A 72089-nucleotide genomic window follows, 5' to 3' on the forward strand; every position below is an offset into this window, starting at 1 on the left:
CAGTAAGTTGAATAAAGCTGGCTTTGCTTCATCAATGGGCTTTTATGGTGTTTTTGTTGTTGTTGTTTGTTTGTTTGTTTTGCTTTTGGGAGTCAAAAGAAATCACCTCTTCAGGGCTTTTAACTTGGGATCATTTTTCTCAACCTTGTTGAAATTAATGTTCTTGACTTCAGCTTCTTTTCTTGGTGTCAGGTTTTGTTCTTCCCCTGCCATTCTAGATGAACCAATGGGGCCGAAACTGATTTGGCTCAGTGGATAGAACATCAGCCTGCAGACTGAAAGATTCCAGGTTCTATTCCAGTCAAGGGCATGTACCTTGGTTTCGGGCACATCCCCAGTGTGGGGTGTGCAGGAGGCAGCTGATCGATGTTTCTAGCTTTCTATCCTTTTCCCTTCCTCTCTGTAAAAAAATCAATAAATATATTTAAAAAATAGATGAACTAATGGGGACTTTCATCTTTTACTCACCTGCTGCCATTCTAAGGTGGGCCCTTGTAATTTCTCTCTTGGATAGTTAAAATTATCTTACACATGTCCTGCCCACCCATTTATCTAGGAACGAACCATTGGATATACATTATCTTGATCATGTGGTCGTTTGCTCAGAAAACCCAATAACTCCAGATCGCTTACTTACTTAAAGATCAAGGGTTTTTCGCAGTACTTAACGTCTGCCTAATTACACCTGCCTTTAATTTCAACCTACACTTGCAGATATTCTATCTAACATGGTACAGAGTCTGGAACATAGTAAATTTTAGCAAATGCTTTTGAGTTAATGAAGTCTTTGAGATGTATCTCAAATGCAAGCTGCACGAACCCTGTCCAGATTTTCCTAACCTGTTAAAGCCTCTCTTTTCTTTGAGACCCAAAGTAACTTGTTATTGTTTATTCTTTTTCTCCAAAAACAATTCATTTTTTCTAGTGTTTTGAATTAACATATAACTTTTAGTGATTATTAATCTAGTAGTAAGTGCCTTTAGTGTATTTTGAAAAATAATATTTCCACTCTATCGATCAATTTTACCATTTAATAACTATTCTAATTCTTTTAAAAATATATTTTATTGATTTTTTACAGAGAGGAAGAGAGAGGAATAAAGAGTTAGAAACATTGATGAGAGAGAATCATTGATCAGCTGTCTCTTGTACACCTCCTACTGGGGATGTCCTGCAACCAAGATATATGCCCTTGACCGGAATCGAACCTGGGACACTTCACTCTGCAGGCCGACGCTCTATCCACTGAGCCAAACCGGTTTCAGCTCTAATTCTTTTTTTATTCCTAAAACCTATCTCTTAATAATAATTTATTTGTTGTAAGAAACAGATCAAATACTAAGATGTTTTTATGACTGTTTGTAAAAGTAATGTTTTAAACACTTGGAAATATGAATATTCACACCCAGAAAGTACTGTTTTACAAAAGTATGAATGATTACAAGTTATTACTCAAGTATAAAAGAAACTCATTAGATTTTGGTCAGTCTGGTTGTTAAAACTTCAGAAGAAAGATATCCTTTTCACCAGAAGTATTTTTCATCAATACCATTTTGGGAATCCCTGATATTTTTCAAACCTAAAGATAAATTAAAAGTAAATGTCAGTTTTAATAAACTATAATTGAAGATATTGTTTTGAGATTCTTCAAATGTGAAAAAATAGATTGTTATGATAAGATGTATCACTGTGGAGATTGGTGGGCATAAAATGAGTACACTTACTTGAGCATCAGTACCATTTATGCTGGCCTCATCCTTGTCTTCCTCCTGCTACAAATGTCAAGATTGATATGAAAAATATACAGTAAACTAACTTATACTCCAATTGTTCAAAATATGCATTTATTTCACTTATCTATGTACATCAATTTGTGTTACAGGAGTCGACAATTTTAATAGTTTCATGCCAGACCTGACTTAAATTATGCCATTTTATTGGTACATAGTAGCCAGTCTCTGGTGGTTGTCTTCTTGAGGTAACAAGAGCTTGGCATGTCCTGATTTGTCACCTTACTGATGTCACTCTCAGACAAATTTGCTCTTTGAAGCCAATCTTTCTACCAGTTATCATCAGTGTTACCAGCTCTCTCTGGCAGCCTTGTTTAGTATGGTTTACCTCTCATTGAGCTCCAAGCCTTCCTTAATTGTTTACCACTGAAATCTCTGTTGGTTTCAATAGCACCCTTGTTAAGCTTGGACTTCCCCACACTCTTTCAAATATAGTCATTTCCTTTAGGGAGAGTCTTAGAGCTTTCTGACCTTAAAGTGAAATCTTGTTCTGGTGGCTCCTCTCTCCTCCTGGCTTGGACCCCTGTCTTGTGAGTGTGCTGGAGCAAAGGCTACCAGGACTTCAGGGATTTTGACCTGCTGTCCTTGGAGGAGACATTCCATTCCCTGTGGGGTTTGGCAGAGGATAGGTATCCCTAACCACTTAACCACAATCACCACAAATATAGTCTCTGAAACCCAGAGAGTGAGGAGATGAGGAATGCTAGTGGCCTGCCCCTCCTGGTGGGATACCACATCATTTGGGAGCTGAGCAAAGAGGGTCCCATCTTACTGTCCCGTCCCACTGGGTGTGGAGCCTCTGTCAAGTCTAACTGGAGGAGGGGCACTTGGAGAGAAGACAGGGCTCAAGGGCAACACTGTTTTTACTGAGGCTGAGTAGATTTTCTTTGTTTCCTCATTTGCTGTGTTCCTGTAGGACAACTACAGAGACTTTAAATGGTTGTTTTCTTAAGAAAATAATTTTCACTTGTTATGATTATCTCACTTGAAATGGACCCACAGGGCTCCTCATGTCATCATTCAGAAGTGGGACTTCCTTTTATTCATTTAACTCAGTAAATACTGAGGCTGCTTTGTCTTTGGGGACATCTCATGAGAGCTTGGATATGAAGACATCTCTCCTCCAGAGTCAGGGTGAAAATATCCAGTTAAGGAGAGACCAAAAGGAAATATCAACCTCAGGCAACTGAGCAGAACTTGTTTGTGTAGTTAGAAAAACTAAAAACACATCAGTGCTTTGTAGTTGGCAGCTGCCATAAAGTGCCTACGTTAATCCATCAACGTTAATGATGACATAATGTTCCCCAGAAAAGAAGAGCAGCAAACAATTAAATCACCATTCAGGGCCTTCATTCTGCCCGCAGTAAAAAGACTAATGAAACAGAGGTAGCAGCCTTTTTGAGCACCATGTTCCTCTTCTGTAGCCGATTATCAACTTACAGTGGCAATGAACTATGGCAGAGTAGACTACTTCTGTGAAGCAGCCCCACGTACTCAGGAGCCATCTGCCAGCATTGAATCTTTTTTGTTAGTTTGTAACTGATTTTTTTCCAGCTGGACTAGAGATCAGCCTGGCTACTGCAAGCTTTATCCAGGAGGGTAAGGTTTCAGTGTTCAGGATGTGATCCAAGGGTCCTATCATAGTTAGCTCTGGTCCAGGGTTCCTTCATGATCATCCTACTTTAGAGGTGAAGAACCAGCACCCAAACTGGAGAGACTTAATACATAGAGCTACCCCCAAAGAGAAGTGTGCTATGAAGACTTATTCCTTGCCTCCTAATCTGATGCTTTCCACCGTGCCTAATACTGATTTCATAAACAAGTTATAAGTCAGCATGGTGTTATGAGGGTGAGAAAGCTGTTTGGTGGCTGTTGATTGTACCACTGAGTCTGCAGAAGTTCACATCAGGCATCATTCACATACAGGGGCCAGCGCAATCTGGTGACAGGTGCACCCTTCTGCCACCTTCCTCCCTGCACTTGAACACACTTGCAACCATCTAGCATTTTTCCAAACCAAAGCTGCAAAAAAACAAAAACAAAAAACAACAACAAAAAATACCCAAAATGTAAAAGTAAGCTTTTTCACTAGCTTATGGAGACAGTTGTTATTTTGGAGTTGGCATAATGAACACTGTTACCTTATGGCATAATCTGTTTGTGCCCCATTCATTGTAAGACACCATGGGAAGAGCTTCCAGCTATGTGAGAATCATGCGAATTGGGGGTTGAACTAGGGAAGTTGAAAACAAAGAAGCCACAGCACTTTGCTTTTAATAGTAAGGAATCTTCATGATGAGAGGACTCTGAAAACTCTACTTTCAATGTTAATATTTTAATTCCATATTCTTAATCACATATTCTATCTTTCTGTGGTATATGCTTGAAGTATTCTTATGTGATTCTTCTATGGAGATTTGAATTCACTGTTCAGTCAGGTAAAGCATGTGCCATCTATAATAATAACAGTGTAATATGCTAATTAGATTGGACAGCCAAACGACCTTCTGGACCTCATTCCAGATGAAGCCACGGTGGCAGGGGCCAAGGCAGAAGCAGTTATGGGTGACAAGGCAGGCAGACAGAGTGATTAGGAGCTATCAAGCAGGCAGGTGAGTGGTTAGGGGCAATCAGTCAGGCAGGCAAGGGGGTTAGGGGTGATAAGGCAGGCAGGCCAACAATAAGGGTGACCAGGAAGGCAGGCAGAGGTGGTTAGGGGCAATCAGGCAAGCAGTTAGGGGTGATCAGGAAGACAGGCAAGTGAGTGGTCAGGAGCCAACAGTCCCAAGTGGTTAGAGGCAATAAGGCAGACTGGAAGAGTTGTTAAGGTCAATCAGGAAGACAGGCAGTTGAGTAGTCAGGAGCCAGCAGTCCCAGATTGCAAGAGAGATGTCCTCTGGGATCTGCCCTAAACCAGCAGTTGGGCATTCCCCAAGGGGTCCCAGATTGTGAGGGGTGCAGGCTGGGCTGAGGCCCATACATGAATTTCATGCACTGGGCCTCTAGTAGAATATAATATATTAAAACTGTATGTCTCAGGAACTATGGTAAGTTTACTTAAAAATGAATAATACATAATTAAATGAAAGTCAGAAAAAATATATTAAGCATCAGAATATATGCATACACTTTATCTTATATTGAAAAATAGTAAATTTAGGAAAATGTTAAGAATAAAATATATTTAGATTTTTTTTATATCTAAGAAGTTGCTAAAGTCTTTTTTTCTCAGAAAATATAAATCCTCTGAAATAAATTATCTTTTACAGTTATTGCACAGCCTTTGAAATATCTCAGATTCTTGATCAAGGTTAATTTCATAGAGTTGTTATAATTTGGTCCATGATGATTCAATTTAGACCTCAACTATGTTCACAGTGTATAGACAGACACCAAAATAGATACTAACAGGGATTTAGAGTTTGTCTTCATTACTTTCAAGAGATTATATTTTCAACCCAAATATAAAGCCATTAGATTTTATGAATCAATTTAGGTAATAATAATAATAGTAGTTACTTCCTTCCATCCTTCTTTCCTTCCTTCTTTACTTCCATCTTTCCTTCTCTCTTTGTAACATTTCTGAGTGATAGCACTTATTTATAAAGCAGCAATAAAAATATCAATAACATTGTATTTTAACCTAGGAAAATTTCTGAATTTTTTTGCTCTTACCAATAATTATTTCTTAAGGCATAAAAAGTTTTATACTTCCAAAGATTTTTTCCTTCTTACTAGTTTGCTATCCTTCAGTGGACCACATTTCTTCCATAGAATAAATTTTACCCTCAGTAAAAATTAACAGAGGCTACACTCTGGACTGTGACAGGTAAAAAAGGCAAGTTCAGCCTGTGCATATCAATTTTAGATACATAATAAAAATTCTTTCAGATGTTTTATTGCTATGTTTATAAAATTCATCCTATATTAATTTTAGGTATATAAAATAAATTCTTTCCATTCTGCTAGGAATATTTTGATTCAATTTTAATTTTATATTTTAAAGCTAAAGAAAGAAAAATAAGGAAAGGAAGAATAGTTGCCTTCTACATGTTTATATTGCTTTTTATGTGGGATGGGTATGTAAAACTAATGCAAAATGTTTTGAATAGCAGAGTATACTCTTTTATTAGAGACTAGAGGCCTGGTGCATGAAAATTCATGCACTGGAGGGGGTTTCCCTCAGTTCGGCCTGTCCTCCCTCTCTTACAGTCTTGGAGTCCTCAGGGGTGGGAGACAACCTGACTATCAGGGGAAGGTGATGCCCCATCACACCTCTGCTGCTGCCACTGCCAGCAGCACAAGACTCAGCCGGCCCTGGTTACTTGAGCCTTAGGCAGCCTTAGGCAGCTGGGTAGCTGCCACCCAATGCTTGCCTGCACCTTGGGCCAGCCCTGGGTGGCTAGGAGGCTTAGGGGATTGTGGGATTCAATAGCCATATGCGTGAAACGGCCAGGCCCGTCTGGGTGCAAGCCCTATCTTGCCTCACACCTGCTGCCCCAGCGGGGCTGAGGTGACTTGGCGGAGCCACCTTGTGGCTGTGAGCGCCACCATCTTTGAGGGCACGACAGTCAATTAGAATATTTCATCCTTATTAGTTGTGGGCATTACCATCTTTGCAATGGCATGAGAGACAATTGGCATAGTCCCTCTTTATTAGATAGGATTGCTGCTTATTTCTCATAGTTACTTTTCTTGATTTTTCTTCACTGTCTCCAGTGTTAGTACATAAGCAATCATTCATTTATTCAATATATTAATATGTTCATTGAACAGTTGTTATGAGATAGTTACTGCTTACTAGTAGACCCTGGTAGTCATGTAGTGTAGTAAACAGAAAATAACCAAAGCTCATTTCTAATGATTTCAATTTTGGAACTTTGGTGAGAAAGCTATGGAGTGTTAGTGTTAATTGCCAGTGTTTTCTATCAAAAGTTCTGAGGGAACTTGTGAGTCCATAAGTCTACTTTAAGCTGTCACAGTCAGTGAGATATTTGAAGATATCTATGGAATAAGACAGTTTATTTTTCATAAGAAATTCTTTGGTGTTCTCTCAGCAAACCAAAGGATGAAGTATTAATAGAAATTACTAGGAGACCAGTAAAAATAGCATCCTGGATGATACTCAGGCATATAAAATATAATGAATAGGAAAATTTAGTCAGTGGATAAGGAAAAAGTCTCCCAGCTGTCAAGTGGATCTGGTTCCATGAAACAGAAGTGGAGTAATATTGGTGATTTCCTGACTTAAACATGGTTCCTCTTTGAGATACACCTGGTGTAAAAACCTTGCCATTACAATATAAAGGATAAAGAAAACTAAGAAAAACCTATTCATTTAGCAAAGAAAAAGGGTGTGGTTTTCAGCAAGTGAAGTATTTTAAGATCCTAGAAATATTTTCCCTAAAGTTCACAGCATTTCTGAAAGGAGTTCATGGAGAAAGAGATGATGGTCATAGAGCAGAACTTGGCCCTGCACTGAACAATATTTACATAATTACAGTAATATAATACATTTCATAGTGTTTATCTTTTTGAATGAATGTATCAAATATAGAACATATAAAAGTAAATATGAGAATGAATGTATATATATGTGACAACAGTCAACATTATAGCTGAGAAAAAATAAAAAGTAAACAATCAAAAACGAAATAATAAACTTAAACTGACAGAAAAAAATGGCTAAGAGTATGGTATGACTGATTTTAATCCTTGTATTTTATAACAGGGTATCTGTAAATACTGTCATGAAGTGATATATCTAAAATAATGGTGTATGTTCATTATTGATTACTGGGGAATTTTTGGAAGAAATGAGTCAGAAACAATCTTCTTGGTTTGCCTCTGGGAAGCAACAACAGAAGTGAGGAGAATGAGGCACTCCTGTTTTCATGGCATTTCTTCTGTATTATTTTATTTTTCAGCATCATAATAATAAGGAAAAATGAAAACCTGTCCATGCACCTTTTCTCTACTCTTTTAGTTATTATTCAGAAGTAACAATAAGGAAAGGATTTTATTTTAAACTCACTTTTCAGGTCATGCAGTAAGAGACATGTGAAGCTGTAAAGAGAAGCATTGAGCTGCCTGGTGTTGGGGAGCTGCCCGACTGGGATGGGTGGGCCTGTCCATAAGGCCTGGACTCTGCCTTCAGCTAGCTGAGGACCTGAGGCGAGCACCTCCCTTTCTTAGCCTGGTTTATTGCTCCACGTCTCTATAAGAGAAATGGAAATCAAAACCACAATGAGATACCACCTCATACCTGTTAGCACAGTTATTATCAATTAGACAATAAAGAACACATATTGGAAAAAATGAGGAGAAAAAAAAAATCTCCATGAGCTGCAAATGTAAATGTAAATTGGTAAAGCCACCATGCATAGCAGTATGGAGGCTCCTCAAAAATTAAGAATACAGCTTCTATATAACTCAGCAATCCCTTCTCTGGATATCTATCTGAAAAAACTTGAAAAAAGTTATTCATAGATATACTAGTACTAGAGACCCAGTACATGAAATTCGTGCATGGGGGAAAGGGGAGAGTTCCTCAGCCTGGCCTGAACCCTCTTGCAATTCAGGACTGCTGGCTCCTAACTGCTCTCCTGCCTGCCTGCCTGATGGCCCCCAACTGGTCTCCTGCTGGCCAGGTTGCCCCCTAACTGCCCTCCTGACAGCCTGGTTACCCCCTAACTATCTGAAAGGAAGTCAGACATCAGGAAGATGTCCTGTCGACCCAGTCTAATCAACATATTGCCCTTTTATTAGTATAGATATGCATCTCTATGTTTTTTGCAGCATTATTTATGGTAGCCAGGACATGGAGACACCTAAGTATCCTTTGATGGATAATTGGTTAAGAGGATGTGATGTATTACACAATAGAATACTATTTAGCGTAAGAAAGGATGAGATACTACCTTTTGCAAAAGCATGAATAGATCTCGAAAGTATTATGCTAAGCAAAATAAGAAAGATGGAAAATGACAAAAATTATATTATTTCATTGCATAATTGGGATATAAAACATAAAGCAACAAATGAAGAAAACAAATAAACCGGCAAATTCATAGACACAGACAACAGTGATTACACAAGGATTAGTGGGTAGAAAGGTTAAAGAGGATAATGGAGGTCAAATACATAGTGACAAAAGGAGACAATAGACTCTGGGTGGTGAGCATAATGAAGTATACATATGATGCATTATAGAATTGTACACTTGAAACTTACATAATATTATTAACCAATGTCCTACAACAATTTAAATTTTTTAAAATGCAGAGGAAGAGGGATGGAGAAAAATAGCCTGAATTACTTGAAGTACATCATTGTAATAGAAAATAACTAAATTGGTCTTTCTTTACAAATTAGATTACAAATTCCTTAAGCCTGAGGGAATTTATTACAATTTCTACTATCCATCCTTGTAATCAGCTCAAACCTCACAATCAAAAATCATCGTACAATTAAATTTAGCCTGTGGTCGATTTGTAAAATAAATATAAATCATTTTCTTACTGAGAATAATAAACACAAGGTTTTACAGAAAGTGCCATTTCACCAAGGGAACTATGTTTAGGTGTAGACTTTCTTTTCTGTAAGTGATTCAACTGTTGAAAAATTAGCTCCAAATTTACTGCAGACATTTTAAATAGTAACAACTTCATGTAATGGTGGACAGCAGGCTTGATAATTGTCATTTAATTTTTTTTCTGTTATGTTCATCTTCTACAGTATATATGTATTTTTAAAATGTAATTATTAACACCATCTGTGTAGGTCATATTCATGTGACTTATTCAGTTATAGATATTCTAATTTATCTCTGGAGTTATACTGAGTCTTTATAATAGTATGGTAATGAAGAAGTGTGAAAATTATATTAAAAACAGGTTAATGAGAAAGTGTGACAATTATATTACAAATCCAGCTCTGGAAGTTTGGAAAGGTGAACAGCAGTAACATGTTCTATTTAGTTTCATTGTTTTCTTAGAGTCATTCTTTTTTTTTTTTAAAATATATTTTATTGATTTTTGTACAGAGAGGAAGGGAGAGAGATAGAGAGTTAGAAACATCAGTGAGAGAGAGTTGTCGATCAGCTGCCTCTTGCACACCCCCTACTAGGGATATGCCCGCAACCAAGGTGCATGCCCTTGACCGGAATCCAACCCGGGGCCCTTCAGTCCCCAAGCCGACGCTCTATCCATTGAGCCAAACTGGTCCCAGCTCTTTTTTCTTTTTAACTAGGAAATAAAACGAACTATTTTTAACACTTTTTCATACTGCATGGCCCTTCTGTTTTTCATACACAAATAATTACTTTTGGTAGTATCTTGGTTACTATTACTGTGTGTTTTATAATCAAGCTACATATAATTAACACAATTTTACACATATACAGTAGGAATGCTTCCCAGAATGGTGTACAGTATATTTGAAGCTATTTTAAAATTCCTCTATACTATGAATAATATTCTCACAACTCAAATTGCTGATATATCATCTTTATTGTTATGTATGTTCTAACATACTTCGTTTTCCTTTGGTTTATCTCAGGATGTGGCCTCCGTCCTCCCTGATTTTATCATGAGTTTTGACCTAGCCTTTGATCCTGTCTCTTCTCCCATCCCTACATGGCCCATCTCTATGGTAATCACATTCCTTAAATATCTACCGTATTTTCCAGCGTATAAGATGACCCCCTAATTTTACAGTTAAAACATAGGTTTAGGCCTATATTTTCCAGTGTATAAGATGACCCCCTAATTTTACAGTTAAAACATAGGTTTAGGCCTATTTTACAGTTAAAACATAGGTTTAGGCCTACCCCCCACTTCTGAGGCAACACCAGTTCTTTTTTTAATAGACCGCCTCTCTAACTCAGCCAATCCAAGCAGGCTTTTTATGCATGCAAATTATACATGTTCTGTATCTGAAGCTACACTGTGTACTAGTAAAAAGCCTTGTCAGATTGGCCAGAGTCTCTCTCTCTCTCTCTCTCTCTCTCTCTCTCTCTCTCTCTCTCTCTCTATATATATATATATATATATATATATATATATATATATATATATATTTACCATGTAGGGTGCTGAAATAACAAAACTTAGAAGAAAACTTGACTATATAATTACTTAACTATCCACATTACATTACTGAAAATTATTTGTTGCAGAATAAAAAAGTGTTTTTTAATAGTGAAATCCATAGAAATTAATTTGTTATATCTTATTTACATAAAGGTTTTTGAGCACAGTTACTAATAATTGGAGACCAAGACTACCTATAATCTTTAAGGTTTTCAGATTTATTTCAGATTACAAAAGGACTATTCTTGTTGGAGCATAAACTAAAATGATGATGTCACACCAAAGAATCAAACATAAAATATATTGATTAATCCATATTTTAAAAGTTAATCTTTAAATTTTGTATTACCCATAACATTCAAAAGTGATATAAATCTTTATATGTTTGGTGACCATTTTTAAGTGATTTAGCTCTGATCATGATGCTCAGTTTGTTGGAATGTCATCTGGTACACCAAAAGGTTGTGGGTTGGATTCCCAGTAAGGTTGTGTTTTTCTAGGAATGTGTCCATTTCCTCCAGGTTGTCTAGTTTGTTAGAATAGAGTTGTTCATAGTATTCTTTAACAATCCTTTGTATTTCTGTGGGGTCTGTTGTTATTTCACCTCTTTCGTTTCTGATTTTGTTTATTTGGGTCCTCTCTCTTTGCTTATTCGTCATTCTGCCTAGAAGTTCATCAATCTTGTTTATCCTTTCGAAGAACCAGCTCTTGGTTTTTGTTGATCTTTTGTATTTTTTTGTTTTTTGGTCTCTATGTCATTCATTTATGCTCTGATCTTTATTATTTCCTTCCTTCTGTTCACTGTGGGCTTTTCTTTTTGCTCTCTTTCTAATTCTTTGAGTTGTTGAGTTAGATGATTTATTGCCTTTTTTTTTAGGTAGGTCTGTAGAGCTATAAACTTCCCTCTCAGGACTACTTTCATTGTGTCCTATAGGATTTGCAATGTTGTATTTTTATTGTCATTAGTCTCCAGGATGTTTTTAATTTCTTCTTTGATCTCACTGATAACCCAATCATTGTTTAGTAACATGCTATTCAGCTTCCAAGTGTTTGAATTTTTTGGAATGTTTTTATTGTATTGTATTTCTAATATTATGCCACTGTGATCTGAGAAAATGCTTGATATGATTTCAATCTTTTTGAATTTGGGGAGACTTTGCTTGTGACCCAAAATGTGGTCTATTTTTGAAAATGTTCCATGTGCACTTGAGAAGAACATATATTCCGTGGCTTTGGGGTGAAATGCTCTGAAGATGTCAATTAGGTCCATTTGATCTAGTGTGTAATTTAGGATTGCTGTTTCTTTGCTGATTTTTTTGTTTAGAGGATTTATCCAGTGATGTCAGTGGTATATGAAAGTCCCCTACTATGATTGTAATGATATCAATCTCTCCCTTGAAATTTTCCAGGATATATATATATATATATATATATATATATATATATATATATATATTATGTATTTGGGTGTTTCTGCATTGGGTGCATATTTGATTACCAGAGGTATATCTTCTTGTTGAATAGCTACCTTTAGTACTATGTAGTGGCCTTCCTTATCTCTTATTATGGCCTTTACTTTGAGGTCTATTTTATTTGATATAAGTATTGCAACCCCAGCTTTTTTTCTCATTTTTATTTGCCTGAAACATGTTTTTCCATCCCTTCAATTTCAGTCTGTGTGAATCCTTTGCTCTAAGGTGGGTCTCTTGTAGACAGAAAATATATGGGTCATGTTTTCTTATCCATTTAGCTACCCTATGTCTTTTCATTGGTGCATTTAATCCATTTACATTTAATATTATTATTGACAAGTACCTGTTGTCATATTTTTCCTTAGTGTTTGTGTTTCTTCTTATATTTATCTTCTTTTTTACAGAAGTCCCTTTAGCATTTCTTAAATTTCTGGCTTGGTAGTGACAGACTTTCTTAACCCTTTTTTGTCTGTGAAGTGTCTTATTCCACCTTCAATTTTGAATGATAGCCTTGCTGAGTATAGTATTCTTGGATTCAGTCCCTTGTTTTGTATCACTTTGTATATTTCATTCCATTCCCTTCTGGCCTGGTGTGTTTCTGTTGAGAAATCAGTTGGTATTCTAATAGGAGATCCCTTGTAAGTAACTTTCTGTCTCTCTCTTGCAGCCTTTAAGATTCTTACTTTTGTCATTAGTGTTTGCCAATTTATTTATAATGTGTCTTGGTGTCAGTCTTTTAGGGTTCAACTTGTTTGGGACTCTATGCACTTCTTGACTTGGCTAATTTTTTTCTTGCCTATATCAGGAAGTTTTCTATTATTATTTCTTCCAAGAGGTTTTCTATTCCTTGCTTCTCTTCCTCTCCTTCTGGTATCCCTGTTAAGCAAATCTTATTTCATTTTGTGTTGTCCTAAAACTCCCTTAGGCTCTCTTGCTTTTTAAGTCTTCTTTCCATTTGCTGCTGTGTTTATGTGTTTTCTACTTTGTCTTCTAATTCACTGATGTGGTCCTCAGTCTCTTTTAGTCTACTGTTTAAGCCTTCCATTGTATTCTGTATTGCAGCTATGTCGTTCTTCATCTCCTCTTGGTTTCTTTTCATGTTGGTGACATTCTCATTCAGCTCCTTATAGTTCTCATTGAGTTGTGTGTATTTGTCATCCAGCCATTTAAGGATCCTTATAACCATTATTCTGAATTCTATCTCTGAACAGCTTCTAGTCTCAAATTCATTTAACTTCCTTTGTGATGATTCCTCGTTTTCTTTCCTTTGGTGATTGCCTTTTTTCTCTCCATGTTTTCCTGTAATGTTTTAATTGCAGATCCAATTGCTTTGCTGCCCAGGTTTTTTGGGTATGGTGCTTCTGGGGTAATCTCTCAATTCTCCTGGAATTGTTAATCTAGTGTAGCTCCCTACTTAAGCTATTTGGGTTCTCTTGACATAGGCCTGCAAGTTTGAGAGGCACAACTGTAGTGTCTAGAAGTCAGATGCTGTGGAGGGAAATGTTCCAACTTTTGCTGTCTTGCACCCTTAATTGTAATCACACATGCCCTGTGGGAACTCACAGTGGCCCCCAGAAAACATCTGTTGGGGTGTTGGGGTTCAGGGGACCTGCTCTTTGGAAAGGTGTGACTGTGGTGCCCAGAGTTCTACAGTCCTGGGATGGGCAGACCCAGCTTTTGCTTTTGCACCCGTGGTGAATAGGTGCTTACTCCCATTGGCTGCTCACAGGAGCATCCTCAGTACATTTTCCAGTGAGGCACACTGAAGGACTCTGAAGGGCCTTGGCAGTGTAGCTGCACAATTGAGATACCTGTGGGCCAATAACCAGGCTAAGTGAATTCAAAGGTTCTACTGCTGGAAGAGAGTGTACCTCTGCTTGTTCAAGATCGCACCCAAGGAGAGCTCACAGTGGCTCCCACTAGCACCCTGTGGGTAATTGGGCTCAGTGTGTCCTACTGCTGGAACCTTGCATCTGCAGAGGCACGCTCTCTGGGTGCAGATTTCTGATGCACTCCAAGAGGTACGTCCTGTCACCACGGTTGAGCAGCTGGGGTGAATGTGGGCAACTTTCCAGGAAGAGGGAATTCAGAATTTCCACTGCAGGGCCTCGCACTCCCATCTTCACAGAATCACACTCTCAGGGGCTCTCGGCAGCTCCCAAGTGATGTCCAAGAAGTGCAATGTCCTGGCTGCTTGCACAGCCCGAGAGGCACACAAACCTGGAGTAAAGTGTCCTGGCTGCCTATAGGGTTGGGAATCCTGAGTTCTGCTGTTGGGGAGGAGGAGTTGCACTTACAGCTGCCAAGTGGTGTACCTTTGGAGGTGAAGGTCCCAGGGTCCAAGGGTCTGCAACTGGTGTAGCAAGATATTGGCTGGAGTGGGTGCTGGGTCATGGGGCAGTTTCAAGGCCTGTCTTGTTGGTGGTGTTGATGAGTTTCTAAAAAAAGCTGTTCTCCCTTTCAAGATGTTGTGGGCTTCATGCTGGAGTCCTGCCATCTGAGGAGTGCTCGCAGTGGTGGTAGCCTCTCCTTGTCAAAGAGAGCCTGTCTGCCAGCCCCTGCTGCTCCTAAGAGATTTAACTTTCCCTCACTCACTCACACACACACCCCACATAAATCCACACACACTCCTTTCATACCCTCATGTACGTTGGCAACCAATCAATGTTTCCCTCTCACATTGATGGTGTTTTTTTTTTTTTTCTCTCTCTCTCTCTTTCAAATCAATAAAAATATATCTTTGAGTGAGGATTTAAAGTGAAGTTTAAATTGATTTCAGGATTTTTCCCACTGATATTTAATAATCTAAGATTTTCCTAATTTTTATAATTATATGTTAAAAACATTTAGCCACATTCTATTATTCTGTTATCCTCAAAGAGTCCATGAAATGTACAATACATTCCATTGGCTTTTAAATCAAACATTAATCTGCAATGAATGTGAAACTTACTGTATTTTAAATTTATTTTATAAAGATTTATCAAATAACCTCTGAATAAACATCATATTATAGCAGATACAATAGTTATAGTCTGCACAATAATTTTTATTCAGCTAGTACTGCCTTAATATTTTATCCTCCTGAAATAGATTATTGTAAACTAAAATTTATCAATGTTAGTTTATATTTTTTCCAATTTTTGACATAATTCAAAAAATATAAGTTGCACAGAATAATTTATTAGTATCTGTTAGAAGAGGAGTAAATTTTAAGGTAGAAGAAGATGTTATCTTTAGGCATAACAATCAAGTTCAAAATCAAAGACATGGAAAGAACAGCCAGAACTTGCATTCCATTTTAAAATCATATCTTGCAATTGTACAGAGATGATCAGAAAATTAGTAAAATGAAAATGGCTGGGAACTGAGTTAGGCCTCTTAATAAGTTGTAGAGAACACGTTTGTTCAGTTTTCACAGGGAAAAAATGGTGCATGCCATAGGCATAAACCAGACCTCTTATAGCTTCATCACTTGATTTTGATTTGTTATAAGGAGGGCTGAGAGGAGTGAGGCTGCTCCACCTTAGCTGGAACCAAAGTAAAATACACACACACACACACACACACACACACACACACACATATCCTCCAATTATAAAATTACAATAAAAATGCCCCATTAGAAACATTGTGCTGTGTATTTGGTGTTGGACAAGGTTTAAAGAAGGTTTACAGATGACCCTACATGCAACTGGGTTCTTTTCAAAATGCCATCTTGATTTTTTCATTATTTTAGCAATGTCATAATTTTGAATCCTAGTGTCTCATTCTGTGAAAATCACATTTCCTTATATTTCAACACATTAAATTGCGACAGCAATTTAAAACTTGAAAGATAATCACAGACCATCAAATAACCATAATTAATTTAACAAATGTACAGTCTCTGAGATACTGTAGGCAAGGAGGATTGATATAGATGCAAATATATCAATTGCATATTCACATGGGGATGTCATCTCATCCTCATTACAACAGTGGTGCTATTGGATGGTCCTGATTCTCACTGCATGGACCACATATCCCTGGAAAAGGTACCACTGTAGCTGTGGTGATATTTTACCTGAAAGTCATATAAATAGGTCAACATTAAAAAATGTGGTTGGTGTCACTGTAATTCAGAGTAATCTGAACTGTAGATCACCAATTCGCCTTGGAAAGAATAATGCATGTTGTGATTATTTTTGAATTCCTTTCAAAAAGTTGTTCTTGAAGAATGAAGTACATAGGAATAGCTTTCAACTTAAAAAAATACATAGGGGCTAAAGTACACAAGCAGCCTATTTTTGATGGCAGGAGAAAACAATTTATGTAAAATCCCACTTCAAACATTGATAATATAGAAATAGCTTTGGTTGTTTGTTTCCCCCCCCCCCCATTAAATAATGACAATTCTCTCTACCTTTGAGAAAAAGAGATTTATTGTGATAATCATAAAAAAGATAATGTGTGATAATCAATCCAATAAAATAATTTATTTTCACTGAAATAGTTCTTCTACCACACAAATATAATTTTCCAATAAATTATGTTATGTTACCAATAACATTTTATTTTTTTAGATTAATAACCTTCTCCAATTCAGAACTGAAACTCACTGCTTGATATACTGATTTTTGTCAACTTTTACAAAATCTTTTAGAATAAAAACAACTTTGACATATTTTCTCAAGTAACTCAAAGGGAAGACATTCTTTTCCTTTTAATTCAGAATATGTTCTGAACTAAAGGATTTTAATTAATGAGAATGTGAAACAATCACTGTTTCATTTGTTTCTTTTGTCTGTTCTGTGTTTGGATTCTAGCATTTCACATTTAGGAACACTTGTTTTCATTGTTTTTTTTTTTGTTTTTTTTTTTTTTTTCTGTTCCATCTTGTCCTGTTCATCAGGGATACTGAGCAATTCACATCAGCTAATATCGAATATTTGCTGAGCAGAGATGGACCATTGTAAGGGATATAACACTGTGGCTTGCTGTTAGAAATCTAAGGGACAGAATTTTTGGAAAGAATTTTAAATTGAGCTAGGTTGGGGCCGAAACCGGTTTGGCTCAGTGGATAGAGCATCGGCCTGCGGACTGAAAGGTCCTGGGTTCGATTCCTGTCAAGGGCATGTGTCTTGGTTGTCAGCACATCCCCAGTAGGGGGTGTGCAAGAGGCAGCTGATCGATGATTCTCTCTCATTGATGTTTCTAACTCTCTATTCCTCTCTCTTCCTCTCTGTGAAAAATCAATAAAATATATTAAAATTGAGCTAGGTTGGGAAGGATAGGTGGGATTGGGATGAGGGGAGGTGTTAATGTATTCAAAATAGAAGGGCATGCAGGAGAAATACCCCAAATGCATCAAAGTTTGGATTGAGAACTTGTGTGATTCCTTTCACTGGAGTGAACGTGGAGAGACAGTGGTTACAAAGAATAAAGCCTGTGTTTACACATAATCTTTGTGTCCTTCCATTATGAACCTTCAAGTGAGCTAATGTCATTGAAGTCTTCATCGTATATTAATGATGACAAAGTATGTATCCATATCTTCCTCTCAGGAAAATGTTTGCAATTCTTTTATTATTATTATTATTATTATTATTATTATTATTATTATTTTAACTTAGTTTTAATATGGTTTATGTGTTTGTATTCTTAAACAGAATTTCTGCTGTCTCTCTACTCAATGTAACAGAATGGCTGAAATTTAGATTAATTTAGAAGTATTGGGAGCCATCTTGAAAAATTTTGTGTTTCACAGAACTTCTTTAAGGCACTGTTGTGACTTTTCTGTCTACTTGATGGTTATAGATTTGAAAGTACAACCATTGGAGGCATAATTTAAAATGAGATTTAGGTTTCCTAACTTTCAGCTTCATTGTGCCAACTCTTAGGAGGTTTACCCCTCATCAATTTTGTTATGATTTAAGAATCACAGAACAATCTGTCTGTCCCTTCCAACAAACATAATCCCCAAATGCCTGCTGTCTTTCCTTGTCATTAGTTTTCCACATTAAGGATGTAGACACTGTAATTGTTTTCCACTTAGCACAGTCATCAACTGAGCAGAGCCTGGAAGGGGCTGCTTGTGTACATCTGCCTATCTACACGCCTACACGCAGGCATGCGCCTCACCCCTCTTCCTCTACCAGGAGCTGTGCAGATCTGGCTGCAGCAATGCACAGCTGAAGGCTTTGGAAGGATGTAGGAGCATGCATACTGATAGCAACTTCCCCATCTCCTATATCAGTGTTTCAGAGGAAATATGAACTGGACTTTAGCTCATTCTTAGGGCAGAATTCCAAGAATTCCAAAAGTAGTGTTGAGAGGTAATTGAATATACTTAGATTTAGGTCTTAATTACCTTTTTGATTAGAGGCTTATTTTTAGCATGGTATTTTGATGATGCAGAAGGACCAATTATTTTGTATGATCTCCACTGTGTTAAGGAAATGCAGAATATAATTTTGAGTTAAGTAAATTTAGTAGAAATAATGTTCTAAAAGTGTATCAACTTATGGCAAGCTTTTAGTTATATTTTTACCAGTGTTTAAGCATTTACAGTGACTGGATTTTAACAATGTCTTGATCATCTTTTACTTCTGTACCATTGGTAGGAAGAACTCGTTATGAGGTGTAGGATCATAGGGAAAGTTTCACCCCTTAAAATTATGGAAAGGATCCTTGAAAACTGCCTTCCAGCTTAAACCGGTTTGGCTCAGTGGAGAGAGCGTTGGCCTGCAGACTGAAAGGTCCTGGGTTCGAATCCAGTCAAGGGCATGTACATTGGTTGTGGGCACATCCCCAGTAGGGGGTTTGCAAGAGGCAGCTGGTCGATGATTCTCTCTCATAGATGTTTCTAAATCTCTATTCCTCTCCCTTCCTCTCTGTAAAAAATTCAATAAAATATATTAAAAAAGAAAAGAAAAAAGAAAACTGCCTTCCATAAAGAAACAAGTTGAGCTAGTAAGAATACTCATTTTTAGTTAGATAGACATAGCATTAAGGTGAAATAGAGGAGCTGAAGAAGATCCTCATGGTGGGTCAGGATACATAGGGCAAAGGAAACCAGCTTTATCTGTTGATGAGATCCTAAATACCCTTATATCTGTCCAGTGCATGGAAATGAAAAAGGCATTTAGCAAGGAAATGGAATGGAAAGCATTGCCCCCAGGGAGGTAGATGAACTGTGGATAGTAAAGACTGGAGGTGAGAGGCATGGTCAGTTGTCCAGGTGAGAAAAGGTGAGAACCTGAAGTAGGAGATCGGCAGTGAGAACAGAAATAGGAAAATGGTTGAGGAATGTTGGGATGCTGGAAGGTTGTGGGCTTTGAGTGTCCCAGAAGAAGGAATCTGGCTTCTCATCTATGCCACAACTTGGTTGGTGGTACTTTACACTAAGGTCGGGAATGCACTCTTGTGTCTCCCCTTGGACTGGAGACCACCTAGGGAGCTTTAGGTGTGAGTTAAACTGTATTCCTTTTAAGGTCTCTAAATTCCTGACAGAGGCCAAGATGGTGACATTCTTAAGATGAATTCATTAATGAGTCTCACTTTACCTTTAGGTTTATTCATTCATATGGACAGTTTTGTTAGTTTGAGATTCCATTAGAAAGTTAAATGACATGAATTTCAGCTACATGTCTTTAGAAAACCATTTTAATTATCTTGACACCTCAAATGGTGTCTCTAAGACTGGTCTTGATGTATCTCATGTCTAAGGTTTTATTTAGTGAAGATCTCTGTCTATAGTAGTCAGGTTATACACACATGCATGCACAGGCACAAAAAATATTTTCTTACCTTTAAATGTTTAGCCTCAACCTGAAAAAAAAAATTTAGAATTCTAATTCATTATAAATGTATAGCTTTTATAAAACAGCTGTTACATTTTATATAAAATAAGATAACCTCAAGATAAATTTTTCTTACATTTTTATTTTGTAAATCAGCCCTATCTGGTTTGGCTCAGTGGATAGAGCATCGGCCTGTGGACTCAAGGGTCCCAGGTTTGATTCCAGTCAAGGGCATGTACCTTGGTTGCGGGCACATCCCCAGTAGGGGGTAAGCAGGAGGCAGCTGATTAATGTTTCTCTCTCATTGATGTTTCTAACTCTCTCTCCCTCTCCATTCTTCTCTATAAAAAAATCAATAAAAATGTATTTAAAAATTGTGTAAATCAAATGCAACCCAGATTGCCATAAAATATAAATGAATATGAAAGTTAAACCAACTCATTATTGTTATTTTACTGGTAATATTTGCTCTTATTTACTACTCTTATCATATCATTGCATTTAGAATTGTTTTCAGGTTTGAGAAAAATTTTGTTTTGGATCACTTCACATTTTTACTCATGATTTATATTTTGATCTTTGACATGCTTCTCAATAGGTCCTGTTTATCCACAATTGCTAATAATGTCTGTGCATGTAAAGTTTTTTTGTGATTATGAATCTCTCCAGTTTGGTCTTGAACCAACTGAGTAAACAGTTCAAACAGAATGACTTTACTCACCACATAGTGATGATTCCCAAGATTATTTTTATCAAATAATTTATAATATGTAGAATCTTATTGGAAGGTATCAACCCATGAGGATAGGGGCCTCAGTTATTTGAGGAATATCTACAACACTCCTAAGAAACCATCACTTTATGACCATGGCTTTGTGAGGCACCTTGTTTTGGTTTTGAAACTTTTAGCAATTTGACAACTCTGTTGAATGCTATAATGAGAAGGCTATAGAGTCCTGGTTTCTCCTTTAACATACACCAATAGCAACATAGAGTTGCTCAACTGAAAATAAATGTAGAACTCAGTCCTTGGGATTAACTTGTTACAAAGTGATGTAAATGTCTTCCAGAAATGAAGAGATTGCTATGGGAAAGGAGATAAATTACTGGAAAGAAAAATTTATCCCAAGAATAAATGTTCTCCATTTTGCCCATCTCACCCTCATTTTCCCAGACACCATCCTCTCTCCCCCTCAAATCTACCTCATTGTAGAATGGAACCCAAAGTATTTGAAATTATTTCATTGTATTTTCTTTTTGTAACACTGTTCACACCAGCAGTATGTAAAGAAATAAATGGTGCTTACAGCTTATTAAATACCTTCGTTTTTCTTCAGCATTTAATCAAGTGAGAAAAACTATTCTTTGCCTCATAGACCTCAAATCATGAACATTATCTTCTTAATTCTGTGCATAACATGAACATCCCAAGACTAGAAGTTTTAATATGAATATAATATCCAAGAAAGTGGAAAATATACAGTATTCACTGCAGGCAGGTGATTAAAAAAACAATAATATTTCAAATATACTCTGTGAATTTAACATCAAGGTTTTGAATTAAATCAAATCTTTTAAAAATACACATTTGAAGACACTGCATTTTAAATTAAGCTTTAAAACAGAGGGAAACAGAAAGATATTGACATGCTTACTTTTCCTTTTGAGGAAAAAATACTTGCTAGTTGTATAAAAGCAAAACCTTAAGAGATAAATAATGAAGCATCACTTCAAAATGATAAGTTTCTAACAAAGAAATAACTACATTCTCGATAAAAACTGCATAAAACTTGTACTTTATACTGTAAGGGAGTCAAAAAATATATAACCTTTTATTTAAAAATAGTTATTTTTCTGAGCTTTCTGAATGTTTTCAGAACAAATTGAGTAACAAAGGTCTCACTTTTTTTTTTTTTTTTTTTTTTTTTTTTTTTTTTTTTTTTTTTTTAATAATGAAGTGCATACAATGAATTTCTTTAAACCCTGAACTGGAAAGAATAAAATCCATTTGCAGATGAGAGCTCAGGAAAGTAATGCCAGGGGACAATGCATAAAAAGGCAGCATAAACACAAAAATGTGCATTGATAAGAGAGTAAAAAATGACAAAGGATAAAGCTGCATTTCAAGAAAATATTTGCTTAATGTAGTCAGCCTTTTTTGGGGAGGTTTTACTTTGTATGCCTGTATTGTTCTTCACTTAACAGCTGGTTATTTATGGAATTAAAAATTATCTTTAAAGATAATGTGTTTGCTAATACCAAAAGTATCCTCAAAGTAAATGCTCTTCTCTGGTATTACTACAATGTCCTGTAGAGTACTGTTTGATTTAAATATGTGATTTTAAAAAAATGTCATATAAGAAACTTTTCTCTTTTTTTTGAACTTACAGTGCAAGTTTTCATTTAAAATTATACCATAATGCCATTTTGTGATTTAAAAAATTATTTTGTTCTGGTCAATGTTAATAGAATTTGTCTAAAAAGATTCAGGCAAGTTGAGGTGGAGTAATTTTACAAGAAAATTGCTATGTTTTGTGAGTGACATATTTCTGAAATCTATCTTGGACTTTATTTTATTCTTTGCATCCGTCTTTCTAGGATAAGAATGTATTTTTTTTTTTTTGACACCAATCATTGCTGCATTTCAGGTGTGTTTCCCAGGTTAGGTGAGGCAACTTGACAAATAGCATCAAAAGTGTATAATGGGAATGAAATAATTCTCTTCAATGCTAGAACTTTGTGGCTGGTGAAATTTCTAACTCACAGCTTGCTTACTGATCATGATGCTATTAAAGGTGAAATGATACTAGATTTCACATAATCATGCATGTCCTTAATTTTGGTAAGCTTTCAGACTTTACAAAAGTCATCATTTTAAGTCTTACAGAGATAGATAGATGATAAATAGATAACATGTGTATAATATATGACAATTACATTTAGATGAAACTGTAAGATAATTCAGATTTAGGACTTTAGTATTACTTATAAACTTTTATAAAATAGAAATAAGATGAATGATGACAAGATAATTATAATAAAATTATTTAAAATAAGAGTTTCTTTTCTTTTAATTGGAGAGTTCTGGATTATAATTAAAGAACTTTACTGAGTAGCAGCAGACCTCAAAATCCAACATAGTATATTGAAATAACTAAAGATATTAATGAATAACTTGTATAAGCTGATGTTACAGAATTCATATTATGAGTTAAGTATTTCAAATGTCTTCTCAAAATGATCACCTGCCTTGGCTGAGTGGCTCAGTTGGTTGGAGCATCCCACTCACCGAAAGGTTGCATGTTCCATCTCAGGTTGACCAATGTTTCTCTCTCTCAATTCAATAAACATATTCTCAGATGCGGATAAAACATAGTAATAATCACTTGATTCATTTGTTATTTAACCCATCTGAGAAGTGTGGTCCTCTCACCAAAGCAGTTAATATAACTGCCTAGTTTTGTAACTATGATATGCTGTGTCTGGGATTCCAACCATGGAGTTTCAACTATAAAGCCCACACTCTTTTCATGCTTAAAAATAAGGAACCATTAGATAGATTATGGAAGAATAAAAGCAATGTAGATATTAAAAACCTACACCATAATAATAAGAGAAGGTAAAATATTTTTTGATTTAATTCTCACTGGTCCACAGGAATAAAATAATTTATATAACCTCCACCCCAATCTTTAGTCTAGACAGTTTCCTAAAAAGCAATGCGATTTTAATAGTTTGGAGTGATAATGTTCCAATAATTCAGTACTGATTAGGTATTGCTTTTTTTGTCATCCTTTTAATGAAAGTACCAAAGGGATTCTGAGATCATTTTCAGTTTATCTACATGGATGTGGTTGATTCTATAATTTCTGCCCTTTGAAAATAAAAATTCATGGCTTGGTGCTTTCCCTTCTTTATGTTATTTTATTTTATTTTTTATCTTTTTTGATTAAGTTATTGCATATGTGTTCTTATCCCCTGATTACTATAACTAAATTTCTAATAATAGCTATATTTTTTTTAGTGTTAAGAAAAAACAATAAATATGTAAAACCTAAATTAACTAAAATTCTTCCTTTATCTCCTATTACTTAACTTTGGATTTAGTTTCCTTTTAATAATGTAGATTCTACTCTCCAAAATCAAAATCTTTCTTGATAGAGATAAAAGTAGAAGAAATAATATGGATAATTTTTCACTTTTTATTTTTATAATTTTTATAACAACTTTATAAAATAGCCTGGCATACCAACAACAACCAACAACCACAACAAAAATATATAATAAAAACCTGAAGTTAAGAAGTGAATCAGATACATTAATATATAATAATAAAAGCATAATATGCTAATTAGACTGGACATCCTTCCAGACGACCTTCCAGACTAAGCTGGGGCTGCAAGGGAAATCCAGGTCCTAGGTGCAGGAGAAGAAAGGCCTATTCTTGCATGAATTTTATGCATTGGGCTTTACAATAATATAAAGCTTAGAACCAATCAGCAAGGGTTCAAATCCAGGTATGTTGTCCTTATCAAAGTATGATTTGGGTGGGAAGCAATTACTGATTGTAGAAAAGATGAGTAACTTTTGCTTTATATTCTATTAGGCCAAGCAAACTTATTGCATCCACTCACATTATAGCTGCCCCAAGAAATAGAATCACTTTTCCTTTTTTTTCTTGCTTTTTAATGTAACAAAAAAGCTTTAGTTTCATTTTTTTTATAATCACACATTTGCCATTATCAATGCTTTTTGCAGGAATCAGCTATTTCTAGGCTTTAATTTGATATAACTCATTATTCTTCCTGACATAACTCACAAGGTTGCACCACTCCTTGAAATTGCCCTTGAGTGTGTAACCTTCTCCAACTTTTTGACATTTTGTTCTAAAATTTGAGCTCTGTGGTAATCGGATCTATTCACTTTTATTGAGAAAGTGATGAGATTTTTCTTATTTTTCTCATTAGAATAATTTCTGGTTATAAAATCAAAAGTCATTGTGAATCCTCTAATCTTCCTTCATAATCCTGCCTTTTATGTATTTTAACAATAGAATTGAACTCAAGAATAAAAACATGTTTTTCATAGGAAGTTGGTTTTCTTTTAAGATGTTTTATTGATATTTATAGAGTGAGAAAGGGAGAGGGAGAGAGAAGAGAAACATCAATGTGTGAGAGAAACATTGACCGCTGTCCTCTTCAAGCCCTCCAATGGGGATTGAGCACATAATCCAGGCATGTGCTCCAAACAGAAATTGAGCTGGCAAATGTTTTTGTTCATGGGACTATGCTCAACCAATTGAGCAATACTGGCCAGGGCAGCAAGCTTTTTTCTTGAGCATTTGTATTGTATTTGAAGAGAAAACAAAAAGTAACAAAGCAAAGGAAAAAACAAACAAACAAACACCTTTAACAAATTCTAAGTATAATTAACAATTATGATTATACTAATAATCCCTAAGTTATATATAACAAATTAAATGTTGAATTTTCTCCACTGAAGTAGTAAAAAGTTAGATATTATAGTTTTACCAGACAGTTTTACAAACAGTTCTAGTTTTCAGTTGTACCTATCGGAAATTATAATGTTAGAATTAGCAACAGACAGTGATGTGGATGACAAATGTTCTTATTACTACTGGAGAGGAAGTTTGGTGATACAAGTAGAATTATTTTTTCTTGGTGGTATTAAACTGCTCATGCTTATTCACGAGCTTTGTATAGTTGAGAAGGAACTGTGGTTGTTGCAGTAGTATAATTATCAAAGACTGTATAGAGTGAAAATGACATCATGTTCCTGACCTTCGGTCTCAGGAAAATGGAAGGAACTTGGAGTTAGTAAATTGTGGTGACACTCCAATTTTACATTGCAAGTGTCCAATTCCCTATATTCAATGCCTTTTTGCTTGAAATCTTGGTTTTTGTTTTCTGCTCTGAACACTTACAATTCAATGAATTTTTAATCTCACCAATTATTATTTCATTTTTGGGAACTCTACTTCATTATTTACAAATTTAACCTTTTCTTTTAAAAAATATTTTATTGTAATGTATTTAATCATTTTAACTTATTTTATAATATTACAACTTAAAATACTTTTATTTCTAAGTAGCATGATCTTTCATTCCTGCTTTCATTTGTCTCTGTTTTTATTTATTTATTTATTTATTTATTTATTTATTTATTTATTTTCCTTTCTTGTGCTGAGTTGAAGAGGAGAAAAGTGGAGGAGAGTGGCAAATGTCTCTTATTTTTCTGCTATGGAAGTCTCCATTGGTGGTATGTCTTGTTTGGCAAGGGTGCAAATACTGACCCTCACAGCATCCTGGTGAGTTCTGGAGGATCCTGGGTGACTTCTCATTGCACAGTTCTCCAACAGGTGTTTCTACTCTAGTGGGCTGTCTTCAGGTACTCTTCCCCTTTCCCCCTTCACCACCCTCACCCCTCTACCCCCCTGCTCCTAGCCACTGCCTGTTACTGGAGATCCACCCACAAGAGGCTCACATTTTACTGTTCTGGTTCTAGCAACATAGTTCATGCTACATGATGTGTGGGGAACACAGATATCTATGCTTGGCTATATGGTAACAGTGTGGAGTCCTTCATGGAGGTCCCATTTCTACCTGACAACTTTGCTCCAAATTTCTTCTCTGTGGGCCAGTGGGGGCACATGATCAGCAAAATGTTGAAGTAAGATATTGAAAATGAAATTAGATTCCAGGTTCCTAATTTTGCAGGTACATTGATTTTTTTTTTAGAATTGGATCAAATGGCTTGGGGATGAGGGCCACACAAAGCATCTGTTTTACTCCCTCCAAAGAGGAAGGGAAATAGAGGCACAGCTCTGTCCACTGCCAGAGCGAGTATACCTCTGATGTCAGTCCCCTTCTCTCTGTTCTGCTTCCATAGCCGCCCTGGTTTGGGGATGGGTCTGATGTTCAGCTGACCATTACTAAAAGCTGTTAGCATTCTTTAGACTTCTTTACAGAATGACTTTTTATTCTCTGATTTGCATCTGGTCTACAATTCTGGGAATACAGGACAGTGCTGCCAACTCTTCATCCCCCATGATTATATATATATAAAATTGATTTTTTACAGAGAGGAAGGGCAAGGGATAAAGAGCTAGAAACATCAATGAGAGAAACATCGATCAGCTGTCTCCTGCACATCCCCTACTGGGGACGTGCTCACAACCAAGGTACATGCCCTTGACCAGAATTGAACCTGGGACCCTTCAGTCTGCAGGCAGATGTTCTATCCACTGAGCCAAACCAGTTAGGACCCTGATCATTCTTACAATAACTTAAAGTCTTGAGTCTAATTTCAGTGTCTGTTCTGATACCAATTCTTGTGTGGAGAGGAGCCATTGTGAACTTTAATTGTTTTTGCAAGACTCATCTTTAGGAGTTTGGGTACCTTTCCCATATAGATTCCATGGGAATGTTCACCCAGAGAGGTTTTGCAGTGATGTATGCCAGATACAATGTTCACTACTCATTTTTTAAAAAATTTATCAACTTGAGGTCTTGTTTACCTCCTGTATTAGTATGAGGATAGTTTTCTCTCACTTACCATTTCACTGAAAGTATAGCCTTCCATAATACAGATTAATGTAGAGCTTTGGGTGTCAGTGAAGTTTCCCCACGTGAAATACTCAGAAATATTTATTGAATGGGTACCCTATGCTGGTCCAGCTTTCCCTCTGGCCCCAAGACTCAGCTACTTTTATTTCTTAGACAATAAATATCAACTCTTGAGTTTGCATTTCTAAAAGTCTGTACCAGTACTTTTAGACAACACTTTACCCTCTCAGATCATCCATAGCATCAACTCAAAAGCTTAAATCTCTGGCTTAAATGGTAACTTTATTTTTGAAATGTTATAGATTTATTTTCCTGTCTTCCCTCCCACCACCAAATCCAAATAGATTTTTATTTTATGTTGGCAGAGTTTAACAAATAAGGGAAATTCAAATAAAAGCAGTCAGAGGAGAAAGCTAAAGAATCTGGCATTCAGGGAAAATAAATTCCATGGAGGTAGAGAATAAAATAAATTAGGGGGTAGAGAGGAGAGCTAACGGCAGAAAAAGAATAAGATTAATGTTTCTGATCATCTCAGTGGTGAGGTAGGCTTTAAACAGTGAATTGTCATGCTATTAACACTCTGGAGAAAATCACTCAGATATTATTAGGTCTTGCAGCAAATGCTACAGGCCTTCAGATGAGCCTTGGTGTGTACTCAGAATTTATAAAGAGGATATTTATACAATGTGTGGAATCTTCTTTTAAAAAAATAAAAATTAAAATTAAAACCAGGTACTGTCATTTGAACCAATTTCTGCATTAAAAAATATTTTATTGTGGGTTTCAAAACCCACAAGAAAATTTTAGGATAACTTTGTATGCCATATGCAGGATCTTGAAACCCCAATATTTTTTGTAATCATATTGACATAAATATATTTTAAATTAAAAATGAGCATCTGTGATGCAATTTGCAACAATATAACAAAATCTTACTGATTTGAAATTTATATTTCAGATACGGGGTTAATCCAGAAATGAAAACATAAGGTTGATATTCTTTTTACTCTGTGAAGTTAATCATATAAACAAGACTGTAGGGATATATTTAACTAAATCAAGACAACAACTGTTTGCAGAGCATTTAGGAGGAACATTGACATCAAAATAGTGGTATGCTAGTAACTAATCATTTTTATTTCTTTATTGGTGCTTATCTAAAGGAATTAGAAGTTAGATGAATATTTAATTTTTACTAAATCCTGGTTTTTAAATATAATAACATTACAGGTCTTTAAGAAATTATTCAGCCTAAACTTTTCAATGATTCTCCCTATTCTTTTCTCCAATTAGTGTGAATTCATAGGTGATTATTGTGAGGAAATTAAAATGCAGAATCTTAGTAATGCAGTGAGAAAATTTTTTTTCCTGTCATGGATTATATTTTAAAAGAAATATTTGAATCACAAACCACATTATCCTTGAGATACTTTTCCTTCTTCTCTCTCTCTCTCTCTCTCTCTCTCTCTCTCTCTCTCTCTCTCTCTCTCTCTATCTCTCTTTCTCCTTCCTGTTCTTTCTCACCCCCTTATCTTCCTAAATTCAGTTGGGGACATTTCAGAAAGCCATTAACTAAAATTTTAAAATTTTGATATTACATAATATTGATTGGGTAAAATAGGACTCGTGCAGACATTTCTATAGGACTCCAGATCCCTGACCCCAGCAGTAATTTGAAATTCCTTATCATTGAAAGAGCCTCAGTATTGATATGGAAATGGCAATGCCAAGGTTCTGAGGTGCTTCTGCTTCTTGCTGTCACTTTAAAAAGACTGACCATGCTGCAGTTCTGCTTCGCCTGCACAGATAAAGTTTGTCCAAGGTCGAGCTTCAAAATGTGGCCCGGTTTGCACCTTGCAGCCTCAGCTCATTTACTCATTGATACAATGACATTATTGATAAAATGAAAACCATGGTTTCCTCTATTCCCCTTGCAACTCAAGCGTACGATTAAGATTCTTTTTTAAAAATATATTTTATTGGTTTTTTTACAGAGAGGAAAAGAGAGGATTAGAGAGTTAGAAACATCGATGAGAGAGAATCATCGATCAGCTGCCTCTTGCACCACCCCTACTGGGGATTTTCCCGCAACTAAGATACATGCCCTTGACCGGAATCAAACCCGGGACCCTTCAGTCTGCAGGCCAATGGTCTATCCACTGAGCCAAACCGGTCTCGGTTAAGATTCTTTTAAAAAAATATATTTTATTGATTTTTTACAGAGAGGAAGGGAGAGGGATAGAGAGTTAGAAACATCGATGAGAGGGAAACATAGATCAGCTGCCTCCTGCACACCCCCTACTGAGGATGTTCCCACAACCCAGGTACATGCCCTTGACTGGAATCGAACCTGGGACCCTTCAGTACACAGGCCAATGCTCTATCCACTGAGCCAAAACAGTGAGAGCTGATTAAGATTCTTATTGGTTGCAAAACACAGTCTCAAATTTAATAATGCCAATTAATATTTTAAAACTTCCATTTGGTGGACTAGAAAATTATGTGAAATTAAGTATTTCATTACTTAGAGTGTTGGGTTGTTAAAAACTGAAGGCTCCAAAATGAAGTCATGTGGGCTAAGCCCAGGACACCAAACCATAACTTAATACCAACCTATTGCAGTTTTGACCTTCCCCAGCAATGTAGTCTTAACCAGTCAGTCTGGAATTAACTGGTCAACACCAATGAAGTCACCTGACACATAGACCTTGTCAATCCTTTAGAGCACATGTGTCAAACACAAGGCCCGCGGGCCAAATCCGTCCCACCAGGCCTTGCAATGTGGCCCGCACCGCGCTGTCATCACTGCACTCCGCTGCGTTTCCATCACAATGACAGTTTATGACTGTTCAGTAAACCATTCGGCCAGCGATTTAGGCTGGATTTTAGATTTTGGCCCCTTCTCTGATTGAGTTCGACACCCCTACTTTAGAGGGAGATGAGCTAATTCAGTCTGTACTTATCAGTTTCCCTTCTGTCCTTTTACTTTGTACAGCTTCTCAAATCTTCTCTCTGCTTAGTAGATGGAATGCTGCCTGATTCAGGAATCATTCAATAAAGCCATTAAATAAATGAGAAACACACACATGCACAAACACAAAAAGCAGCTTCCTTCTCAAATACTTAAATTGTAGCTACAATGTATTTACACAAAATAATGATTGATATAAATCTATATTTGCTACAATCTTTGGGGCCAAGGATGATTATTGATGATTTCAGCAGGAAGATGCTTAATGATGTGATTATACTGACCAGTGAGGAAGGGAGAGAAATGGGACTAGAGACTCAGGAGTTGGGAAATAGAAATATTAAAGCTTTATCAATGATTGTGTCACAGTTAGGATGTGGTTATACTGACCAGTGAGGAAGGGAGGGAAATGGGACTAGAGTGCAGATTTCACACTCGGAACCCTGTTCTTTCATATTCAGTTCACCATTTCAAACCTGTTTACTACTACTTTACACATATGTCTGTGCTATTACTATCTGGGTTCCAAGTGCTTTCTAATTATTAAATGATAAAAATATTACTATTGTCAGTGAGAGCAAGAGGAAATGTTTCTTAAACTCCTGGCCACAAACACATACAAATATCAATAGATAAGAGTCTCTGGTTAAAAATGGCAGATTGAACTAATGTGTATACCTAAAACAGGGGGGAAAGGCAAGTGTTAAAAGCTTCTGGTCAGTGAAGAAAAGGTAAATGAAGGAGCTGGTGATGGAAAATACCATCCAGAGCAATGCCTGTCTGAGCATTCATACGATGGACCATTTCTGGTGTTGTTATATATATATTTTTCCCATCCCTTGCAGATCAATACTTTTGAATGATACAATAAAAAGGAAATACTAGAAAATAAAAAGACATAAACATCCAGGACCAACGTTTTTAGTCTTATATCCAAGAGACATAAAATTATTCTGTCATGTGGCTCTAAAATGTTCCCAGTGGTCACCTGTGTTGCCTGGATATCCCTGCAGAGAGATAACTCGTGGTCTGTGAACCCACACCCTCTATGTGCCTCATCTGAGCATCACTGGCTTAGGGTCCTTATGGATAGGGACTGAAAACAAGAAGAGGAACCGCCCATGTACAGTTGGAGGTGTCCAGGACTCTGAAATACTAGGCAGCAAAGTCGGAGTAGGGTCATGGGGCCTGAACACTGAGGAAGGACCATAGATGCCCCACATCCTTCCTCATCCTCACCTTTAAAATGCTCTCCCCAACCCCTAGTTGGCATGAGGGTGACCGGGAAAACCATGAAAAAATAAGTTATAATCACAATACATGGTTTAAGAAAGCAAGACATTTCTGATACATTGAAAAAGACTCCCTCTGAAGTCATTAGCACACATAATATTGTAACCACAGAACAGATAAGCTGGGGGAAATCTCCCACATTCAGAATGGCTCAGGTTTCAAATACCAAAGATTTCATAGTTTTGGGTACAAGGACTTTGTTCTGGTTATTCTCAATTTCCTATTTTCTCACATATTATAGATGTTTAATATGTTTTTAAAATCGATGAAGACAGACATAAAGAGATACGGGCACTCTTTAAAGAACAACTTTAATCAGCCCCCATTAGAGGAAAGTGTTATGGGTGGGGTTCCCTCTGCATCCTCACCTGTTACTGGTGGAAATGGAATTCCAGAGATATCCCAAGGAAAGGAATTTCTTGAGATTCCCATGGAAGGATGAGTGATTTTTATTTCTGTGGAATTAAACCCCTGGGTTTCCAATGTTCAATTTCCCTTCATCCCACCAAGAAAAAAGTCCAGCTGTGTTGTCAGCAGGGCTAGGATTAATGCCACTGCTCAGAGGATTTGTTCCATATTAAAGTCTAGTCCAACATCTGGCTAGCTTAGCTTGTGTTCCCGCATGTAGTCCATTGCTGGTGGGGTCTGCATGGCCGTGGGTATATGGCTGCCTAAGGCCACATGGTTCTAATGAGAGGACGGGTGAGTGTGGGTCTCTGAGCAAGACAGGAGCAAGTGGGCAAGAGCAAAGCAAGAGAATAAGAAAACTCTTGTCTAAGAAGTATCTATTTTCAAATTTTCATTGGCTTGAATGGGGGTTCACTCTCCTAGCCAATGACCTTTGTCCCCAGGCTAGACTGACAAACAAGAACCTTCCCTATGCCACTCTGACTTCAATGCCTACGTGCCCATTTCTCCTTTTGTTCGACCCCTTCATGCAGTGATATGCAAGGAAGGGACTGCTGGTTCTCTGGGGAGCTTGAAGCTGTAGCTTCCTGGTGAAGCTGCCCAGATGACCTTACTTATAATGTCTGGCCTCCCCTTTGCTCTCCTCCTATTATTAATACCCGGTTTCCCCCAAAATAAGACAGTGTCTTATATTAATTTTTGCTCCCAAAGATGCGCTAGGTCTTATTTTCAGGGGATGTCTTATTTTTCCATGAAGAAGAATACGGTAAACATTTATTGTTAAATGAAAATAAAGGAAATTTATTACCTGTATACAGTACGGTAGTACGGTAGTTGTCAATACAAACCAGACAAACTGTGAATCCTACACTATCAAGAATTTACTCATTTATTCAATGACAATCATGTCATCATCTTCTGGAACATCATCATAACAATTCAATTCCTGAGTTTCCCGGTGAATTTCTTGTGACTCCATTTCTTTCAGAATCAGTGGACCAAATCTCTCATGTTTAGCAATAGCACTGTCTTTAAATGAGTACTTCTTGTCAAGGTAGCCTGCTCACAGTGCATTTGCAATGCAACTGTCAGTGATTTTCTCCCATTAATTCTTCACCCAAGTCACAACTTCTTGCAGTTTAGATTTCACAAAGTTTCCATGCTGATTTCTCTCCATTCTATTTTCAATGTAGTCATTAATTTCCATGCGCAGATTGTCTTTGAATGGCTTGTTTATTGCAATATCAAGAGTCTGGAGATAGGCCTTATTTTGGGGGGGATGCCTTATATTTCACTCAGAAGGAAACCTGTAAGTAGGTCTTATTTTCGGAGGATGTCTTATTTTTGGGGAAACACGGTATCAGTAACTACCTAATTACAATAACAAAAGAACACCTAGTCTCCCTTCAGATACTTTTAGATCTATAAATACGTTATGTTAAAGAGGTCAAAGATAAAAGACCATGATGCATCTTGAAAACCCAATGATGATGCCAGCAAGCAGGTTCTATCCACTAAAAATTAAAGAAAACATGCCCCAAACGGAATTAAAGTAAAAGGAAACTCATTGGCTGTTATACATGGTGGGCAAAAGTGGGTTGACAGTTATGATTACTCAAAACACTGAGTTTATTCTTATATTATTACTTACTAATTACTGTATTATTTTTCATATGAACAACTGTAAACCTACTTTTGCCCACCTGTAGTTAGAGGGGAAGAAAGAAAGGATAAACCTGGCTCAATCAGGGGTAGAAGTCTTGCAATCTCTGACTTGCTTTTCTTTCTCCTTCTCATGACATATAGGCTCTCACTGTGGCACAGCACAGCACCAGAGAAGGCCAGACTTTCCCTCCTTCAGGTCAAGATAAACTGACTCCATTTAAGCATGTCTATGTCTGCGCTCTGTTCTTTCACCAGTACCATTGCTGTCCTCATTGGTGTAGCATTTTGCTAAGTCTTGAAATCAGGTAGTGAGTTCTCCAACATTCCTTCTTCTCAGTGTTATGTTGGCTACTTTATGTTTTTTACTTTTTCAATAAACTTTAAAGTCAGTTTGTCAATATCTACACAATAACTTGCTTGAATTTTGATTAGGATTACATTGAATTTATAGATCAATTTGGGAAGAATTAACACCTTAATAGTATTGAGTTTTTCAATCCATAGAAGTAGAAAATGACTCAATTTATTTAGATCATTTTTTTATTGCTTATGGAACTGGAGAGCATTATGCTAAGTGAAATAAGCCAGTCAGAGAAAGATAAATATCACATGATCTCATTTGTGGAATATAATGAACAACATAAACCGATGAACAAAAACAGATTAAGAGACAGACAAGCATCAATCACACCATCAAACCTCAGATGGAAGGTAGGGGAGGGTTCAGGTAAGGGGGAGAGATCAACCAAAGGACGTGTATACATGCATATAAACCTAACCAATGGACACAGACACTAGGGGGTGGGGGCATGAGTGGGGGGAAGAGAGGGGGCAAGGCAGGGGGATAAGGACACATATGTAATACCTTAATCATTAAATAAAAAAAATAAAAAATAAAACAGGCTGTTATGGTTTTCTGAATATAAACCTGGTGTGTATTTTGTAAAAATTATACTCAACTATTTTTGTGGGGTGTTAGTGTAAATAAAATTTCTTTTTGGAATTTCAAATTTCAATTGTTCATTGCTGGTAAATATGAAAACAATTTAATTTTACATATTAATAATGCATCTTGCAATCTTCCTATACTTTCAGAATTTTTTTTTCTATTATTAGTGGAATTTTTTTACATAAAAAACTGTGTCATCTGTGAATAAAGCCAGTTGAATTTATTCCCTTATAATATGTATTAGAGACCCTCAGCCTAGCCTGCAACCTCTAACTGCCCCCTAACTGCACCCCTGCCATGCTGGTTCCTCCTAACTACCACCCTGCTGGCCTGGTTGCCCCTTAACTGCTCCCCTGCTGGCCTGCTCCCCCCCCCCCCCCCGCAACTACTCCCCTGCTGGCTTGGTCACCCCCTAACTGCCCCTTGCTGGCCTGGTAATTCTCTAATTGTCTGAATTGATGTATGGGCAATCTGACCTAATTAGCATATTACCTTTTTATTAGTATAGTCTCGAGGCTGGGTGCATGAAATTCATGCATGGAGGGTGTCCCTCAGCCTAGCCTGCACCTTCTCCAATCTGGGACCTCTCAAGGGATGACCATCTGCCCGTTTAGGCCAGATCCTACTGGGATTGGATCTAAACGAGCAGTTGGACATCCCTCCTACAATCCAGGACTGCTGGCTCCCAACCACTTGCCTGCCTCTGCCTCATTGCCCCTAACCGCTTCTGCCTGCCAGCCTGATCACCCTCTAATCACTCACTGCCAGCCTGATCAACACCTAACTGCTCCCTGACTGGCCTGATTGCCCCTAACTGCCCTCCTCTGTTGGGTTAGTCACCCCTAACTGCCTTCCCCTGCCAGTCTGGTCACCCCTAACTGCTCTCCCCTGCAGGCCTGGTCCCCCCAACTGCCCTCCCCTACAGGCCTGGGTCGCCCAAGTTGCCCTCTCTGGCTGGCCTGATAACCCCCAACTGCCCTTAACTGCTCTCCTCTGCCAGCCATCTTGTAGCGGACATCTTGTGTCCACATGGAGCCAGCCATTTTTGACCACATGGTGGTGGCCATCTTGTGACTTGGAGTGATAATCAATTTGCATATTACTCTTTTATTATATAGGATACCTGTATTTTCTTATCCTATTACACAAGCTGGAATGCCCAGCACATTGCTGAATAGGAATGTACAAGATATTTTTTTATTTTTCCTGATATTAGAAGTGTCCAATGCTTCAACATTACTTTTAAATATAGCTATAAGGTTTTTTTCTAGACATTCTTCTACTTGAGGATGTTCCCCTTCTATTTCTACTTGTCTGAGAGAGTTTTATTTATTTTCTTCAGCTAGATTTGAAATTAAAATTTTCTTCTCAAGTTTCATAAGATATAAGCTTGGTTTACTGACTTTCAATCTTTTTTTCCCTCCTATATATGCATTTTCCTCTAAAGTACTGCTTTAGCTGAACACCACAAATTTTTATACATTGCATTTTCAGTTTTCCTTAGTCAAAAACTTTTAAATTTTTCTTGAGACATTTTTAAGCCATCTTATTTAGTGGTGTATTGTTTAATTTCTTAGTATTTAGGAATTTACAGGATCATTCTGTAATTGACTTTATGATTAAAAATATTTTCGTCTAAAATACAATATACCATGTGAGCTTTTTCTGTTGTTGGATGGAGTATCCTACAAATGTCAGTTAGATGAAAATGCTATTGAGGAGTCCTGCCATTTTTTTTCCTCCTCAAATATCCCATTTCTTCTTCAAATTTGAAGATAAGTTTAATGAATATAGAATTCTAGTTTGGTGAGTTCTTTCTTCTAATATCTTAAATATTTCACTTCACTGACTTCTTGTTTGCATGACTTCTGATGAGAAGCCACCATAATTTTTATCCTTGTTCCTTGCTCTACATATGGAACATGGCTAATTAAGTATGTATCCTGTAGTTAGAACTTTAAAACAATACTATATTATTGAATATTTCTACATATTTAAGTATCTAAAAAAATTGAAAAGCATTCTGAGATTATGAAAAATTAGTAAAATTTCAAGGATAAACCCCTAAATACAAACATAAGTAGAAATAAAAATGAGTTTACTATATCTTGAGATGTAATATAATAAAAATTTATAAACTTTTTGAAAATGTTAAAAAAAATCTTTGTTTCCTTGATGAATGTTGTAATAAGAAAATGTTTTAAATTTCAATAACTGTTTAAATGTTTTAAATAAAAGTGTTCTAAATTCCCAAATAAATATGATTTTACATACTATGCATATTGATGCTCCATATGAGATTTAATTTGGAAACAAAATCATACAAACCTTTATTTGGGAAAAAACAAAAAAATTCATATTAGATACTAGTACAGAATAAGGCAATATAGTATTAGTTAGTATCAGGCAGATAAATAAAAATAAAAGGGTAGGAATGAAAAATATCATAGTTAAGTGTTCTTTCTTTCTTTCACAAACATGGTTTACAAGAGAAAATGTGATTTCAGTTTTGGAGTTGTTTTTTTTTTTTAATATGGTACATAGAAATTAAAGTTTATATTTGGCTATATTGAATGTGAAATAATTTAGTTGTCAATACCCAGGAGACAGAAAGATATGTGATTCTGTACCTCAGAAAAGAGTTGAAGCTATTCATATGATATAGAAACAGCAACATTGATGTGTGAGGTTAAGCCATGATGAGAGAAGACACTGTTAAGAGATAACATTTTAGAGTTACAGATATTGACTAATTCAGGATGAAAATCTCCTGTTGAATAAAAATTGGCAAGCATATTAGACAATGTGCAAAGCAAACCACGGAATATTAGAGTGTCCATTTGAAATTTCTTTAATATTATAAATGGGATAACCACAAGAAACTGCTTTCATGTACATTATACTTCAAATATCTCTTGAGGTTACTATACAGTAATGTGAATAAAATCAATTAAATCTTACACAAGATTAAATATGTTTTCAATTATTTTGTAATTCACTCTTACAATTAAATTTTAAAATAATAAGTTATTTATTTTTATAATGTGAAGTTATTTATACTCAGTAATATTTGGAAGTTCCCTGTTAAGGTATTTAAACGTGTATTGGGCATAACGTAAATTGGAAACAAACCAAATTGGATATTGCCAAAATCTACAAAAACCTACTGACCCTTGGAACACCCTCGTGCGCGCGTGCGCACGTGTACGCTCACACACAGAAAAATAAATTTGAAAAATTTTGCTATAATATATTAGTATGAATGTGAGTGGAGTGGGGGAGCAATGGGGAAATAAGGACACATATATAATATCTTAATAAAGAGAAAAAAAGAAATGGGACTAGTATCCCATTTTAGAGACTATATATATATATATATAGTGATACCAGGATCTTTATGTATTGCCGCATTGGGAGTGACTATAATAACTACTGAATAAAATACAGAGCTGGTTATTTGGTACTAATAGGATTCTACTTTTCTGAAACATGCTGGGAGATTTAGAATAGGCTACAAAGAAAGACAGATTGACACAAATTGGATTTAGCTAGCAGTTACATATGAATTTATGGGCACAATAAAATAGGTTAAGTTATTCTTGACAGGTTTCAAGGATTGAAGTCAGGGAGATCCAAGGCAAAAGCTATATAAAACACACACTTAGCAGCACAAAGATTACAAACAACAAGAGACATATGGGGACTTACTAAAGAAAATTGTAGACATTTGAGGAATAGCATTTTTCTAAAAGATATATGAATATGAAATATCCCAAACTTATCTTCCAGGAAAATTAACATTTGACCTAAAAGAAATTTGACATACATATTTACAAAAAGAAAATTATATTTATTTCACTGCCCACAGCTTTGTTTTATTGCTTAAAGTAACTCATATGAAGAATACATTGAGTTCACAGAGCACCAGACTCTTATATTGTGTTCTCCACCGTTACTTCCCATGTATACAAAAATAATCTCATTTGATGAAAACTGCAGATAATGGAAATAGACCATAATAGGAAAGGAATGCAAACATAAGGACACATTACCATATAAATTTTAGGTAACAGAGATATTTTTGAAAAAAATTTGAATAAAATTTTGCTATGCTAATCACCATTTGTCAGTGATTGGTAGATTGCTTTATAAAAAGATGAATATTGGGACAAATTTATGTGTTCTCCATTGCTAAGCTTTCATCAGAAAAATCTTAACATAGCTAGAGCTACTTTGGCTTGTTTGTGGCCTATTTTCTGTTGGAAAGAATATGAGAGAGAGAGAGAGAGAGAGAGAGAGAGAGAGAGAGAGAGAGAGGGAGAGAGAGGGAGAGAACTGCAATTACTTTGGTTGCTGGGGAGGGAAAATATCTTTAACACATTGTGTGAAATTGGTTTCTCTACTGCTTCTGCTAAACATGGTTATTTGTCCTTTAGAAGTGTCTTCACATATTTAGTGTGCACATTAAAATAATTTCTTTATTTTCAAACCACAGCTTGGTTATTCTACATTTTTTATTCAATAGTTAAGGCATTCAGGATCTCCTTTCCTCTGCCAGGTGTCCAATCCTTGCATAACTTAGAAGGTTAGCATGCTCGCACGACTTCACATAAGTGCTGCCATTGGAATCTATGGCCTTTGGACACCTCCTGTGGGTTTGTTTCAGCCCGGTTGGCTTGGAGTGATAAAATGCATAACTTTTCCCCACAGGGTCTCTTTGGTAGTAGATAACAATAGCGCCCTTGAGATTTCACACGTGCCCCATCTGCCCAGTCTGGCTGGAAAAGTACCTGCAGATTCCAGCTTCTCACTCATGGCCTCCCACGTGACACCGAGAACACACTCTATAGTTAACTTGTTGGAAGATGTCTGACGTGGAACAGTGGCTTTTCTCCAGTTATCCCGGTTGAGGCCAATCCAGACTGCCCCACAGACAGCTACTGCGGAACTACTGGCTGGGCCTTAGTGAGCCCAGAGGGCTCAGTCTAACTCAGGTTGCAGCTGGGATCCCACACTCACTTATGAATGGTTTGCAATTTTTAAAAGTCCACACTCAAGGAGTGATGAAATTTATCTCATTAGTAGAAGGGAGGGGGGCAGAAGAGAGAGAGAGAAAGGGAGAGAGAAATATCAATATGAAAGACACATCATTTGGTTGCTTTCCACATGCACTGAACCTACAACGCAGGCATATGTCCTGACCAGGAATAGAACTATGACCCTTGAGTGTGAAGGCTGATGCTCTAACCACTTAGCATGCTAGCCAGGGCTGTTTTGTGATGTTTTTAAGCACAACTACTGTGGGATGGTCAACATTCTGTAGATTTTATTACCATACACCAGATAAACATTGTTTTTCAAACCATGAATAATAATTAATTTAATTCATATCAATATTTCCTGTGAATACAAAAAACAGGGATAAAAATAATATAGAAAACATTGTTACTTTAGCTCTAATATATATATATATATTTATTTATATTATATATATATATATATATATATATATATATATATATATATATATATATATATTTATATTAGAGCCCTTGTGCACCAAATTTGTGCACAATGGGTGGGATGGGTCCCTCAGCCTAGCCTGCACCCTCTCCAATCTGGGACCCTCCAGTGATGTCTGACTGCCCCTTTGGGCCCAATCTTACTGGGATTGGACTTAAACGGGCAGTTGGATATCCCTCTCACAATCCGAACTGCTCCAAAATGCTCTCCTGCCTGTCTTCCTGATTGCCCCTAACCGCTTCTGCCTGCCTGTTTTCCCCTAACTACCCTCCCCTGTAGGCCTGGTCACCCCCTCACTGCCCTCCCCTGCAGGCCTGACTGCCCACAACTACCCTGCCTTGCAGGCATAGTCTCTCCCTACTGCCCTCCCCTGCTGATCATCTTGTGGTGGCCATTTTGTGTCCACATGGGAGCAGTCATCTTTGATCACATGGGGGCGACCATCTTATGTGTTGGAGTGATGGTCAATTTGCAGATTATTCTTTTATTAGATAGGATTAGATAGGATAGAGGCCTGGTGCATGGGTGGAGTCCAGCTAGTTTGCCCTGAAGGGTGGGGATTCCCTAGGGGCATGGGGCAGCCTGGGAAAGGCACCTGTGGAAGTTTGCAGGCCAGCCCCACACCCAGGTGATGCAAATGGAGGCCCTGGTATCTGAGATTTATTTATCTTCTACAGTTGAAACTTTATAGCCTTGAGTGGAGCCAAGCCTCCTGCTCACTCCAAGGTGGCAGCCATTTCTGTTGGAATTTATCTTCTATAATATAATCGAAACTTTGTAGCCTTATGTGGATGCCAAGGCAGACCAGGGCAGGCAGAAAGCTTGGCTTCCTCTATCAGCAGGGAAACCCAAGTCTCCCTCCTGCTCTCTCTGTAGCTATAGCCATCTTGGTTGGGTTTATTTACATATTCACTTCTGATTGGCTGGTAGGTGTGGCCAGTGGGCCTGGCTTGTGGGTGTAATGGAGGTAGGGTCAATTTGCATATTAATCTTTTATTAGATAGGATAAATATATATATATATTAATCGCCAGTATGTATGTGTGTGTAATATGTGCATGTGCACATATATCCTGAATTGCTAAGTAACATATACCTTCTGCTCTTAATCATGGTAAGAAAGATAGTGACCACTAAATAGAATGAACCCTATTCACCTAGTAGGTATTGCCACACATATCACTTGCTGGATGATGGGGATGGCGTGGCACAGTGTGGCAGGACAGAAGTAATAGATCACCTCTACAGCTCAGAGAACATGCTCCACCATCCCTGGGTCACGGATGTTATCTCTGAGCATGAAGGACAGCAAAACCTTCAGAAATTATGATTCTGAAAATTTGAAGCCACATGGTTTATAGGGTTTTCTAATCAGAAAAGACATCTAGAAAATTGGGATGAAAGTGCTTATAAAATGACCTTACTTCTTTGGACAAGTAGCTAAGGTCAGTCCATTGGTACAAAATGAAGAAAAGGCTGATGACATATGAGGATGACATCTAAACTGGAATCTCATGTGTCTGTGTGTGGGTAAAGAATTCACACTGATCCTAGCACACGGGAAAAATGTGTAGGTCATGGAAGAGGGCCAAGTGGCTATGGGGAATTGACCTAAGCTACTTCATAGGTTTTAAATAAAAGCAGGAGATAAGCTTTTAGATAAAGAGAAGAACAGAAGTCTGAAGCAAGTGACCACTACCCTCTGGAAGTTTCCCAATCCACTCTCCAGGCCTGGGTCTCTCTCCAAACACCATGGTCTGGGGTTGGCTGGCACTTTGTGTTTTTTGTTTTGTTTTGTTTTTAAATATATGTTAGAAACATCCATGAGAGAGAAACATCATCGGCTGCCTCCTGCACACCCCTTACTGGGGATTTGCCTGAACTAAGGTACATGCCTTTGACCAGAACTGAACCTGGGACTCTTTAGTCTGCAGATCAATGTTCTATCCACTGAGCCAAACGGGTTAGGGCTGGCTGGCACTTTGACTGGGGCCTGGCATGCAGCCAGGAGCCAGGCCTCTTCTGCCACCTGACCCCAGAGCATGTCTATCAGTAGCACGGGGACCCTGGACAACAATCTAAGACCTGAGGAAATGAAAAAGAACTATTGATACCTATCACATAACTCAAACAATTAAGCCAAATAAATACAGCTCAATAAAAAAATATAAATAAATAAATAAATAAATAGGAGAGGCAGAAGGCGAAGGAGATGTGAAATATGTTTGTGAATGACATCCAATTATACTTCATATTCCTATAGTACTCTAAAGTTCATAAAATGTGTATTTGTAAAGTAAATGTATAAAAAATAAGATGCATGACATTTTATTTTCTCTCTATGTGATTTTATTACTCTTTTTTAATAGTTGAGGCAGATAAAGCTGAGACTGCTCTATTGACTCAGGTGCAGATTTGCGGTAGAGGAAGAATCCCCAGTGCTATTCTCCTGGTTTCCAGTCCAGCTACACCCAAGGAAGCCCACGCCTCCACCTGCCCTGGGTGTTACAAAACAGTGTTTCTTTTCTAAGCAATCACAAGCTGGTTGATAAACACCCAGAGTTGTAGGCATTTCTTTTCTACATTGTCCCTTATCCACCCATAATTCCTGTTTAATGAGTAAATCCTTAAACTTCCCAATTTAGATATCATTTGGATAATGTTAACTGGATAGACATTCACTTTGAGATTGGTTATAAAGACACAGAGTCAACTTTATTGAATAAGCTTCACATCAAGTGGAATCTCATACTAGTGTTTCAGATTTAGAAGTTCCCAATGTTTTCTAGAAATGGTCTATGTCTTAGCAAGTGTTGTAGAAGCTGGTAGACGTCTTCAAATTTTCATTCATTATTCTAAGTTTGCCTTTCCTCTCTGGATGTCCTAATGTGTTGGTTACTGTTGATTTGCTGTCACCTGTGTTGTAATTGTAAGGGCACTGACTGAGATGGAAGGTTGGGATCTGGCTGGTCACTTGTCTCCTGCATTGTAGCCACGGACATTCATTTAACTTCTCATGGCTTGTTTTCTCCACCAAAAAACGAAGCTGTCCAATTGCACAATTATTTTTTTTTTCATTCTAATATTCTATAGTACCAGGATTCTCTGTTGGTTTTTTATTTCTATTTTTATTTTTTAAATATATTTTATTGATTTGTTACAGAGAGGAAGGGAGAGAGATAGAGAGCTAGAAATGTCAATGAGAGAGAAACATCGACCAGCTGCCTCCTGCACTCCTCCTACCGGGGATGTGCCCGCAACCAATGTACATGCCCCTGACCGGAATCGAACCTGGGACCTTTCAGTCCACAGACTGACGCTCTACCACTGAGCCAAACCGGTTTCAGCTCTCTGTTGGTTTTTTAAATTTATATTATTTATACTTTTATTTATTCAGGAGGACAGTGATTAAGTAATAGCATAGCATAGTGATTAAAAGCATAGGCCCTATAGAGTCATTACCTGAGTTCAGATTCTGATTTGATATTTAAGAACTTCATAGAGTTACTGGGCAAGAGTGCACTGCCTGGTGCACATAGAAGCCAATACTCTGGAACTGGACTCTGAGAAAAGAAAAGGCTTTATAGTGAAGTCCACTGGCAAGGAGACAGGAGGCAAGACTCACACCTGTGTCCCTGATCCAGGTACCTGGGGGAATTTAGGAGATTAGGGGACTTGGCTGGTATGTGGAAGCCCTGCTGGGGAAGGTTTTACTGGAGATATTTGGAGGTTGGCCTTTTATGGCAAAGAGGTATCAACACTGGATCTTCCTGGACAATGACCCTTAGCTTCAGAAAGGTTCAATTGTTCAAGTTCCGGTCATGTCCGGTCCCTTGGTTCAGCTAGAGGTCAAAAATCTCTTCTCCATGCATGTGTTGGCTGCAAGACTTGCAGTTTGTGTGTGTTGTCTCTGAAAAGCAGTGCATTACCTTGTTACAAATAGACTAGAGCTGGTGCTGTGGTTACAATAACATGGACCATGTCACTTTTGTGCCTGTTTCTTTATCTGGAAAGTGGAGATGGTAACAATAATGGGCTTTCTATAAAGATTAAATGAGTTAATATATATAAATGTTTTGGAACAATATTGGTTGCAAATGTTACATAAATATAGATTATAATTATAGGAGAAAACAGAGATATATATTGAATATGATATTTTTCATACATATTTTGAACCTGGTTTTCAACTTAATATTTTCAACTCTGTTGTTTTCAGTGGCATTTTATGACAACTACACAATATTCCTAACTAAATAATGCAGCATCCTTTTTATAATATACGTGGCTATTTAGTTGAATTAGCATCCTCAGATAGTAACTAAGATAAACTTGGGCTTTGATTCCGTGGAGTGGCTTGCTTTGGCCAGTAGCCTCCAGCTGTGGGACCTCAACTGCCTTGTGTGTTTTCCTTATCGCGGGAACATCCTGGAATAAAAGAGACACATATTTAAAGCAGGTTTTTTTAAAATATATTTTTTATTGATTTTTTACAGAGAGGAGGAGAGAGGGATAGAAAGCTAGAAACGTCTATGAGAGAGAAACATCGACCAGCTGCCTCCTGCACACCCCCTACCGGGGATGTGCCCGCAACCAATGTACATGCCCTTGACTGGAATCAAACCCGGGACCTTTCAGTCCGCAGACTGACGCTCTACCACTGAGCCAAACCGGTTTTGGCTGAAGCAGAATTTAGTTGCCCAAGCCATGGTCATCAAGGTCAGCCCGGGTTGGCCAACAGCCATCCAAAGCCCAAGATGTCTGAATGACATCAGCCCAAATTAGGAGGACACCCAGCCTTGCCCAGCCTAATCTGCTGATCCTCCCTGCGTGCACTAAGTCATTGCTCATTGTTTAAACCACCAGAATTTGAAATTATGTTATACAGCATCACTGACACAAATATAATAATATAAAAGTAAAGAGTAGTTTAATAAAGAGTAAATATATTTATACCAACCAGAGCTGCTAACATAATAATTCCATTAGTTAATGAACCTATGGACAAGAGCACACAGTCTATAGGGAGCCTTTGCAGTGTTTTATGCAGATGAGTTAAAAAAAAATAACAGACCTGTCTAGACAGTGTTTTAAGCATTCACAAAGTCAGACCCGACTCCCTGTGTATGATTAGCTAAGAGGGTTTTGCACATGATTAAGCACAAAGATGTGCATGGATAGGAACTCATGAAGCACATTAAATTGCCATCTTCTCTTTTGATATTTTACAGCATCATATTCTCAGGAGAAATGCTATGTTCCCATTTTGGAAGGCACTTCAAGTCTGTTTTGGCAAGGCTAAAGGATAAAAAAAGAAGGGGGGAAATGAAGTATCATACTATATTTTTCTAAATGTATTCATAGTTCTCCTTTTCATTTAAAAAGAGGAGAAAAATAAAAAGCAAAAAGACTAAATTTAAAATAATATGACTCCTCAGTAAATTCTCCTTAGCCCTACATCTTTCAAAGAATTGATAAACTAACTTTTCTATTCAAGTTAATCCTCCAAACTGTTAACTAAATGACATCTCAGACTGGCATAGGCAGTGAGACTTCTTATTCAACAAAAGTCAAGTCTATTGCTCACTTCTACTCGTGGATTTTCAGTATTTGGATGATAATATTTTAGAAACCCCATTTTAAAACAGAATTTCATTTGTTATCAGTTAGAGAGTGAGATGGGGACCCATTTTCATTTTTTTTTAATTTTTAAATCTTTACTCATATATTGATTTTTAGAGAGAGGAAGGGAAACACACAGAAAGAGAAACATCGATCCATTGTCTCCCATATGCGCCCCAATTGGGAAGCAACCCTGGAATTGTACCCAAAAGCTTTTGGTATACAGGAAGATGCCCCAACAAACTGAGTCACCTGGCCAGGGCTGTCCTTTTATTTATTTATTTTAAAATATATTTTATTGATTTTTTATAGAAAGGAAGAAAGAGAGGTATAGAGAGCTAGAAACATCGATGAGAGAGAAACATTGACCGGCTGCCTCCTGCACACCCCCCACTGGGGATGTGCTCGCAACCAATGTATATGCCCTTGACCGGAATCGAACCTGGGACCCTTCAGTCTGCAGACTGAAGCTCTATCCACTGAGCCAAACCGGTTTTGGCTGTCCTTTTGTTTAAGCTAGAGAAGAATTTCTCATCCATGAGTGCCATTTGCTGAAAGGTAACATGTTATCAGTAACACAACATGAATTAATCCCAATTAAATGTACAACGAACATGCCAGTTAAATACCTTATTCCTTGGATTGTAATTCAGAGTCCAATTATCCCATCTATTGTAGATCATGGATGGCTATCTTAGAGGTGAGGGTACAATGATTTTCTATGTGTGAGGTTCCCCTATGACATTTTTGCACATGGTTTCCAGGTAACATTGTGCAGTCCTGTTCATAACACAAGTCTAACGTCATCTGTCTGCCCAGCTGCCCTCCATATGCCTTCGGTACCACATGGGACCCAACACTCTTCCTCCAAATATTAATTAAATAATTATCCATAACTAAAGATTTACATCTCATATTAAAACAGTTGTCATATTTTATGCTTATTTTGGGGATTATTGACCTTTATTGAAAAACTTCAATGTAGTTACCTCACATAAATCTGATTCCAGATGAGGAACATTAAAAAAAAAAAATAGGGTTAGCACTTGCTGCTCCATATAAGAACCAAGAAAATGAATGGGACAATTACTTGATTTTTATAATGGATATACTGATAAAAAAAAATGACACTAATCTGGTGTTGAGTTTCATCTTAGTCTACTCTGGTTGTCATAATAGAACACCACAGACTCAGGACTTACAAAAAACAGACATCATTTCTCAGAGTATGAAGGATAGAAGTCCAAGACCAAGATTCATTGTCTGGTGAGGACCACTCCCTGGTTCATAGACAGCATTTTCTTGCCCCGTCCTCGCACGGTGGAAGCTCCTTGAGGTCTCTTTTGTAAGAACCCTAATCCCACTATGGGACTCCTCCCCCATGCTCTCATCACCTCCCCGAGGCCCACCTCTTAACACCATCACACTGGGTTTAGGTTTCAACACATGAATTTTGAAGGGACACATACACGGAGTCCATAACAAGGGAGGAAGAATAAAAACCTTACCAATATCTGAGGAGTCAGCTGGTCTTTCTGTGCCCAATTTTTCTCTTTCCACAGGAGTTGCTGCTATTAGCAACACTGACCCACCTGGGGACATTTTCCTTTTTGAATTTATCAGTTAATATTCTGGATTCCAGAAGACCTTCCTCCATCTTGACTGTGAGCTTGTCAGCAGTTCGTCAACTGCATAACCCTGGCCTGGTTTCCTGGTGCAGGCTTCTCCAGAGGAGGTGTACCCTGAGCAGAAACATGCCAGAAAATACTTAATGTCCATGCATTTAAAAAATATATTTTATTGATTTTTTACAGAGAGGAAGAGAGAGGGATAGAGAGTTAGAAACATCGATCAGCTGCCTCTTGCACATCCCTTACTGGGGATGTGCCTGCAACCAAGGTACATGCCCTTGATTGGAATCGTACCTGGGACCTTTCAGTCTGCAGGCTGAGGCTCTATCCACTGAGCCAAACTGGTTTTGGCAATGTCCATGCATTTTTGCAGTTTATGGACTAAGATGTTTCTAACTCCAAAATTTTCCCAGATGAAGTTCCACTAACAAATGACTTATATTGACTTTTATTTTGTAAATCATATTTAATTAAAACATAATATCACTTGATTACTGTTTAACTCATTGTTTGCCAAAATAATAACTGTTAAAAACTGGATCAAAAAAGAGAAATTTTAATGTACAATAGATAGAAATCTCAAAGTGAATGTCTTATTTTTACATGAATAATCCTTTAATTTAACTCAACCTAGAAAAATATTAATGCTTTCTGTTTTGTTAACCTGGACAAACCATCTTTAAAACTAATATGTAAAAAATAAAATAGAATTAGTCAGGAAATTTGTGACAAATAAATAGGTGTAGGAACTAATGAATAAACATATTATTAAGAGATTATAATTTAAACAAGTCTGGTGCTAGAGCATGAACACATATACATATTTATAAATTTGTTAAACCATGAAAATTATATTCAGTGTGGAAAAGGCTATTTAAACAACTGCATTTCTACAATTGTCTAAGCATATAATGATAAAATAAGAGTATTATTTCACTCTTCATGTACCTGGGAGATGGGAATTATCCACTGCAGCCCACTGCCGCCATCCTGTCCCACTAAAGGGGGGAATAGCCAAGAAGACAGGTGAGGGTCAAGTCCAGGGGGACAGGTTCCCTGAAAGACAGACCCCATCACAGAAGTGTAGACTCCATGCTTCTCATAAACCTCACCCCACACCAACAGATCTCATCTTCTCTGTTATTTCCTTCTTTCTTTCTATGCCACTAGCTTATTGGTTACACTGGTTTGTTGTCCAATTCATCTAAACTGGAGAAACCAGGACATCCGTCCAATTTTACATTTATGTCTTGGTTGGTACTGTTTAATTTGTTCCCTTTTTGCACACTAATTCTTACAGCTAATGTCTCAATTAGGTGCAGGTTTAATTATTCTGACAAAAGGATTCATAGGTGGTGCTATGCTCTCTCTATTCCATCACATTACTTTTCCTATAGCTTCTGACTGTATTAACTTCAGCCTGATCAAAAAATTCACAATCGAATGTTTTCTTCATGGTTTTAATAGCTAATTAATAATTTTGTGAAAAAGGAAGAGTTTTTATGAGCTGTGATATTGTTATGCCCTAATTCTGTCATTTCTTCTGTCATTATTAACTGAAATTTAGGTTTAAAAAGGTGTTTTCCTCATTAACTACTTAAGAAGAAATAAAAGTAAGCACAGAGATAGCAGGAAAAATACTTATTTTTCTCCCTTTATATATCTGTTGTAAGAATAATTTTTTGGTGGAGCTGACTATAGTATTTTATATATTTCAGTTATATATTTTATTATAATTTTAACTTGACATCTAATATGTTAAGTTTTTATATTGTTTTCTGTGTTTTCTTTATGTGTGCTTTTTATTCTATATAAACTTTTTATTTAGAATAATTGTAGAAAACATGCAAAAATAGTACAGTAGTCTCTTGTACCAACATTTTATTTGCTCTATTATCTTACATTAGTATGATACTTTGATACAAGGAATGAACCAATATTGATAGACTATTATTGTTTTTATTAAAGTATACTTGACTTTATTTCTATATTTCTTTCTGTTATAAGAATTTTCATTATATAATTGTTTGACTTAAAAACTCAATAGAAAGAAATATACAGAATCATGAGTTTGATTTCTCAAAAGAAATACTTTATTAGACTTTACTTTTTAGTGGAGTTTTAGGTTCACCGAAAAATTATGTAGAAAATAACAGAGATTCCTATGTACTTCCTACTTGCCTGACAGCCTCCCACACTGTCAACATTCCTACCAGATGAAAAATTTGTTGAAAATAATGAACCAACATCAACACATCTTCATTACCTAGAGAACATAGTTGACATTAGGGTTCACATTTGGTGTTCACTTTCAATGAGTTTAGAGAAATGTATAATGACATGTATCTACCACTATAGTATCACTGACCTAAAATCCCTCTTCCCATTGCTTATATTTTTATTGATTTTTGGAAAGAGTAGAAGGGAGATAGGTAGATATATAGATAGATAGATAGATAATCATCAGTGTGAAAGAGAAATATTGATCAGTTGATTCCTGCAAACCCCTTCCTGGAATTGAGCCTGCAACCTGGGCACATACCCTGACCAGGAATCAAACCAGCAACCTTTTGGTGGACAGGGAGATGACCAAACAACTGAGCCACATCAGCCAGGGCCCATATGTATTTTTTTAAAGATACATTTTCTTTCATGTAAGTGACTGCTTTTTGTCTAATCGTTTAATCTCTCCCAAATAAGGCACAATATTAAAATAAAATATTTCATGCTATATTATTGTAAGATTAAAACAGAATGTTGTCTTATCTAAACACTATATTTATTTTCTTTCATTCTGTTTTCCCAAGTGCACTTACTGAAATTATAGGAAAGAAAGTATGCCTCTATCATGTAGCCAAAATTATAAAAATGAACAAATAATTACTTAAGAACTTTGCTCTTTGAGGTGATTATATGTTGATATATGATATTAATAAGCTCTTATGTGTTTATAACTTAGATCAGAAGTTAGACTTTATGCCGAAACCAGTTTGGCTCAGTGGATAGAGCATTGGCCTGGGGACTGAAGGGTCCCAGGTTCGATTCCTGTCAAGGGCATGTACCTTGGTTGCAGGCATATCCCCAGGGGGGTTGTGCAAGAGGCTCTCTCTCATAGATGTTTCTAGCTCTCTATCTCTCTCCCTTCCTCTCTATACAAAATCAATAAAATATATTTAAAAAAAAGAAAGAAATTTCACTTAAAAAAACAAAGTTAGACTTTATGCAATAAGTTATTTATGAAATTTATTTAAAATATAACATGCCTGACCAGTAGCTCCATTGGGTGAGTGTCATCCTTTACACCAAAAAGTTGCAGGCTCAATCCCTGGTCAGAGCACATACAGGAGACAACTGATCAATGTTTCTCTCATCTCTCTCTCTCTCTCTCTCTCTCTCTCTCTCTCTCTCTCTCTCTCTCTCCTTTCCTCTTTCTCTAAAATCAATGGAAATATCCTCTGGTGACAATTAAATACTACTACTACTACTACTACAAACAACAACAACATGATAGTCACCAGATGCACTTATATCTCAGTAAGTTAATAAACTGACATAATTTCTTGCTTTGAGGGTAATATTTTGTGCAATATGACTGGTAGTCATGCTATAAAATTACTAAATACTCCTTTTGCTCTCCATTTCATTTATAATATTGTAATTAGTTATATCTATTAATATATAAATTTGTGAAGAAAAAAAGACAAAAGTATATCATTTTCCTCTATACTTACCAAATTTCTCTATAAGAAGAAATAACAAAAAGCACTGCATTAAATACAATATCAGTGTGTTTAGGAGGCAGACATGGAGATCAACATTAGCTGGTTAAATAAGCACAATAAACAGCCACAGTTTTGTCCTTACAAAGATGCATTGAACAGCACTCCCCTTTAGGGGTTATAGAGAGTAGAACTGAGCTACTCAAAATGGAAATTTATTCTTCAACATATTGCTGCTTAAATAGGGAATATTCTGATGTCTCTAAGGCTTTTCTGGATAATTTTATCAGTTTATGACCCTAATTCTTCAAGGCCAAGAAATAGCTTTTCCTTCCCCCCCCCCCCCGCTTCTTCTTTAGAAAGTTAGAGTGTGTTGTGTATTCTGAGTGATATTTGTCTGTGTTACTCAAGGTTCTATTGCTTGGTCTAATTAAACATATTGATATATCACATTATTTAGCAGAATTAATATATGTTATATAATCCATAATAAGGCAACATAAAAATAAATCTAAAAGTTAAGTCACCAAAGAGGTTTGCAGAAGTTTCTTTACTGACTTTTTTTTTAATGCAAGTATATTGATATGGCATTTTGGGCATTGCTGTAGTCTCCTGTGTATTAAATGGCTAACGCAGTGCTTGGTAATATGAGCCAAGGGCTTATAAAACAAAATTACTGTAGTACCAACATATTCATGGTAATATAAAAATAATTCACTATCCACTGGCAGAGGCAATAATACTGAGCCCTGTTCATTTCCTTTACCCTTGGGCTGAAAAAAATGTATTTTGGTCAGGAGAAGCATATGACCTCATGTATGAGCCATTTAGTAATTTTTAAAATTAATCATAACTCTCACATTTCTTTTACATCTATGTTTTATTCAAAGACCTTTTTGCAGTGGAGCCTTTCTACTGTGTTGTAAAACTTCTGCAGTGACAATAGTTCTGCTGAGCAAAACATGTCTGAATATTTCTCTATATTTTTCAAAAAACAATAAAAGTATACTCTGTCTAATTTGACCTTCCTGTTAACTTACAAATAATGTTAATTTATCCATAGTATTAATTAACATGACTCTAATTATTGCATTACTAATTTTATCCATTAACTGTTAGGTTTTATAGCAACTGAAATTTAGAAAATCACTGTTGAGATTCTAGGAGAAAGTAATTTTAAGGAGACTGGAGAAGTACTAGTCTCCTTTTAACCAGACATTACTCCTAGAAAACTTAAACATGTGTCCTGCTTTTGGCTGATCTCTGAATTTGAAAGTGAATTCTCTTAAATTTGCATAAAGTTTGAAGATTCCTGATACACAAGAAGACCGAGCAAACTCATTAACGGACCAAGGACAAGACGAAGTCAGCAGGCTTCTTGAAGCACGGCACTTTCCCGTAGGAGGTAGGAACACACTTAGAGGCTGGTACTCATCTATTCTTGTCATGGTCATAGCCAGAATAGAAATGTCTATTTGTAGTTCACTCAATCTCTGTCCCTCTGTCCTTTCTTCATTTCTCCCTCAGCCCAGGACCACCACAGCATTCAAACTAAGCAAATTGTTTTTCAATTCCATTATAGCTAGTCCTCCTTACATCTATCAAGGTTAGTCAGAAATCCTCCCAAATCCATAGGCATGGTGGAGACAGAAGGGCGGGGCCTGGTTCACGCAAAAAACCAAGGCAGTACATGGTCTGGTAGAGTTTATCCACTTCATTCATCTTCATTTATTGTTGAATAACAGGGAAATGCTAGTGATTGTGGCATAAAAGCAAAAGAAGCCAACTGAAGAGCATTTATATTCAGAGAGTCTATGGCCATTCAGAGCAGAAAGTTGTTACTTTTTCTCACTTTGTGTGTTGCCATTTTCATCAATCAAGATTTCTTGAGCAGTCATATCGGTCCCTATGAAGAAGACATTTCCTAAGAATAAATTAATTTGTGCCAAAAAATATTCACTAGGCAACTTGCCCCATGTCTTCCTCATGTCAAGGTGATTCTAATTTTACTGTGTTCTGGGGCTGGAGAAAAATGTGGGAGCATGGTCGGTCCCTATGTAAGGAAGTGACTCCTCATGACTTAACAAGGCTGAGTCCATTTATATTATTAGTTAGGGAATAAGTTTATACTGAAAGATAAGCTACACTAAACTACAGTGTTGAGGGTACACAGCTCATCTGAAGGCTCTTTTGTTTATTATGTAACTGTTGGAAAAATATTCTGAAAGCCTATTTGTTTAGGGGATCTGGGTGAGAACCTACTTTGTACCTATGAAGCACTACATGATTTTAAATGTGCATTATACCCAGTTAATTCTTGTCATTTCCTGGGTTAGCTCTGAAGTTTTTTTCATATTGTCTGTCTTGCTGGAGGGCAAAAAGCCTTCAGTTAAAGGAACACATTAGTAATGGATCTTTTCCTTGTCTGGACTCTAATGTGGAAATTTCCTGTTGACACTTGCTTTATTCATCCCTTGCTCTAGTTTGAGTATTTATTTGTAGCAAAGAATTATAGCTCTAATTCTGAGTTTATTCCTATTCTACACTTGCCCCAGTAAAACCTAGAGATTGAATGAACTTTGAACTATTGTAGTTTTTCACATGTGGTTTAGCCTTCAGTTTCATGACATTGTCATTCCCCACCCCCAGCCTTAGATTCTCACAGGTTTTTGTAGAGGGTGAAACTCAACTATACATGACCTCTCCAAAGATTCTCCCTACTGTTCCTCTCCCACCTTACATCATATATTGGAAGAATATTTTTGAACATTTATAATGCGATATTTAAGGCATGAACTCAGAGAAATTAATGACTGGCTTTGAAACATACTCCTTACAGTATGTTTTGGGCAGATTACATGGATATTTCTATTCCTTAGTTTCTTTGATATCCAACTATACAATAAGGCCAGAATAATCAAAACAGAATGGTACTGTGATAAAGACAGACATATAGATCAATGGAACAGAATAGGTATCCCAGAAATAAATCCACACGTTTATGGTCAATTGATATGTCACAGAGGAGGAAAGAGCATACAATGGAGCAAGGAATGTGAAGAATAGGGAACCCTTAAAACTATTGGGGAGAATGCAGATTAGTGCAGCCACTGTAGAAAGCAGAGTGGAGTTACCTAAAGAAAATAAAATGGATCTGCCTTATTTGAAAGAATAGATGCACCCCTATGCTCACAGCAACATTATTTCATTGGCCAATATTTGAAAGCAGCTCAAGTTCCCATCAGTAGATAAGTCGATATAAAAAGTTGTGGTATGTTTAAACAATGGAATATATTTCAGCTATAAAAAAGAAGAAAATCTTACCTTTGTGGAGAGTATTATGCTAAGTGAAATAAACCAGTCAGAGTCAAGTATCATATGGTTTTACTTGTGTGTGGAATCCAATAAACAAAATAAGCTAACAAACAAAATAAAAACAGACTCATAGATGCAGAGAACTGACTGACAGCTATTTAGAGGGGAAAGGGGTCTGGGGCAGGTTGAAAAAGGTGAAGGGATTAAGCAAAAAAAAATATTAATACTCATAAACACAAACAACTATAAATTGGTTACCAGAAGGAAAGGGGGTGCAGGTTGGGTAGAAGAGGGTATTGTAGGTATAAAGGTCAATGGAAGGAGTCTTGACTTTGGGTGGTGAACACACAATATAATATACTGATGAGGCATTATATAATTGTACACCTCAAACCTATATAATTTTATTTATGAGTGTCACTTCAATTAATTCAATAAAAAGAAAAACAGGGACAAAATAGATTCCTTCTTTCAGAGAGGTTATGGTCTTGGAGCAGGAAACAGACAATGAGAAGCCAGTGTTTGCTACCTGCTGCAGAAGTTAAACACCTTCATGGGACTCAGAAGAACCGCTAGCATTCATGGAGAATTTTGTGTAAGAGGATAGGCTTGAAGAGAACTTGGGTGAAGGATTTCTGAGCAGACATAGGAGTCACTCCAGCTACTTTAATACTATTTACACAGAGCTCACACAGTGCCAAGGAAGTGTTCTAAGCACTGTATAAATATTGAATCACTAGTCCTCATAAAATCCTATGAGATAAGGAATATTATTAACAGCATTTGACAGAAAATAAAGTAAGAAACGGAGAGGTCAGTAACTTGCCTAAATGGGGACGGAGAAGAATTTGAGCTCAGGCTGGAGGATTCTATAGTCCATGTCTCATCCTTTATGCTTGCAGCCCATCTTGGAGACAGTATGTGCAAGGACATAAGCCTTAGGGAATGGCAAAGCTACTTGGAAGAGATCAGAGAAAAGAAGCTCAAAATATATGAAGGGACCATGTCTGGTGGATCTGGATAAGCCATGCAAAATGTTTGTATTTGATCCTTTGGGGGTATGAGATTTTTGAATGCTTTTTGAAGTGGTTGAATTGTATTACTATAGATGTTGAGTTGTATTGGTCAGGTGAGAGTTTGTTTTTAAAACATTAAAAATGAAGTTAGGACAAAGTGATGAGTCTGTTTTGGCAGTTCACGTGCTTTATCACAGCAAACTAGGAGAACTATATGGGAAGAAGAATGGTGATAGTTTGGTAATTCATTGAATGCCCTAAGGCAAGAGACAGGGGATTCAACCCCAGATGTAAATACATATAAAAAGTAACATTTATATGTAATAACTAGAAGCCCGGTGCACAAAAATTTGTGTACTGTGGGTGGCGGAGATGGGGGGGGGATGGCAGGGTGGGGGGGAAGGAGGGAGGCGAGGAAGAGGAAGGAATCCCTCAGCCCAGCCTGTGCCCTCTCAGAATCCAGGAGCCCTCAGGGGATGTCTGACTGATGGCTTCCTTCTGTGGGAGACAACCAATGGGCCAATGGCGCCAGCTGGTGAGTGGCTGGCCTAGCCCCCCAATCACTCCTCCACCACTGTTGGTCATTGCCCCCTTATCATAGTCCCTTCCTCTTCCCTCTGGTACCTGCCTTGGCTGGCTTGGCACTCTCCACTTACTGGCCCTGCCCCTGCCAACCAGTCATTCTGCTATTTGGTCGATTTGCTCATTAGGCTTTTATTATATAGGATATGCCCATTATAAATATGTCATTTTCATTGCTGTATAAAATTGACTAGCAGAAATCTTTGTTACAACCTATTTATTCACTCTTTGTTGATAAACACCTACTTTGTTTCTAGTTTTTTCTTTTATAAGCAATATAGCTATGACCATTCTTATAAATATTTCCATGAACTCCTGTGCAATATATTTCCAAGGCACACACTTCTGAGTGTGATTGCTTTGCTGTAGGATATGTAGATATTTAACTATACCAGATAATGTTAAATTGTTCCTGAAGTGGTTTTGCCAATTTGAAATCTGACCAACAGTGCACTAAAGCTTCTTTGATCCATTTCCTCACCAGTAATTTATATTATCATATTTCTTAAATATTGCCAATTCAGTGAGTGTGAAATGGAATCACTTTTGAATTTCAATTTACATATACCTGATTTCTACTTAGTTTGAGTATCTTTTATATACTAATAAAGTGTTTGAGTGCCTTCGTTTCCTATAAAAAAATCCTCACCACTTTTGAACACTTGTCAGTGAAATCCTTTGCATGTCACCTCTTTTTTTTTTTTTTTGCATCTTTTATTTATTTCTTTCATGGTATTTTTTATTGATTGATAAACAATAGGTCATTAATTTGTTTATTCCTTTAATTACCAAATATTTATTGGTGATTGCTATCTCCCAGGCACTATTCCAGGTCAGGAATAAAAAGCACTGAGCCAAACAACCCACAATCCATGCTCTCATAGAGCTACATTCCTGTTGAAGATAAAAATCAACAGTAAAAAGGAGAAGAATTGAAATATACCTTATGCTGGATGAACATCAACAAATGCAAAAGACAGCCGAAGCTGGTTTGGCTCAGTGGTAGAGCCTCGGTCTGTGGACTGAAAGGTCCCAGGTTCGATTCCGGGCAAGGGCATGTACATTGGTTGAGGGCACATCCCCGGAACGGGGTGTGCAAGAGGCAGCTGGTCTATGTTTCTCTCTCATAGACCTTTCTAGCTCTCTATCTCTCTCCCTTCCTCTCTGTAAAAAATCAATAACATATATTAAAAAAAAAAAAAACCCAAAAAACAAATGCAAAAGACATTAGTACTAGTACTTGGCCCAAAACAGGTATTCAATAAAAGTGCAGAATTAATGAATAAACAAATGAGGAATTCCTATGAAGTCACGTGTTCCTGAGATTTTTTTTTGTTGTTGTTGGTTTATATGAACCAGTGAATATTGCATTGATTCCTCTGTATTTGAATTTGGCATTCCTAAGTCAATGGTCACCAAGCAGAAGTTATAAATCCCTCTGTCCTCATTCCATCTGGTCTATTCAGGAAAATTTTTGAGCTATCTGATAAAATGTCAATGGGCTAGTTGATCAAGTTACCTCTAATTACTCCATCTACCCTTCCATGGGTTGAGGGGTATTGTAAACCAAAATATGAGTTCATTGGCCATTTGATTTCTTCCTACTTATTGGTTGTGAGTTAAAATGTTTGGTTTATTTCAAAGCAAACCGGAAATGTTATTGTATTAATTGAATCAGAAATTTTCTGATTCTCATTTAAACAAAAACTGAAATTAAACATTGTTAGTTAAAAACATTCTTTAATTGTGCAGTCAAAATGCTATTTCTGATTATTTCAATTTTCAACAACCAGTTTGCTGTTATCTAGACACTGCTTCTGTTTAGGTATGATAGGAACAGTTATGGCCATCAATTACAGAAGTGCCAAAAAAAAGCATTATCAGCTCCAGCATTTTGCCACATGCAGGGCAGGCCCATAATCAAAATCCTCTACAGTTCTAAAGGATTCATTCTTATCCAGTGCAGATAAACTTTCTGACCACAACTTTCTGTTTATCTTCTCTATTGTAATTCTTTCAGCTGTATTTATGAGTGACATTTGAATAGCTGAAAATCTTCTTTGAAATTATTTTTTTCCATTTAGATCAGCAATCATTTGCAAACTTGTGAATTCATTAAAATCTATTTTGAAAGAGAGTGGCTATATTAATGCAAAGACACTGGCAAGAGTAGAGTGTGATGGAACTTGAGTGCTTCTAAACTCCTTGTGCTAAATTTCAATAAAATTTATTTCAGTTAGTTGCAGATTCAAATTAAAACCTAAATTAAAATGCTAATAATTAATTTTACTTCTACTAAGATTAAAGTAATTACATGAAAAATATAGACAATTAATAGGAAAGGTCATTTATTCTTTTGGGACATGGCATAAAAGGGTATGAAATTTTGTTTTATATAACCACTGATTTCATAGATTTTAGTTGTTAAGTAAATGATAAAAATTGTGTTTGTATTTTGCTAGAAATGCAAGTACATTTATTTAAAAAATATTTTATCTACTCTTTTTTATTGCTCATAAAAATAACACAAATTCAAAACTGGAAATAAAAGATTATGTTCTGTTAAAATGTTTTCATACTTTGTTATTTATTTGTTAAAATGTGCCTATTGATTGCCTAGTGTTAATAAAACATTGTTAACTATTTTGTAGTATTAATTTTCACATTTAAAGAATTTGGTATAATTTTAACTCATCTTTTAGAGTGAGATTACTAATACATTGTATTTGAAAATTCATTCTTAGAGTAGATGAACATATTATGATAGCTCCTAAATATATCTCAAAACATATATTTTCAGAAATGTAAAATTTAGTCATCTACTTGTATAAATCATTTACCAGAGATAATCAAGTTTGCTAAACTATCTCCAGGTATACATATCATAGGGTTAATTCTCTTATAAAATACATGGGGAAATGTCTTGTTTTTCTAATGTCTATGTCACTATTTTTAGAAAACTGCAAATCTATGTTCAATAGATGCAATTAATTAAATGTCAGGATGGGGTCATATGACCAGTAATATAAGCAAGAAATTCCTTTCACATGATCATGAGGCTGAAAGGTTAATGCTTGACAGATGCTGTATGGAGGAAGCTATTACAAGGAGTGTTTTCCAATCAATGAGATGTTATTATGAGCAATAGATCCAATTTCTTTTAATCAATGGCCCTTTTTTATTATATTTTCTAAGACCTATTCTGTAGAATTTATATAAGCTATTCTTCTCTAGGCTGAAGGTTACATTTTCCTTTTTCATTCAGATTCCATTATGATATCTACTTAAATTCATATTAAAATATACTTTTTACTTTTTTTACAATCTTTGTTTCTAAAGATTTATTGAACATTTTATTTTAAGAAAGTCACTGAATAGCAACTATGTGCCAGGAAGCAAATTAGAACTGGGTACTAGAATATTTTAACACTATTTCAAACCTTCAAAGATTTTTACAGTATAAGGGAGAAAACAAATATATTTGCTTAAATATAATAAAATATGGGTCATTTTATATCACAATAATATTTTCTGTGACTTCTTTCTTCTCCTGGAAAGGTGTGGCTGTAATTTATGGGGAGACAGAACATAGGTGGTTAGAAAAGCTTCAATAGAAGGCACAATTTGTCAAAATGTTTCAGATGAAAAGATGGCAAAAACATCCCACCCTGGGTAAACCTAAGAATAATATGAAGGCTTCAATCTAATTTATCTCAGTTTTCTTGATCCGCAAGACTGTATTCTATAAGGTCTTTTGATAGTGCATCAATGGCTTTTCTTTGCTTAAACTCCAGTTGCATGACAGAATCTGATATTATTAATTCACTCTTCAAACTGTTAAGCTATTACCTTGGGCCAAGTGCTATTAAGAATGTTGGGGACACATCACTAAATGTAGTTTTGTCTTTGAAGTATTTTAAGAATCTTCTGGCAAACAGACAACTAAAATGACAGTTAAATACAAGGTGATAAGGTGAAGACTCATTCATCTCTTTGAGATACATAAAATAAAATATATATGAAATACACCAGTGTAGGATTCAGTGAGGATATTTACATATAATAACAAAATAAAGCATGTCTTTATAGGTAAAATAAGAATAGTGCATCTCAGTGTTTAAAAATATGGATCCTTAATCAGGCGACTTAGAATATTTGATCTTGGGAACATACAATGGTTTTACAGAATGTTTGTGCTCCCCCATCCACTAAATTTGTATATTGACACCTAATTGCCAATATGATGATATTAGGAGATAGGGTCCAAGAGATGTGATTAGGTGAGGAGGATGCAGCCCCTATCATGAGATTAATCCTTATAAAAGAGACCCCAGAGAGCTCCTTCTCCCCTTCTTTCATGTGAGGACACAGTGTAGGATGCCATCTATGAAACAGGAAGCTAGTCTTCACCAGCTACCAGGTTTGCTGACATTTTGATCTTGGACTTCCAGCCTCCAGACTGTGAGAGATAAGTGTCTGTTGTTCAAGTCATTCTGTCTGTGATAATTTGTTACAGCAACCTGACTGGACTGAGCATGCTACCTGACATTTTTCTCTTCTGAAATGTGACAGGTAATAACAGTTCATCCCTCCTCAAACACCATAGACACACACAAACATAAAGGCCATTGAGATAAATGCATGGCTACTTTAGCCACCAAATACTCATTGCCTCTATCTTTAATGTAAGATGTGACAACTATCACTCGTTATACTCTTTTTAACTTCTGGAAGAATACCAATGCCCTTGCAGGAATGAAACAGAGAGATGTTCTGCTTCTCCAGCACTGTGATGAGTTTATGAGACACAGGTATCAACAAGAAAAGAATTAAAAGAGAAATTATACAAAACTATCCTATCTAATAAAAGAGTAATATGTAAATTGACCATCACCCCAACACACAAGATGGTTGCCTCCATATGGTCAAAGATGGCTGCCACCATGTGGACACAAGATGGCCAGCAGGGGAGGGCAGTTTGGAGGGACCAGGCCTGCAAGGGAAGGCAGTTGGGAGTGATCAAGCCTGCAAGAGATGGCAGTTAGGGGTGACCAGGCAGGCAGAGGAGGGAAGTTAGAGACAATTGGGCTGGCAGGGGAGCAGTTAGACATCTATCAGGCTGGCAGGAGAGTGGTCAGGGTGGCAGGCAGGCAGGAAAAAGTGGTTAGGGGCAATCAGGAAGGCAGGCAGGCAAGCAGTTGGGACCCAGCAGTCCTGGATTTTGAGCGGGGTCCCAGACTGGAGAATGTTCAGGCTGGGCTGAGGTACACTCCCTGGCCCCTATCCACAAATTTCATATACGGGCCTCTAGTTTGGCTATAAATTTCCATCTACAATTTGGTATAGTTATGGAACAAGATCAGTGGGAAACTGAGAAATGAAGGTACACTGTCCTCAGCATGGAAAGACCATGCAAGTGATTTTATTATGACCTTGTACACAGTGATTGATTTAAATAGTTTCCCTTAGCAATAGAGAAAGTTAATTATCCAATTATTCTAGGGCATTTCAAATAACTGGTATTAATATAATTCAATATAACTCAATAATATAAATTTATTGAGTTATATTTCATACCACTTCTCTTGTATGCATTGTTTTGAATATTTCTCCAACCATTATTTAAAATTTCTTCTAAAGTAACTGTCATTAAATATCCTGAAAAGTATAATACCAAGAAAACTATGTTTTATAAAAACTTTAAACAGGAAAATGCAAAGGACAATATAGTTCATAGGTCTAGAAAGAGAAATACAAGTCTGGCATATCCAACTGACTCAATATATGAAACCATAGAAAAGAATTAAATGGGGTTTTTGTATATTCTATTGAAGGGTTATCAAAAAGAACATTTTCCTCAAATTCTTCATTCATAAAGCCAAGCAAAGGCAAAATATCCAAATAAGTTAGAATATGTGGCAGCAACATATTCCTGCAAAAGCACCATTTTAATCCTATATAATAAAAGCAAAATATGCTAACTGTCCAGTCATCCAGTCACCTGTTCAACCAATCAAAGCATATATGCTAATGATATGCTAAGGCCACTCAACCACTCACTATGATGTTTATTGACCACCAGGGGGCATACGCTCCAACCAGTAGGTTAGCTTGCTGCTGGGGTCTGATCAATAGGGACTGAGCAAGGAGCAGGTGTAAGCCATCAGTTAGGCATCAATCAGGCTGGCAGGAGAGTGGTCAGGGTGGCAGGCAGGCAGGCAAAAGGGAGGGTAGTTAGGGGTGACCAGGCCTGCAGGGGAGGGCAGTTGGGGGCAATTGGGCTGGCAGGGGAACAGTTAGGTATCAATCAGGGGAGGGCAGTTAGGGGTGACCAGGCCGGCAGGGGAGGGCATCCTTTGAAGGCTCCCAGACTATGAGAGGTTGCAGGCCAGGCTGAGGGAACCCCCCTCAAGTGTACAAATTTCATGCATTTGTTCTCCAGTAAGAATATATTTGAACAGATTTTATTGTGGAGGCAGTGGGAAGCCAGTGGAAAGGTGTGAAATAGAAGTTTGGCACTCTCTCTCACTCTCTTTTTCCTTCTTTCTCATAGCTCTTATAATGATCTACAAATTGGTCATTCAGCTCTGAAATAAGGCAGTGTAGCAGGATAAGTGAATTTTTAAATCGTAAAGATTATTTATCCCCTGACCAGTACCCATGTTTGCTGTTCAAGTAGCTTTGGCCATTTGGATTTCTGGGATATTTAAATGAATTCAAAGATAATTGGGCCACATTTTTTTTAAAGGATATTTCATTTACTATATATCTTCCACTATGCCCTGTGGAATATTAATGGGAAATAACACAAAATATTTGTTAAATATGAATCATACAGTTTTAACTCTTATTCCCCAATCGGCCCCCCCTCACAACACTATTGCAGTCAAGTTAACAGAAGAAATAAAAACACTTTCTTGTCCAGTTTTTTCAAGGCTAATTACATTTTTCTTTGCCTACTTCAAATTTTATGCCATGATCAATAATCTGACCACTGCACTGTGGAGACCTGGAATACTGAGTGCTACTGTGCAGGAACAGTACAATAAATGTTCTTATGTTTGAGGAGGAAATAGGCAGGTTTGCACGTGTATAAAGAAGGCCTCCTCGGAAGCTGGAGATCTTTCTATCCAACCATGTGAAGAAGATGTGGGAAGTTCTTATTCTGCCTAGAGTGTAGAAAGCTGAGACGAGCATTGTTCCCACGTTAATAACCAGAAAACCACAAGACAAAGTACAAGTTGTGATTGCTTGTTAACTATGAACTCCTACCACATGAGTTTTCCTGTGAGAGGTCGCTGAGGTTAAATGTGGGGTCTCATGGAGAAAATGGGCATTTGATGATGCAAGTTCACTGTGCTTATTGCCACTTGGGGTTTTGAAATGAAGTTCACAGCTGAGGTTTGATTTTGACCACCCAGGAACTGAGAATGCAGGCGGTATTCCCACACGAGGAGGACATGTTGTAGGAGCTTTGAGCATGAGGACTGCTCCCCTCTGCCTAATGACACAAGGTGATGACAACATTTTTTCTCCCCTCTCTTTCCTGGAGGGAGTGACGTCTCCGTTGCCTTTACTCTTAAGGGTGTCTGAGGGAGCCCTGGTTATTCTCAGGGACCTCAGCCTCTAGCTCCTACTCCAGCTTTCCAAAAAGCTCTGAAAAATCTGACGCTAAATTCACAGGGGCTTGAAAATGGCCTCCAGTGATAGTCAGTTTAGCGCTTTGCTCATCTCTTTTTTTTTTTTTTTTTTTTTTTTTTTTTTACTTAATTTGGACCTCTTCAGAATCTTCATGGTATCGACAAATAATTGGTGCCATAAATACATTCTAATATGTATTTGTAGCCAGTACGTTTAGTGTCCCCTGAGAGTTGGTGTCCAGACCTAGTAGGCCCACAGCTGGAGCTGCAGCTCCTCACGCCTCACTTTGCAGCGGCCCGTTGCAGGTGTTTCAGTGCAGCACCCTCCAGACCAGAGCCCCAGGCTTGGCCCCTTTCCTCCTCATTCCTTCCAAGAGGGTAGTGCCAAGGACACGCTCAGAGAGTGTGTTGGGAACCATCTCCATCTCAGGTCCCAAGGAAGCACCTGCAGCTGCAGCAGCCGCAGCTCTGTGAAAACTGGTTTCTTTTCTAATTAGGAGTGAAACGGAAGAAGGCCATCTGCACTTTTGTCATGTTTGCAACCAGAGCGCAATCCCCTCTCCTCCCCCGGCATGCTTTTCCAGCCCCATTTCTAATTCATGAGAAAATGCTCAGACACAACCTCAGATTGGCCCAAGCACATTCTAAAACCTGCAGTGCGTTTCCATTTGTTTGACTGTTGGTTTTGCATGAATTAGAATTGTAAGAAATGACTCTAAACCATACTTAATTGTTTTATCTTAAATGAACTTCTCTCATAAAAGCCCATGGGCCCTACTTCACCACATAGTCCTACATTCAGGAGGAAGGTTGCTGTCCACATTCTATGGCCACTTGTGCCTTGGCCACAGTCACCAGGCAGCTTGGCTGCAATTGCAGAGACATCAACATATCTGCTACTAATTCAGCACAATCAATGGCAGTTTTGCAAATAATCAGATCATAGTTAGTAATCCTGTGCACGCCCCACGCTGTTCAGAGCCACCTTTGTAGTATCATCTTTAATTAGGATAATCAAATTCCTCTTTTTATCTTCATTCAGCGATTACAAAGTCATTTTGTCAGGCATAAATTACTCATTCGTTATTATGGGGAAATGGATTTCTTACAAACTTCAAACAACATATACACATTATCTTCAAAAGCACATAGTCTTTTAGGAAATAGATACCATTTTCTGCTCGGAAGAAGTCTAATTCAGAAGGACATTCCTAAATAACACCTCATCTGGCTTTATTTCAGTCTGTGCTATTTCAATGCTTCATTGGACTAGAATCTACAAAGCGATATGATTCATCTTTAAAGTTAGCATAATTTTCCTCTTTTTCCTTCGAAAGCCTTTTTATGAATATATTCTTGCCTGAAAGTCACAGAATGCTTTTAAAAAACCTCAGTGTTAGTTAGCATTTAAAACATTTGAAGCCTTAAATACAAAATACTTACATATTAATATTATGGTGTTAGTGATAATGAGCATAATGATTAAAAAAAACCTGAAGGAATACATTCATATCTCTGGTCAGGAGACACCTTAAACTTTATTTTAATTATAAAGTTAATCATACAATTTTAATAGAACCACTTATTTCCCATTTCCTAAGATGGTGCAATGTTTATAATGAGTGGGGCTTGCATCAGAATCACCTGGAATGATTTTTATAAACAGTGATGCCTATCCTCAGATCCAATTTGATTTTTTGGAGTGTTTTCTTCTAGTTTGCATATAACATGCTCCACACGTGATATCCTGCACATTAATGTTTAGGAAACTTTTAATTTGGTGGTTCAGGTTTTGTGTGGCCTGCAGGGGGCGCTACCCTTTACCGCCATTCTCTTAAGGTATCCCCTGGGGACTGGACATTAACTTGACAGGACAGATTAGCAGGAGAAAAAACATACAATTAATTTAATAGAAGTTTTACATGATACTGAAGCTCTTAAGAAATGAGACCCAAATAAATGGACAGGCCTAAGTGTTGTATAGTGAGTGGGACAAAGAGAGGCAGTTGTGGAAAATTAATTAAGAGTTGTTTAAAGATCTGTTGGTAAAGATTTCTCTCCCATAGATTCCCCATCTCTGTAGTAAAGAATGTTTTTATCTCTTGGTGATGGAAAAATATCTTTTACATGGATTTTCATCTCCTGTTTTATTTATTTACTAGAGGCCTGGTGCACAAAATTTGTGCATGGGGGCTGGTGGGAGGTGTCCCTCAGCCCAGCTTGCACTCTCTCCAATTTGGGACCCTTCAAGGGATGTCTGACTGCCCTTTTAGGCCCGATCCCCCTAAAAGGGCAGTTGAACATCCCTCTCACAATCCAGGACTGCTAGCTCCCAACTGCTTGCCTATCTGCCTTCCTGATTTCCCTTAACCACTTCTGCCTGGCGGCCTGATCATCCTAACCATTCCCATGCCAGCCTGATTGATGTCTAGTTGCTCCCCTGTCAGCCTGTTTGCCCCCAACTTCCCTCCTCTGCCAGCCTGGTCACCCCTAACTGCCCTCCCCTGCAGGGTTGAGCACCTCCAACTACTCTTCCTTGAAGGCCTGGTCCCTCTCAACTGCTCTCCCCTGATGGCCAGCTTGTGGTGGCCATCTTGTGTCCACATGGGGGCAGCCATATTGTGTGATGGAGTGGTAGTCAATCTGCATATTATTCTTTTATTAGATAGGATAGAGGCCTGGTGCATGGGTGGGGACCAGCTGGTTTGCCCTAAAAGGTGTCTAGGATCAGGGTAGGGATTCCCATGGGGCATGGGGTGGCTTTGGCGAAGGGCCTGTGTTGGTTTACAGGCCAGCCATGCCCCCTGGTGACACAAGCAGAGGTCCTAGTATTTGGAATTTATTTGCCTTCTATGATTGAAACTTTGTAGCCTGGAGTGGAGCCAAAACTCCTGATCACTCTGTGGCTGCAGCAATTTCTGTTTGGATTTGTTTGCCTTCTATAATTGAAACTTTGTATCCTTGAGTGGAAACCTGGGCCTATCAGGGTGTGTGGAAAGTTTGGCTTCCTCCATTGCCAGGGAAACCCAAGCCTCCCTCCTGGTAGCCATCTTGGTTGGGTTTATTTGCATACTCGCTCTGATTGGCTGGTGGGCATGGCTTGTGGGTGTAGCAGAATGATGGTTAATTTGCATATTACTCTTTTATTAGGTAGGATTTTAATTTTTGTTAATCTCCACCCAAGGATATTTTTTCCATTGCTTTTTTTTTAAAGAGCATGAAAGGGAGGGTGTAAAGAGAGAGAGAGAGAGAGAGAGAGAGAGAGAGAGAGAGAGAGAGAGAGAGAGAAACATCAGTATGAGAGAGATGCTTTTGTTGGTTGTCTCCTGCACCAGAGGTAAGTGTCCTTGACCAAAACTGAACTGTGATCCTTCAGTTCGCAGGCCAATGCTCTATCCCTTGAGCAAAACTGGCTAGAGCTCAGCTCTTGTTTTGAGGGAAAAATAAGGAAATCATCTGCCACACCTCAAACCCTAAATTTCATTTACTTGTCTCTTTGAGTTGGAAATGTCTCCTCTGTACCTTTGTCCCTTCATGTGAAGGATGAGAATTACCTTAGTCATTACCTCAAAGTTTGCTTTCTGACTATGCAGTCTAGGCCTGACACTTGTCAAAGGCTTTTTATTCTGTACCTATAGTTTTTTTTGGCATCCAGTCCCCTTTAGAATTTAAGAAGCTTCAGATCCATTTGTATCCAGCCAGTCCTATTTACTAGAATGCCTTCTCTGGTCTTTTAGATGCAATTCTAGCTTCTGTTTTATTTCTTTGTCACTGCAACTGAGATGTCACCTTGAGACCATTTGAAAAGGTTGGTAGGAGGGACCACACGTTAATCAGGATTTGGTTATTTTTGTTCATCTCTGGAGTCTTTCTGGGTATTTTTTATTTTAAATATTTTAAAAGATATTTCTTAGTACCTTAGGTCCAGGAGTGTCAGTATTTCCAATCATTTAGACCCATGTGCGCTGGACTCAGTTGCTTTTGATCTCTTTTTGAGTATCTGCAAGTTCTTGCTTGAGGTAATGTTTTTGTAAAATATTACAGAAGAAGCCTTATAATAGTCAATGCACAAGAAAACTGGCTATTTCCAGCTGCTTGGCTGACCACTGCGACTCCAAGGTTATGTGGTCTGTTTTCCTAGTTTATGTAAGTGATGGTTTTACTAAATGTTTTGCTACTGCATAGCTTCCTGACTCCAATATCAGATGTTTTTGTAGTCCATTGCCCGACTAGTAGTTAATGTCGCTTGTTTCAGGTGTCTTGTTGTGGCAAAGTTCATCATTCAATTTTATATGTTAGTTGAAGTGATAGCAGATGTTCATACCTAAGTTCCCAAACCCCAAGGCTTTCTGGTAAAGGGAACTTAAATCTTTCTCCACTGAACTTGAAAATAAAGGGTCCTGGCTGTGAGTGACATTTCTCCAAGAAGTGATGCAGGGATACAGTGCCTTTCATCCTGTGGGCCTGCCACTGTTAACAAGTAGCATCCAGGCTTGCAGAGCTACTGGTAGCAAGTCAGCAAAGGCTGGTGAGTGGGGAAGGGGGGCAGCTTCGTAGGCTCCAGAGCTGGAGGAGGCAGACATCATGTTCATTCATGTTTCATGAGTGAGAACTACTCGGAGCAGCCATAGAGACGGGCAGGTGCAGGGATATGCAGTTCCCGATGCACAGTTTCTTCTCAGAAGCAGCTCTTGACTATGGATAAGAAGTAGCAATATTTGGTAGGCAGTTATCTCTGCCAGGAGGGACTTGGGAGAGCTTTTCCAATGAGAAGTAATCACATAAGCAAAAGCTCAGAGCATTTCCTTGGTTGGTTGGTTTTGAGTCCTAACTAGAGTAATTGGACTGCAGAATAAGGTTTTAGAGGCATGGGGCAGGAGGCAGGATCTAAACAATATGTCGATGCTTTAAGTGTTGAGCTATGATACTTAGAAATATATAGAGCATTGTTTTGTAAGCTAAGGTCCATAAAGCAGTCTTGAAATTAAATTTTACTTTTGAGGATAGGACATTTTTTTTTTCTTCTGGGAGATTGCCCATAGTTTTCTTCAGAATCTTAAAGTCTTAATTAATGATCCTGTTAGGTGTTTGGAGTGGAAACTAGTGATAAAGGCTGGGAGCTGGGAACTGCCCTGATGGGGTTTAGGACCCAGCTCTGTTTCTCTCTAGGTGTGTGACTTTGATCAAATTTCCTTCCTCTTTAAATACCCATTTCGCATTTGCAAAGGGTAGTTATAGTGATATCATTTTCGCATAGAGGTTGGAAAAGTAAGTGGATAAAGATATGTTAAGCATTCATATCAGTGCCCAGAACATGGTGCATACTCAATGACTGTTGGCTGCTATTATGGTCATAACTTTGCAGATGTTATGATATGGATGAAGAAAGAAATGAAAGTAGGAGGCTACTGCCTTAGAGACAGAATAGAACAGAAAGGGCAGATGCAGAAAGGATCTTAAATGGGTCTGCAATTTTGTAGAAGCCCTTAGTTGAAATATATGTGTGGCATTATGAAGTTTGTCTTTTTATAGCATTAGTTTCCCAGCAATTTGCATAACATTAGCTATAATTATCACTGCTATTACTATTACAATTACTATTATTGTTTGGCTCTCTTCCTAAGCTAAATGAGTATCTGTTAGGGGAGGAGGCTCACATTCCTCTTGCTGAGTTAGCAGCAGGGCCATAGTTCGGAGTTCCAGCATAGAGACAGGTCTTTCTCTAGGAGACTTTTAACCTATGTTGCCTGGAGCCAACAGATGTACTTTCCATTGAGCCTATTTTCTTTGCTACATCAAAGACTCATGCATGTTGTAGCAGAAAAAGCTGTGCTCAAGTGCTGTCCAACAGAACTTTTTTTTAAATAACAGAAGCCATTCTTACCTGCTGTGTCTAATAGGAGCACGTGGCAACTCAATACCTGAAATATGGCTAGAGTGGCTGAATTTAAAATTTTATTTTATTTCAATTAATTAAATTTAAATGACCACGAGTGTGCCTGGTGGACACAGCACTTAACAGTGCAGCTAAGTTGTGTGAAAAATCTACTGTGTGAAATAGATGATAATACAATTTCAACCGTAACCAAGTGAACCTGACCCAGAAGCAATAATTTGAGGTTTAGTGGAAGAAAAGGTACATGGAATAGCCACTATGCAAAATCAAATATGGCCTCTGGAAGTATGTCTTCAACAAACACGCAGTAACAACACGGTGTTTCTCCCATAATCTTTAATATGTCTAATCATCTGCCTTATGTTTATATTGAAGTTTCCAAAAATGAAACACTGATATCTACATTTGGGCATAATTTTATTATATATTATTTCTTAAAAATTTAATAGCAATTTGAAGGACTTAAAACATAACCCAACTAAGAAATCAGTTCACTCTCATCAGAAAATTGTTATTTTTCTATTACTGCCAATAAGTTTGTGTTAGGGTATTGCTTTCCTGTCTGTCTTTATCAGACATGTTTTCCCATATCTGAGGAAGTCCCTGCCCTGATTAAAAATCATAATTTCTGCCTTGCATTGAAGACAAAATAGAGTCCTGGAGTCATCTTTCCAGGTCCTGGTGATGCATCCCTCCCTCTTCTCTAGTCCTATGGCTCCTAGGAACCATCACTTGTCTTTCTTTATTTCAGGAATGTGGCAGTTGGACCAAAGGCACCTGAACTAAAGACACATTGCCCTCACTCCTTTTTATCAGTTCCTGTTGGTTTGTTTCCCAGAACTTATTAAAGCAAACTTATTTTATTTATAGTTTATATTTTTCAATTACAATTGACATAAAATATTATATTAGTTTTAGGTGTATACTATAATGGTTAGACATTTATATTATTTACAGAATGATCCCCTGGTAAGTCTAGAAATCACCTGACACCATACATAGTTATTGCAATATTATTGAATATATTCCCTATGCTGTACTTTACACACAATGACTATTATAATAACTGGCAAATTGCACTTCTTTTTATAAAATATGTTTTTATTGATTTTAGAGATATAGAAAGGGAGGGGATAGAGAGAGACATTGATGTGAGAAAAATTAATCCATCACCTCCCACATATACTCTAATTAAGGATCAAATCCACAACCTCACTATGAGCTTTGACCAGGAATCAAACTGTGTATGAGATGGTGCTCAACCAACTGAACCACAATGGCCAGGGTGGAATTGTACTTGTTAATCCCTTCACCTTTTTCCCCCATACTCCCAAACTTCCTTCTACCTAGTGACCATCAGTTTGTTCTCTAAATCTATTTGTTTTTATTTTGGAACCCTTTCTGTCATATAAGCTCCTTTTAAACCAAAGCAGGGACAATCCTGTTTATTTATATATCCACCCATTTAATATAGTTTAAGGTTTTCAGTGAATAAGTGATTTGCCCAGATATTACTGAAAAATCCAAGACTCATGAAGAAGTCTTTGGTAAACAGATATAAGAGATCATGGGTTAGGTTTTATAAAATGGAGAGAATAGGTATAAAATAAAGGACAAAGAGGTCCTCACCAGGAAGTGTGTTCTTTATGGTCATGGGATATGCAGACTACCTCTCTGTCTGAATCAAAGAGCCATCTGCTTCCAACAAAATGTTGTAATATATTTTATGAATATATATATATATATATATATATATATATATATATACACACACACACACATATATATATATATATATATATATAATATGAATATACACATGCTTATAAATGTGACTGGAAGCAAAGGAGTTTGGATGCTTCCATGAAAATTTAGAGGAAGGAGGAGAACAACTTTTAAACATTTTAATAATACTTTTTTGAAGACTTAGCTATCAAAAATAACAATGCTCTTTAGCAGAGACAAAATATGGCAGCCTTCACTGGTAAAGGGTTATAAAAAAGTACCCCAACTCTCAATAAAATTTTTGCGAGCACCTATCTTTTTATTTAAAATATATCTTTTTAAATTCATGGGGTTGAAATTCAATTAATACAGAAACATTTGATTAAAATGAATGCATTTTCTTTAATTTCT

This window comes from Pipistrellus kuhlii, unplaced genomic scaffold (assembly GCF_014108245.1).
Source record: "Pipistrellus kuhlii isolate mPipKuh1 unplaced genomic scaffold, mPipKuh1.p scaffold_m20_p_1, whole genome shotgun sequence".
Lineage (NCBI taxonomy): Eukaryota > Metazoa > Chordata > Mammalia > Chiroptera > Vespertilionidae > Pipistrellus > Pipistrellus kuhlii.